Consider the following 57,352-nt stretch of genomic DNA (forward strand, 5'->3'; position numbering starts at 1 on the left):
AAGTCCATTGAACCATATACAGTAATGGGATGAACTGGTCTTTAGATAATGCAGAACCTGTCATAAAATTGTTAATTCATACAGTATGGTGAACATTATGTTTATACACCCTTTCAGGTTTTTTAAAAACTTTTGCTGATATTAAAAGACAACACTGGTCCCTTTTATCCTGAAGTGTATGTAAATACAGGCCTAACCTTCCTCTATATATGACATCATCTCCCACCCTCCTCAACCTGAAGAGCAGAAGCTAGCCTGCCTGGAACTTCTCCACTGAGAAAGAAAAATGATATTTTTTTTCCAACTCATTTCTATTCTAGCAATCATCAATGGTAATGGTTCTTCCACAAAGAGATGGAAGCTAAAAGGCTCCAATATGTTTGAGGTTCATGGACTGCAGCATGCTGGTTAGTTAAAATATACATATCATTATTTCCTTTCCAGATGTCCAAATGGAGGTCCAGCTGGTGGAATCTGGAGGAGATGTGAGAAGGCCAGGGGAGACCCTCCATCTCTCCTGCCAAGCTTCAGGCTTCACCTTCAGCAGCTATGAGATGGCCTGGGTGAGACAGGCTCCAGGGAAAGGACTGGAGTGGGTTGCATGGATAGAAGATGATGGAGATGGGAGCAGCCAATACTATGCCAATTCTGTGAGAGGCCGATTCACCATTTCCCGGCATGATGCCTCCAGCATGCTTTATCTCCAAATGAACAGCTTGAAATCAGAGGACACGGCTGTGTATTATTGTGCTAGAGACGCACAGTGAGAGGAAGCTATGGTGAAGCTTGACAAAATCTCTCATTCTTCATGGCTGCTGTCCAAATCCTTCATTCTTCATGGCTGCTGTCCAAGTTGAATCAGTTTCCACGCTCTGAATCAAAAAGAAAGGAAGTTAGCTCTTCATGCAGAAAAGAATATACATTGATTCAGGAAATATAGAGTATGAAACTTGGATAAAGTGGAAGGGCATTTCAGCATCTCTAGGAATGATACCAACTTCAGTAAGTGAAAAGCCTCAAAGATGGGGACACCACAAAAATGCTGATAGACACAGACTTTAATGTAATGTCTTCATGATGCTAGAACTCTGTCAATTTTTCATTATATTTCTGAAAAGATACTGGATTCCACAGGTTAATGTTTTGTTTCACCTCTCTCTCTCTCTCTCTCTCTCTCTCTCTCTCTCTCTCTCTCACACACACACACACACACACACACACTCACATACAAACACACACACACTCAAGCACACACAGACAGAGTTACTATGTGAAGAAAGCTGTTTACTCAATGATGAGCAGATAACAATAGACAAGCAAGGGAATATCAATCAACAAAGTTTCTTGGAAAGAAAGGGTGTCTAAAAGGTTTTGCTTTCAACAGGAAACACAAACAGAAGTGATCAAAATCCAGTTGACATTCAGAGAACAGTCAGATTTGTCTGAAAATTTAATTTCATAATTTTACAGACAAGATTCATAGTAATGACAGGCCAGAATAGGAAATCAGATGGTTGTTTCCAATTAAGAAACATGGATTGGGGCTGCCCCTTAAACCAGGCTGTTGCCGGCAATCTTTAATTAAAAAAGATACTTCCCAGCTTGGCAAGGAGCTACATTCAGCATCTTTGCATCTATAATGTATTGCAACTCATGTTTTTTTTCTCTTATCTTGAAATTCAAATCTAATTAATACAATTAAAAGAGAAAAAAAACTAATTTAATGGATAAAATAAATCATGGTTATGTAAAAAATATTGTGAAGCCATGATCTGAAATTACAACAAATAGATTGCTTAGATGTATAACAAAGTGAATTTCTTGGAAAATAAAAAAGGTTATTTGGAATCTTCTCATTCAACACAGAGAACATTTCGCACATAACATTTGATTTTTTTTTCTTTTTGAGTTAGGTGGACCTTACAACTATGGATTACAAATTATTCACTGCAAATTGTTCACCATTGAAAGAAAGAAAGAAAGAAAGAAAGAAAGAAAGAAAGAAAGAAAGAAAGAAAGAAAGAAAGAAAGAAAGAAAGAAAGAAAGAAATGATGGATGGAAGGAAGGGAGAGAGGGAGGGAGGGATGGTGTAGGAAATCTTCTAAAGCCAATGTAGTTAGGAGATTAAATTCTACATTAATTCATTTTTGAGAAGTGGTGGAATGGGTCAAGTCTTTCTTTTACTTACTCTAATATAAATCTGCCCTTTCTCCTATATATTCACAGAAAAACCAGAAGAAAGCATGTGAGGCATCACTTTACTTAAGAACATTACTTGAAAATCACATCGGTAAGGTCTGTCCAAAAAACATTTCTAACTGAATGCACTGAAGTGCTCTTTTATCCCAAGCAATATGTAAATCAGGGCACAATTTCCTCTTTAAAGGAGTTGTGTGTCTTCCTTTTTCAGGTTACACCCACCAAGACAAATTTCTGCACTTTCCCAAATCTTCTACCATCTACTCTCCTCCACTCATTACAGGAAGCAAAAATGATCCTGTGGCTAAACTTGGTGTCCTTACTAGCAATCCTCAGAGGTAATTCTATCCTCGGTATTCAGGTTTTTTCCCATTTTAATTATTGTACACTGTAAAATTCACTGAAACACCTTTCCTTTTAGGTGTCCAATCTGAGGTTCAGTTGGTGGAGTCTGGAGGGGATGTGAGAAGACTTGGAGGGTCCCTCCGTCTCTCCTGCCAAGGATCTGGCTACAGCTTTGCTGGCTACAGCATGGATTGGGTGAGACAGGCTCCAGGGAAAGGACTGGAATGGGTGGCATACATCCGCTATGACAGCACTAGTATTCACTACTCAGACAAAGTGAAGGGACGCTTCACCATCTCCAGGGACAATGCCAAAAGCCAGCTGTATCTGCAAATGAACAGCCTCAAACCAGAGGACACCGCAGTCTATTACTGTGCAAGACACACAGTGAGAGGAAGTGAATCTGAAGCCAGACAAGAACCTTCTCTTGCTCAGAGCAAGTGGATTCAGTCACAGAAATTTGAATTTGAGTCTTTCAAATTGAGGAGTAGATTATCAATCTACATCATAGCGGTAGAATATTCCATGCATCAGTAGAATATTTTAAGACTTAAAAAATAAATTAGACCCATATAAATTAGTGAAAATAGAACCCCAAAGTAATATTCTCTTCTTGAATTGAAGGTAAAAAGAACCTCTACATTTAAAGTTACAAGGAAGCAGTAACAGCACATAAAGCTCACAATAATGAGTTGCGAGTTTGAGTGTGATAGGCTCCAGGGAATGGAAGAGAATGAATTGTATGATGTCAGTAAACAAATCTATGCAGAATCCATGAAAGAGTGCTTTGCCATCTCCAGTGACAAATCAAACTGCCTTCTGTTTTTTTTTTTCCAATGGATGTCAGAAGGAGGTGCAAACACATAATATTTTTGACCATGACTGAAATAAAACCTGTGGTTTCAGCTGTGAACTTGGCTGCTTCTCCAGCAGCTTACTGGAGAATTAAAATAGTTTCTTGAAGGAAAAAAAAAATAATGGTTCTTTGAGAATTTCATTCTCCAAGAGTTCTTTTTTTTATTTAAAAGTTTTATAAATTTATTACAATATAAACCCCTCCACCCCTTCCGACCTCCCCCACTTACCAGAGCTGATTACAGGATAAAAAATAAAATAAACAAACATAATCTAACTAACATTAATCAAGTATACTATCAATCAAAACCATAACACACTTTAACTCCTTCTCCCAATAAATATTAACAAATTAAGTCAAATAATAAAATAATTAAAACTAATAATAATTATCTAAAATCTACTCAAAAGCAAGATAATACTTTTCAATCTCATATTTCTTCTGAATGTAATCAATCCATCTTCTCCGAACCATAATGTAATTTTCTTGTGAGTGATCCTTAAAATAGGCGGAGATTTTCACCATGTCTGCTAAATTAGACACTTTAAGTATCCATTCTTCCAAAGTAGGCAATAAGTTTTTCTTCCAATATTGCCCCACCAGTAATCTTGCAGCTGTTATAAGGTTCAACATCAAATTAGTTTCTTTCTCCAAGAGTTCTTAAAACCTCTTAAATATCAAGCTTCAGTATGTATAGCAAAAAAAAAATCCCTCCTATGATATTTCCATATTGCATGTATGCTGGTTGATAAACAAAAGGTTATTGTTGTTGCTTCTTTGATTTTAGGCAGTTATAGCATTAAAGTTAGAATCATATGATATTTACAAGTGGTGTTTGAGTTACGACTATAGGTGAGCCCGGTAAGTCATTAAGTGGGTCACCACATGAATGGACCCAAATTTAGTACCTTTGCTGCAGTGAACACAGCAGTCATTAAGGAAGCCCATTGTTTGCTATGGGGCATGTCTTATAACACCGCCCTATGTATAACACAGCCAGAATTAAATTACTGTCTTTCCTTGGAATTGATCCCTCTGGTTCTAATGTTAGTAATTTGGTCTTACATTGTCTAGGGGATGACGTCTCCTATATTACTTCTCAGGTTTTTAAATTTCTTTCAAGAGCTGTAGCTATTAGAGGAGAACCTTGTAATTCCCTTTAGCCAAGGCTTCTGGTATTAACTGTGATTGTATTTTTCTTGTGTTTTCTTTTGTTGCACTTGCATTTTGGTCTGTGACTGTAAAATAAAAATTATTATTATAAGGAAGCCCATTGTTTGCTATGGGGCAATTTTTCCACAATCCAGAAGCCAAATCTGGACAGCTTCCTGTCTGAAATGGTATAGGGTCTCATTCCTGAAGAGGGGCTTGGACTAGAAGACCTACAAGGTCTCTTCCAACTCCATTGTGATTGGATACTAAATAAAATAAGTCATTGTCCTATCTCCATTAGATGCTTCACATGACCATAAATATGGTTGAGTTGCTGAGTACCAAAAATGCTCATAGCATGACTTTGGGGAGGGTCTCCATTTCAGGACTTCAAACCTGAGTCATAGGTAGGTTTGGGGATGGGCGAAGTAACTTCAAAGATTGCTAAGATACTGGTCATAAAATCAATGATCCATCAAGGACAACTTTATTGTCCATTATTGGGAATCCTCAAAAAAAGAAGGAACACTTTAAGAAAGTTTAAGAACCTAGATGTTTCATCTCTTTAACAATGTATGTAATTGAGTCAACATAAATAATTCTGTCTAGCTGATTCTATATAGCAGTACATTTACAGATACAGCTGGCTATTAGAATTATCTCCGGAGGTGATGAAATATCCTTTCCAGTTCTGGATTGCGGCGCCTCTAGTTGTACGAAGAGACTGCTCCCTTCATCAGCTAGTTTCCCTCCTCCGGTAGACACTTATGTGGGTCGAAAGTCTCCCTGGAGGGCGCGACTACTGTCGAGTAGGCTTTGCTCGGCTGCGGAGGAGCAACGGCTCCTCCAGCTGTCCGAGCTATCTCTAAGGGCCGACGAAGAAAAAGATGGGCCAGTAAAATGAAATTCAATCACTATTCCCTGTTTAGAATAGGAGAAATTAAACCTGTTATCTGTACTCCATCTGTTTATCACAAGAGGGCAACCTTCTCTGTAAAATCCCACTGCATATTATTCTCCACAGTTTTTCTTGAAAAATTGCATGGTTGGAACTGCTCCCTATAGCCTTCCTTTCTTAAATATAATCCTAACTGAACTGGTTTTAGGATGCAGTGGACTTTATTCATTTTTCTCATTTTACCAGGACTCCACTTCAACACCATATGATTTTTCACTTTTTCTTTACTGCCTGTTACGTCCTTGCCATCTTCTCTCTTTAGTGGACTGACTATCCTTCACTTTTTTCTTGTAATTTACATATTATATGTTAGTTATATTTATATAACTTCTTGGAGGTACAATGAATTCTTAAGTTGGAACAGAAAAAAAAAACTATTTTCAATGTAATAGTTATTTGGACTGTTTCCTCAATTCAGTTTGAAACATCAGAAAAAAACTGATAGAATATAGAAATAAATAAGATGTGGAGGTGGTATTTCACATTATTATTTTTTATTCAATATTTTATTGCATTGTTATCTTACTCCACTTTTAGAACTTGTTAAATTTCTTTGTCAGTTTTTATATGGTGCCCACTTAATGATTCCATGTTGATCATCGGGCATAACATAAGCAGTAAAAATAGGCACTCTTATCAATGCCCAATATTGGTAAGGCTTCAATAAAGGAAATTAATATAAGAATAAGAACTTAATCTTCATACAGCCTTTCAGGTTTTTCAAAAACTCTTGGAGATATTAAAAGCCAACGCTGGTTCCTTTTTATCCTGAAGTGTATGTAAATACAGGCCTAACCTTCCTCTTTATATGACATCATCTCCCACCCTCCTCAACCTGAATAGAAAAAGCTAGTCTGTCTGGAACTTCTCCACTGAGAAAGAAAAATGATATTTTTGCTCCACATACTCTCCATTTTAACAATCATCAAAGGTAATGGTTCTTCCATAAAGAGATGGCAGCTAACAGGCTCCAATATCCTTGAGGTTCATGGACTGCAGCATGCTGGATAGTTAAAATGTACATATCAATATTTCCTTTACAGATGTCCAAATGGAGGTCCAGCTGGTGGAGTCTGGAGGAGGATGTGAGAAGTCCTGGAGGGTCCCTCCGTCTCTCCTGCCAAGCTTCAGGCTTCACCTTCAGCAGCTATGAGATGAACTGGCTGAGACAGGCTCCAGGGAAAGGCCTGGAATGGCTTGCGTGGATAGATAACCCTGGAGATGGGAACACCCAATACTATGCCAATTCAGTGAAAGGCCGTTTCACCATCTCCAGGCACGATGCCTCCAGCATGCTTTATCTCCAAATGAGCAGCTTGAAACCAGAGGACACGGCTGTGTATTATTGTGCTAGAGAATCACACAGTGAGAAGAAGCTATGGTGAAGCTTGACAAAATCCCTCATTCTTCATGGCTGCTGTCCAAGTTGAATCAGCTTCCATGCTCTGAATCAAAAAGAAAGGAAGTTAGCTCTTCATGCAGAACAGAACATACATTGATTCAGGCAATATAGACCAGGGCTTTTGAACCTTTTCACCTATTATACCACTTTTAGGATATGGCAACATCCGAGTACCACCAGTCACCTAGCAAGGTGTCAAAAATTTGACGACCACCCAAAAAAGAAAAAAAAAAGGATGAAGTACAAGTAGTCCTCGACTTACAATAGTTCACTTCGTGACTGTTTGAAGTTACAATGGCACTGAAAAAAGTGCCTCCCAAGCCACAGCCTAGCAAGACACCTGCCTGCCTGCCTGGTGGCGCTCTTCCTACTGTCCGAGGTTTTCATTGTTGTGAGCATTTCTGTTGGGGATTGACAGCGGGGGTGGGGTGGGGGAGGTATTTGGTTTTTATTCCCCCCGTCTGCTGGGTGGTTGCAGCAGGTTTTGGTCACTTCACATGACTCTGGGACACTGTGACCGTCATAAATATGAATCAGTTGCCAAGCATCTGAATGTAAATCACAAGACCCTGGAGGTGCTGCAACATTCCAGCTGATTGGCGCTTCTTCTGGGCTCAGCAGAAGTTCCTGGATCAGTGCAGCTTTCCAGCTGATTGGTGCTTCTTCAGGGCTCAGTTGGAGCCTGGCACTGATCTTGGCACTTCCACTGAGCCCTGACAGCCCCGAAGAAGTGCCGATCAGCTGGAAAGCAGCACTGATCCTGGCGCTTCCTCTGAGCGCTGACAGCCCTGCAGCTCCAGCCATTTCTCTCTCAAGCTTGTGTGGTGCTGCCATCGGTTCAGCTCATTCCCCTCCCGCACTACCATTTTTCTAGGATGGTTGCGTATCACCTGCCAAGTGCCAATGTACCACAGGTGGTACCTGTACTAATGGTTGAAAACACCTGATATAGACTGTTAAACCAGGAAACAGCATCTCTAGGAATGATACCAACTTCCTTAAGTGATTTACATGTTATATGTTAGTTATATTTATATAACTACTGGGAGGCACAATGAACTCTTCTACATATCTTTTATTGCAGGATTTGAAAGATTATGGAGGAGCATGTGTCAAGGTGGTTTCTACACTCTACACTTGAACTGATGGAGGTTTGTTTGATTGATTCAAAATTGTCTTTCCAAGCCATGCACTCCATACTTTTATGAAATTTAGGAGATATAACATTCTCCTCCTTTTCCTTCCCCTAAAAAATTGTAGCAGAGTTACTAATCAAAATCAGCTTTAGTTGTACTGTCGCTTTTCTTAAGAGATCTCTGTAGATCTCGTGGAATTCAATCACTCTCCTGAGGGTAATTTCCCTGTTTAGAATAGGAGAAATTAAACCTGTTATCTGTACTCCATCTGTTTATCACAAGAGGGCAGCCTTCTCTGTAAAATCCCACTGCATATTATTCTCCACAGGTTTTCTTGAAAAATTGCAAACCAAAGAACAGTTCCCCATAACCCTCCTTTCTTAAAAGTAGTCCAAACTGAGTTGGTTTTAGGATGCAGTGGACTTTATTCTTTTTTCTCATTTTACCGGGACTCCACTTGACAAAACATGATTTTTGACTTGTCTCTTCTAAGATATTGAGATGAACAAAAGAATGATGGATGGGTAGTATATCCATGCAGCCAAGCTCTGTCACAATTGTTTGTCTGAAAGATTATATCTTCTAAGGCATCGTAGGAAGAGAAAATCATGCAGCCAATGCATTTTATCAATCAATTAAACAGTTTGATCTTGGGCCTTCAAAATGTGTGATATACATTGATATTTCTGTTAAGAGAATACCTGAGTTAGAAGAGACTTTGGGGGGGGGGTCTTCTAATCTAACCCCCTGCTCAGGCAGGAAACCCTATACCATTTCACACAAATGGTTCATAAAAACATCCAGTGTTGTAGCACCCACAACATCTGCAGGCAGGTCTTTCCACTGGTTAACTGTTCTCACTGTCAGGAAATTTCTCCTTAGGTCTAGGTTGGTTCTCTCCTTCATTAGATTCTACCCATTGCTTCTTGTTCTGGCTTCAAGCTTTTTTTAATTGAGCCTGATTAATAATTTGCCTCCAAAGTATATATCTCATTTGTTTAAATGATTTCCCCCTCATTCCCCCTTTTTAATGTCCCTTGGGAACTTAAGTTTCAAGTTGGAACAGAAAAAACAATTTTCGCTATCATAAATTTATCTGCATTAATTTCTCGGTTCAGTTTGTAACATCAGAAAAAAAAAAACACTACCAAAATAAATAGGAGGTGGAGGTGGTGTTTTAGACTATTAATGATTTATTAAACATTTGATTACATTTTTATCTTATTCCACTTTTGGAAGTTGTTACATTTCTTAGTTTATCAATTTTCATATTTTCCCCATTGAATGATTCAATGTTGATGATGGGGCATAACATAACTTGTAAAAACAGGTGCTCTTATCAATGCCCAATTTTGGTAAGGCTTCAATAAAAGTCAATAAAGAAAATTACTATAAGAATACATGTATTTATGGTAGCATTTGAAATTAATTCTAATACATGGGGATTAAAATATGAATTAAAAGAGTGTTCTGCTGTAACAATGGACCTTAAATTCCATTCAATGGAAGATTCCTTTCAAAAGTCCATTGAACCATATACAGAAATGGGACGAACTGGTCTTTAAATAATGCAGAACCTGTCATAAAATTGTTAATTCATATAGTATGGTGAACATTATCTTTATACACCCTTTCAAGTTTTTCAGAAACTCGTGCTGATATTAAAAGACAACACTGCTCCCTTTTATCCTGAAATGTATGTAAATACAGGCCTAAACTTCCTCTTTATATGACATCATCTCCCACCCTCCTCAACCTGAAGAGCAGAAGCTAGTCTGCCTGGAACTTCTCCACTGAGAAAGAAAAATGATATTTTTGTTCCAACTCATTTCTGTTCTAGCAATCATCAAAGGTAATGGCTCTTCCAGACAGATACAGAACTAAGAGGCTCCAATATGCTTGAGGTTCACGGATAGCAACATGCTATATAGTTAAAATGTACATATCAATATTTCCTTTCCAGATGTCCAAATGGAGGTCCAACTGGTGGAATCTGGAGGAGATGTGAGAAGGCCAGGGGAGTCCCTCCATCTCTCCTGCCAAGCTTCAGGCTTCACCTTCAGCAGCTATGAGATGGCCTGGGTGAGACAGGCTCCAGGGAAAGGACTGGAGTGGGTTGCATGGATAAACGATGATGGAGATGGGAGCAACCAATACTATTGCAATTCTGTGAGAGGCCGTTTCACCATCTCCAGGCACGATGCCTCCAGCATGCTTTATCTCCAAATGAGTAGCTTGAAACCAGAGGACACTGCTGTGTATTATTGTGTTAGAGAAGCACAGTGAGAAGAAGCTATGGTGAAGCCTGACAAAATCACTCATCGTTCATGGCTGCTGTCCAAGTTGAATCATCTTCCATGCTCTGAATCAAAAAGAAAGGAAGTTAGCTCTTTGTGCAGAACAGAATATACATTGATTCAGGCATTATAGACTATTACACTATGCAACAGCATCTCTAGGAATAATACCAACTTCTGTAAGTGAAAAGCCTCAAAGATGGGGACACCACAAAAATGCTTGATCTAGTGTCTTCATGATGCTAGAATATCAAAATATACAATATTCAGTATCTTTATAAGTTTTTCATTACATTCCTGAAAAGATGCCAGCAAAGATTCCACAGGTTATTGTCTTGTTTCATCTCTGTCTCTGTCTTTCTCTGCTCTCTCTCTCTCTCTCTGTGTGTGTGTGTGTGTGTCTCTGTCTCTGTCTCTGTCTCTCTCTCTCTCTCTCTCTCTCACACACACACACACACACAGAGAGAGAGAGAGAGAGAGAGAGAGAGAGAGATTCTATGTGAAGAAAGCTGTTTACTTAATGATGAGCAGATATCAGCAAACAAGGGAATGTCAATCAACAAACTCTGCACCAAGTGGAAGATCAAACAGGTTCCTGGCAAACCTAGCAGACAACTTTGTCTCCTGAAAAGTAGAGACACGAACTAGCAAATTAGCCATTTTGGATCTAATTGTCACTAACAGAGATGAAACGATAGAAGGTGTTGAAGCCATAGGAATCCTGGGAGGAAGTTATCATGCAATATTGGAATTCAACATTATGGAAGCACAAGCAATAAAACACAGTCAAACTGGAGTCTTGGACTTCAAGAGAGCTAATTTCAATAAACTTAGAAAGAGCTTGGGAAAGATTCCATGGATGAGAATCCTCAAGGGGAAAACAACTCAGGAAGCTTGAGAAATTTTGAAAAATGAGATAATAAAAGCCCAATCTAGTACAATACCAACAAAGAGGAAGAATAACAGCTCTCAAAAGAAACTAGCATGGCTGCATAAAGAACTCTCTGGCAAATTGAAAGATAAAAAGGACAAGTATTGAAAGTGGAAAGAGCTGCTGGAATGGCTGCTGGAATTGGGTATGTCTAGTTTAATGAAGAGAAGGACAAGGGGGCATATGACAGCAGTGTTCCAATATCTCAGGGGCTGCCACAAAGAAGAGGGTGTCAAGCTATTTTCCAAGGTGCCTGAAGGCAGGACAAGAAGCAAAGGGTGGAAACTAAGCAAGGAGAGAAGCAACCTAGAACTAAGGAGAAACTTCCTGACAGTTAGGACAATTAACCAGTGAAAAGACCTGCCTCCAGAAGTGGTGAATGCTCCAACACTGGAAGTTTTTAAGAAGAGACTGGACAGCCATTTGTCTGAAATGGTATAGGGTTTCCTGCCTGAGCAGGGTGTTGGACTAGATGATCTCCAAGGTCCCTTCCAACTTTATTACTACTACTACTACTACTACTATTATTATTATTATTATTATTATTATTATTATTATTATTATTATTATTATTATTATTATAACAAAGTCTCTTGGAAAGAAAGGTTGTTTAAATGATTTTGCTTTCAACAGGAACACACACAGGAGTGCTCAAAATCCAGTTGAAATTCAGAGAACAAAGTCAGATTTGTCAGCAAATACGATCTCAGAATTTTACAGACATGATTCGCAGTAATGACAAATCAGAACAGGAAATCAGATGGTTGTTTCCAATGAAGAAACATGGATCAGCGCTGCCTCTTAAATAAAACTGTACCCAGGAGTCTTTAATTTAAAAAGATACTCCCCAGCTTGGCAAGGAGCTACATTCAGCATCTTTGCATCCATAATGTACTGCAACTCATGGTTTTTCTCTTACTTTGAAATCCAAATCTAATTAATTCAATTAAAAGGAAAACAAACTAATTTAATGAATAAAGTAAATCATGGTTATGTCCAAAATATTGTGAAGCTGGGTCTGAAATTACAACAAATATATATCTTAGAGGTATAACAAAGTTAATTTCTTGGACAATAAAAAGGGATTTTTTTTTTGAACTTTCTCATTCAACGAAGAATTATGAGGGACATAATTATTTGATTTTTTTTTCTTTTTGAGTTAGGTGGACCTCACAACTGTGGATTACAAATTGTTCATGAAGGCTTACTCAAGGAAGAAAGAAAGAAAGAAAGAAAGAAAGAAAGAAAGAAAGAAAGAAAGAAAGAAAGAAAGAAAGAGGAAGGAAGGATTTTAAGGAGATTAAATTCTCTACTATATTAACTCATTTTTGAGAAGTGGTTGAATTGATCAAATTTTTGTTTTACTTACTCTAAAGTAAACCTTTCCTTTCTCCTATGTATCCAGAAGAAAACCAGAACAAAGCATGTGTGACATCACTTTTCTTACAACTAGAACATCATTTGAAAATCACACATGTAATATTTCTAATTGAATGCACTGAGGGCCTCTTTTATCCCAATCAATATGTAAATCAGGGCACAATTTCCCCTTTAAAAGAAGTACATGGTTTCCCTTTTCAGGCTACACCCACCATCACAAAGCTCGTGCACTTTTTCAAATCTTCTACTTCAGTTCCCCTCCATTCATTAGAGACAGCAAAAATGATGCTGTTGGCTAAACTTGGTGTCCTTTCTAGCAATCCTCAGAGGTAATTCTACTGTATTTAGCTTTTTCCATTTTAAACTGTTTCCATCTTGTAAACTGGAAAGCTTGCTGAAACAACTTTCATTTTAGATTTCCGATCTCAGATCCTATTGGTGGAGTCTGGAGGGGATGTGGGAAGACCTGGCCAGTCCCTTCGTCTCTCCTGCCAAGCCTCAGGATTCAACTTTGATGACTACAGCATGCACTGGGTGAGACAGGCTCCTGGGAAAAGACTGGAATGGGTGGCATACATCCGCTATGACAGCATAGTATTCACTACTCAGACAAAGTGAAGGGACGCTTCACCATCTCCAGGCAAACCAAAAGCCAGCTGTATCTGCAAATCGAACAGCTCAAACCAGAGGCCACCGCAGTCTATTACTGTGCGAGAGACACAGTGAGAAAGAAATAAATCTGAAGCAGGACCAAGAAACCTTCTCTTGCTCAGTAGAAGTGATTCAGTCACAGAATTTGAATCGAGTCTTTAATGAGGAGTAGATTATCAATCTAACATCATAGCAGTAGAAATATTACATGGATCAGTAGAAATTTTAAGACTAAAAAATAAATTAGACCATATAAAATTAGGGAAAAATAGAACCCAAAGTAATGTTCTCTTCTTGAATGAAGGTTGAAATTTAAAGTAAAGGAAGCAGTAATAGTTCATAGAGCTCACAATACGAGTTGTGAGAGGGTTTGTGACAGGCTACAGGGAATGACTAGAATGGATTGTATGATGCTAATAAACAAAAAGTCTATGCAGAATCCATGAATGAGGTCACCATTGCTACCTCAGAGGACACATCCAACCTCAGAAGGAAGCACAAACACCACCATAAATATTTTGACCATGAACTGATGAAATAAATCTGGTGGTATTTCAGCTGTAAACATGACTGGCTTTTTCAGCTGCTTGCTGTGAGAATAAAAGAGATGTTGAAGGAAAAACATAGAAAGTCCTTTGAGAATTTAATTCCCCAAGAGTTCTCAAAACTTCACTTTAATATCACTTCCTTAGCATGTATAGCAAAAAAAAAAAAATGAAATACCAGGAAATACTCATTGTGTAGAATCAACCTGGAATTGAGAGAAGAACCGGAAACCTCTGTCTCAATCTGGACTAGAAGAATCACTTGTTGGAATTGTGCAGAGAAGATCTGGAGAGACATCTATTGGGATGTTTTGTAGTAAATGGACTACAAGTCAGCTAATTCATTGCATGATGTTTTTGAGATTTAAGAGCCAAAATGAGAATCCCCATGACCCCCGAGATTATTAAAATAAGCCTGTTATCTGGAGGGATATGTAATCTGTGGCACGTTCCTCTTTAATGAGCCAATGTAACTTTTCTCAGGCCAGAAACCCATCAACATAACTCGGTGGATGCCTCCCATGCTTTTTCCACTTATCTTTTGGACAGCAAAGTTATTTGGCCAACATCCTTGCTTTTAGGTCAGTTGTCTACAGGTAATTATCCACTGTAGCATTCTTTGAACATCTTATTTTTCAGTAAATTCACAGGGCTAAGAAGTATTTCCTTTCCAGGTGCCCAATCTGAGTTCCAAAGATTGAGTTTGTTGGGGATGTGAGAAGACCGGGAGTCACTTCATCTTATTCTGCCAAGCCTCTGGCAAAAATTTCACTTCAGTGATACAGCATGCATTGGATGCGGAAGGTTCATGGGAAAGGGCCAGTATGGGTGCACATTATACGCATGATTCTACATCTTTTCACTATTACTGATGAAGTCAAGGTCGCTTCACCATATCCAAGGACAATGACAAAGAAGCAGCTGCATCTGCAAATGAACAGCCTGAAGCTGGTAAGACACAGCTGTCTATTACTGTACAAGAGACACAGTGAGACGAAATGCTTTGAAAGGCTTCTTAAGGGCACTGGAGGCTAAAACATATGAAGAATGGTTGCAGGAAATGAAAGTGTGATGAAAGTGTGATGATCTAGTGTGATGAAAAGAAGGATAGGGGAGACATGATAGCAGTGTTCCAATATCTGAGGAGCTGCCACAAAGAAGAGGAGATCAACCTATTCTCCAAAGCCCCTGAAGGCAGGACAAGAAGCAACAGGTAGCAGTATTCCAATATCTCAGGGCTGCCATAAAGAAGAGGGAATCAAGCTATTTTTCCAAAGCACCTGAAGGCAGGACAAGAAGCAACGGGTGGAAACTAATCAAGGAGAGAAGCAACCTAGAACTAAGGAGAAACTTCCTGACAGTGAGAACAATTAATCAGTGGAACAGCCTGCCTCCAGAAGCAGTAAATGCTCCAACACTGGAAGTTTTAAGAAGAGACTGGACAGCCATTTGTCCGAAATGGTGTAGGGTTTCCTCCCTGAGCAGGGGGTTGGACTAGATGACCTCCAAGGTCCCTTCCAACTTTACTACTATTACTAGGTGGAAACTAATCAAGGAGAGACGCAACCTAGAACTGAGGAAAAATTTTCTGACAATGAGAACAATTAATCAGTGGAATGACTTGCCTCCAGAACTTGTAGGTGCTCCAACACTGCAAGTTTTTAAGAAGAGATTGGACAACCATTTTTCTGAAATGGTATCCATTTTCCTACTTGAGCAGGAGGTGGGCTAGAAGATCTCCAAGGTCCCTTCCAACTCTAATATTCTGTTATTCTGAAACCAAGAAAGAATCTTCTCTTCCCCTGAGCAGTTCTCTAAGATAATTCATTAAAATGATGTTGAATTGGAAGACCAGAATTAAGAATCATACAGTCTTGAATTGACCAAGTGATTAAGTGCCACCTAGTTTGTTATCACCCATTAGTGACCACATAGATAAATTTTCTCCAGATTTAGGATAAACAATAAGACTCATCTCTCACAACTCCAAAAGTCTCCTGAAGATCTTTCCAGGCTTAGTTTCCCTAGGATAATATCATTAGTATATCCTCAAACTTCATACAGCATCTATATATTTATTTTCTCAGCTCATTAAGAGTGTGGTTGGCCACAATGTTATCACACTGATTCTGAGATATATTTTGCTCACTTGAATGATTCTATGTTGACCATGGGGAATGCCATTTCCTATAAAAGCATTTTCTTCTTCTAAATTTCCAGTGTTTGTAATGCTTCAACAAAAGTCAGTAAAGGAAATTTATATACAAATATGCATGTATTTATGATAGTGTATGAAATATATTATCATTTATAGGGATTAAAATGAGTAAAAAGCTATATTATGTTGCAGCAATAAACAAAAGATTTTTCTACAGACAGATGTGTCCAAAGGACATTAAATGAAAAATTCCTCTGAAAAGGCCATGGAACTATAGGTAGAAGTGGGACAAACTAGTCTTTGAAAAGTTGGGCAGTTGTCTATGTAAAACAAATTCTAAACTCATTCAAAGATATTTTTTTAAAAGAACTTTGACACTTGATTAAGCGGCAATTAATCATTTGGTCCCTGCTTGACAAAAGTCAGAATCTATGAGATCATGTCATTGGCCAACACACACTTAATGATTAAGAAAGATGAACATATCACTTTGAATTGTCAAAAATGTTCAAATCACTGTAAAAAAATATAACCATATATAATTTAACAAATTTCTGGGTTTTACAAGTCATCCATTATGGCTACACTTTCATCCAATTAATTCTGAGTTGTGTTTTTGTTTTGTTTTTAAAAAAACTATCTCTTAGAAAAAGACAACTATAAGATGTTAGGCACATGTATGTGTGATTTTTAATCTTGTGAACTTAACCTTCATACAGCCCTTCCGGTATTTCAAAAACTCTTGGTGGTATTATCAGTCAAATCTGGTTCTCTTTTATCCTGAAGTTTATGTAAATACAGGCCTAACCTTCCCTCTTTATATGACACCATCTCCCATGATTCTCAACCTGTGGCTGGTGAGCAATAGTCAGTGTGCCTGGAACTTCTCCACTGAGAAAGAAAAATGATATTTTTTCTCCAACTCATTTCCATTTTCACAGCCTTCAAAGGTAATCATTCTTCCATACAGAGATGAAAGCTAAAAGGCTCTAATAAGCTTCGGGTTAAGGGACTGCAGCAGACTGACATTAAAGTGTACATACCAACATTTTTTTCCAGATGTCCAAATGGAGGCCCAGTTGGTGGAGTCTGGAGGGGATGTGAGAAGACCTGGAGGGTCCCTCCGTCTCTCCTGCCAAGCTTCAGGCTTCACCTTCAGTAGCTATCAGATGGTCTGGGTGAGACAGGCTCCAGGGAAAGTCCTGGAATGGCTTGCGTGGATAGATAACCCTGCAGATGGGAACACCCAATACTATGCCAATTCAGTGAAAGGCCGTTTCACCATCTCTCGGCACGATGCCTCCAGCATGCTTTATCTCCAAATGAGCAGCTTGAAACCAGAGGACACGGCTGTGTATTTCTGTGCTACAGACTTCACCGTGAGAGGAAGCTATGGTGAAGCCTGACAAAATCCCTCACTGGTTGATGCCTGCTGTCCAAGTTGAGTCAGCTTCCAGGCACTGAATTAAAAACAAAGGCAGTTAGCTCTCCATGCAGATGAGTAGAGCCAATCCCCTTTCATTATCTACTGGTGAACTGGAAAAGCTACTAATATTCAACTGTTAATGGTTCCTTTGATTTGAACTTTTCCTTCTCTCATTTGAAGTTATCAAATTGATGGCTCAGGTGGTGGAGTCTGTAAGGGGTGTGAGAAGTCCTGGTGAGGCCCTCCATATCTCCTGCTGAGCTTCTAGCTTCACCTTCAACACCACAATAGAGATGATAGACCTTTCAGGCTAAGCTTGTCAAAATTTGGAAAATGCTTAACTTGACTGTACTGGTTTGTCTCTCTCTCTCACACACACACACACACACAAACACCTCAGAACAAAACAGAAACAACAAATTGCCTTTGAGCTTTGAGATTAGTACTTTCTAGATGGAGTGATCATCCTCTCACCCATGAAATTGTTGAGTAATATTGGTTAAAATAAACTGACCACAAGAATACTTGCTTAATCATGGGTTCATTCAGATGTATCCCATCTACACCTTTGTTCTTATGCAGATGTTTTATGGGGTCTCTTTCCTTTAGCAATGCATTTGTTTGTGCATTTTATTTTTTAACATCCAGATTAAAATTGCGGAAAACATATTTCTGGCAGAATATCTTTGGAGATTCCTAATCATGCAAAATAACAGAGTTGAAAGGGACCTTGGAGGTCTTCTAGTCCAACCCCATGTATAAGCAGGAGATCCTATTCCATTCTGGACAAATGGCTGTTAAATCTCTTCTTAAAAACCTCAGTGATGGAGCATCCACAACTTCTGGAGGCAAGCTATTAATTGTTCTCACTGTCAGAAAATATCCCCTTAGTTCTAGGTTGGTTCTCTCCTTGACTAATATCCATCCATTGTCTCTTGTCTTGCCTTCTGGTCCTTTGGAAAAAAGATTACCCCTTCTTCTTTGCGGCAGCCCCTCAAATATTGGAACACTGTTATCATGCCCCCCCCCCCCCCAGTCCTTCTTTTCATTAAACTAGACATACCCAATTCCTGCTACTGTTCATGTTCATTCATACAGGTCATGGTTGTCCCAAAGATGCTTTCTTCAAAAGGCAATTGAACTTCCTTAGTTTTTTGTTTCTTTGAAAATATTTCATTTCTCATCCAAGAGAAGAAACTTCTTAAAAAAAAACATGAAAGTCAGATTGTCTTTTGGGAAAAAAAAACATATTTGGGATATACATCTGGCAGATTGTAGGAGAGAAATTTGAAATAAGACACTTGATATAGAATTGCTGATTCAGCAGCTGGCTAATTCATACCCAATTCTTGCACATGCATCTTTAAAGCTTTGGCTACTTGTTCACCTTTCTTTAGGAGATCTCTGCAGATCTCCTGGAACTCAATCATCTCCCCCAGACTCATTTCCACTGTTTAGATTTAGAATACAAGCAGAAATTAAACCTGTTATTGCTCCTCCCCTTGTTTTACACTAGGACGCAGAGTTGTCTGCAAAACCCCATTAAACATTATTTCTCCAGTCCCTGCTTGAAAAATTGCACAGTTCTCTCGGCAGACCCAAGAAGAGTTCCCTCCAATGGTCCTTTGCTAAATGTAGTGCAAATTGAATTGACTTTAGGATGCAGTTACTTTTATTTCCCTTTCTCATTCAACCAGAAAACCACTAAACCATGAGGTGACTTTTGACTTGTTCCTTCTAAGGTATTGAGATGGGCAAAACCTTGATGGATTCTTTATCTTTATGGTAGATCCAGTGGTGGGATTCAAATATGTGAACAACCAGTGGATACTACTTCTGGAAGTCCATTCTGGGCCTGGAGAACAAAAAATTAGCTACCGGTTCTGCTGAAGTGGTGCGAACTGGCTGAATCCCACCACTGGGTAGATCCCAGCAATTAATACAACACTAAGATATCCCTATACTAATCTCTGTCACAGTTTTATCTCTCTGAAAGTCTTTTAAGGCATCGTGGGAAGAGAAACTCATGATAATTACTTCAAAAGCTTAATCGTGAGCAGTACACTAATGAATCATATTTAATATTACCTTTATATCCTGCTCAGACCTATTTATAACGAAGACCTGTTCCCCCCCCCCACACACACACACTTTCTGTTGATTAACTTATAGAATGAAAGTTGGCAGGGCTGTAGAATCTCCCTTTTTAAAAATTGGGAGATTTGTCCAGTAGCATTAATACAACTAAACAAGGGGGTGAGTAGAGGTGTCAACAAATCAGGAAATGTCTTAAAAATTTCGCGTGGCAACATATATTCTCCCAGGGCTTTGCCAGCTGTTGGATATGAACTTATTATTTTAGCTTCTGCAGCAATTACTAGGGACAACTTTAATAAATATTTTAATAAACCTGTACTCATTAAGTGTGGGTTTGATATTCTGATATACTCAAATTTATTTTAGAAATAAGTTATACCAAACGTCAAATGGAATCTGTGCTTCTGTTACTACTTCCATTTATCTCTTGCCTTGGGAAACTATTTCCTAAAATTTTGTATCATTATCTTGTAAACATAACTCTTTCTTTCTTTCTTTCTTTCTTTCTTTCTTTCTTTCTTTCTTTCTTTCTTCTTCCTTCCTTCCTTCCTTCCTTCCTCCCTCCCTCCCTCCCTCCCTCCCTTCCTTCCTTCCTTCCTTTTTTGTCCTTTCTTTCACATCTACATTCATAATTAAACCACAACATTCTGATTCCAGTCATTTTCCCTTGCCATGTTCTATATACCAGTGGTTTGAGGTTACCAACAATTTCCTCACATATGATATGTGCATTTTCTGGTTTTTGAATAAGTATAACTCTTTGGTGCAACATTGTTGGTCTGTATGGCATTCAACCTACAGTTTTGGTCAAGGGAGCTGTCCGCTTTAGTTGCTTCTGATTTACAACATTTGTAAACCCAGTTTCAGCATTCCTGTTGATTTCGAAGTTTTCTCCCTAACTTAAGAATTCCCAGGTTAACTTTTTTTTTTCTATTTGGGTTTGAAAAGCAAAGTTTTGGAAAAACTTTATTTAATCAATGAGTTGATATCTGCATAGTTTTGTTGAAGGTTGAAGAAAACTCTCTTTCATCCTGCATAATAATTCCCCCAAAAAATATACTTCTGATGCTCTAGTTCTAATCTAGCTTTTATCATGAAAAGTGGCTGAGTGACCTTGGATCAGTCACTCTATCTCAACCCAACCCACCTCACAGGGTTGTTGTTGAGAAAGAAAAGGAGGAAGAAGGAGTATTGAAAGGTTGCATTTACAGAGGGATAGAATCAAGATCACGTTTAGTGTTGATACCACTTTATAATGCCTTGGTAAAGCCACCCTTGGAATATTGCATCCAGTTTTGATCACCACAATGTAAAAAAGATGTTGAGACTCTAGAAAGAGTGCAGAGAAGAGCAACAAAGATGATTAGGGGACTGGAGGCTAAAACATACAAGGGACAATTGCTGGAATTCAGTATGTCTAGTTTAATGAAGAGAAGGACGAGGGGTGACATGATAGCAGTGTTCCAATATCTCAGGGGCTCCCACAAAGAAAAGGGAGTCAAGCTATTCTCCAAAGCACCTGAGGGCAGGACAAGAAGCAATGGATGGAAACTAACCAAAGAGAGAAGCAACTGAGAACTAAGAAGAAATTTCCTCACAGTTAAAACAATTAACCAGTGGAACAACTTGCCTCCAGAAGTTGTGAATGCTCCAACACTGGAAATTTTAAAGAAGAGATTGGACAAACATTTGTCTGAAATGGTATAGGGCTTCCTGTCTGATTAGGGGGTTGGACTAGAAGACCTCCAGGGCCCGTTCCAACTCTGTTATTCTATCCTATTCTAAAAGCTTGATGGATTCTTTATCATTATGAAGTGATCCCAGCCATGAATACAACACCAGCATATCCCTGTATCCCTCTATCACAATTCTCTTGCTGAACTTTTATATCTTCTAAGGGATGATGGGAAGAGAAAGTCATGCAAATTCCTTCAAAAACTTGTTCTTGGCTCTTCAAAAGGTTGTACCCAAATGAAGAGTCTTCAGTGTTTCTCTTAGATCCAGGTTCAGAATTCTTTGATTTACAATGAAGATCTTATTTTGTTTGTTTTCCTTTCTTTTGGTGCAAAAATGTAAGTATAAGTTCTAGAAGTGGTTTAGATGGCACACCATAGAGCTCTTATATTCATTCTCATCTTCTCTTTTTTCCAAAGGGGGCCTTCTCAGAGGTTCAGCTGGTTTCAACTGGCGCAGGAGTAGTAAGGCCTGGAGATAATCTCTGGCTGGTGTGTAAAGTGACCGGGTTCTCCCTCCAGACTCAGAACTATGTTTGGCATTGGTTCCGCCAGCCTTTTGGAAAAGGTGTAGAATGGGTTACAGGAATACATGCCTATAATGGGGACAAATGGTATTCTCACTCCATGAAGAACCGTGCCTCAATTTCAGCAGACAACTCCAAGAATGAGTTCTACCTTCAGCTGAATACTGTGTCAGTTGCAGACTCAGCTGTCTATTTTTGTTCCAGAGAAGACACAATGAGAGAAGTTTATTTGGGATCTGAACAAAAACAGGAAACAGTTCTTTGATTCTTATAAGTATGAAATGCAGAGGCAAAGAAGACAGTGGAGATCAGAGAAGAGCAAAGTTGGTCTTCTTTTCAGTCTTTAGCACAATATATAGGTCTTTAGCACTATATATCAGATGAACCCAGAGAGAGATTGATGAATATTTTGCAGCCATAGCAGATCTCCCTTCTTCTTCTTCTTCTTCTTCTTCTTCTTCTTCTTCTTCTTCTTCTTCTTCTTCTTCTTCTTCTTCTTCTTCTTCTTCTTCTTCTTCTTCTTCTTCTTCTTCTCTTCTTCTTCTTTTCTTCTCTTCTTCTTCTTCTTCTTTTCTTCTCTTCTTCTTCTTCTTTTCTTCTCTTCTTCTTTTCTTCTCTTCTTCTCTTCTTCTCTTCTTCTTCTTCTTCTCTTCTTCTTCTTCTTTTCTTCTTCTTCTTCTTCTTCTTCTTCTTCTTCTTCTTCTTCTTCTTCTTCTTCTTCTTCTTCTTCTTCTTCTTCTTCAAACCTAATAAAGCTATTTGCATTAATTTCACATCTCAATTCAGTCTGAAACATTATAACCAACCTAGAGATATAAGTAAGCTGTGGATATAATATTTCATAATATTAACACATTTAAAACATGTTTAAACTTATTCTGCTTTTTTAAACTTATTGAATTCCATTCTTTATATTGAGCCTACTTGAATGATTCTAATAGTGCATACCATTACATGTAAAATCAGTGCTCTTTACATATGTCAATTCTTGTAGGGTTTCAATAAAAATCAATAAAGGAAATTAATGTACAAAAATACATGTATTCATGATAGTATCTGAAATAGATTATAGTACATGATGATTAAAATGATTTAAAAGTCTGTGTTTTGGTGCAGCAATGATCAAAATACATTCCTACAGACAAATATACCCAGAAGCACAGTAAGTGGAAAAAATAGTATAATATTCATTGTAGTATCTGAAATTATAATCTAATTTCCCAGGATTTAAAAAATAATAATTTAAAAGCTGTGTTTTGGTGTAACAATGATCAAAATACATTCCTACAGACAAATATGCCCAAAACTACTGTACATTAAATGGAAAATTTAGTGTAGTTTTGGCGAACTTACAGTAACAGTATGCATCCTTTCAGATTTTTTCAAAAAGTGTTGTTACTATAATCAGCCAACTCTGGTTCTCTTTTATCCTGAAGTATATGCAAATACAGACATAGCCTTCCTCTTTATATGACATCTTCTCCCACCTTTTTAGGCTGTGGCTAGAGAGTAAAAGCCTGTCTGCCTGGAAGGTCTCCACTGAGAAAGAAAAATGTTAATTTTGCTCCAGCTCATTTCCATTTTAGCAGTTATCAAAGGTAATGGTTCTTCCATACAGAGTAGGAACGTAACAAGCTCTAATATGCTTCAGGTTGATGGACTTGAGGAAGCCGGACACTTAAAATGTACATATCAATATTTCTTTTCCAGATGTCCAAATGGAGGTCCAGCTGGTGGAATCTGGAGGGGATGTGAGAAGGCCAGGGGAATCCATTATTCTTTCCTGCCAAGCTTCAGGCTTTACCTTCAGCAGCTATGAGATGAGCTGGGTGAGACAGGCTCCAGGGAAAGGATTGGAATGGCTTGCTTTGATAGATGATCCTGGAGATGGGAGCACCCAATTCTATGCCAATTCTGTGAAAGGCCGTTTCATCATCTCCTGGCAAGATGCCTCCAGCATGGTTTATCTCCAAATGAACAACTTGAAACCAGAGGATACTGCTGTATATTACTGTGCTAGAGGATCACAGTGAGAAGAAGCTACACTGAAGCTTGACAAAATCCCTCAATGTTCATGGCTGCCATCCAAGTTGAGTCAGCTTCCATGACCTCAATTTAAAACAAAGGAAGTTAGCTCTCCCTGCAGATGAGCAGAACCAGCTCTCTCTCATTTTCTCCATTGGCAGACTAGAAAATCTGCTTATATTCAATCAGCTGAATGACACCAATCATTTCTGATCCAGTTTCTCTTTTCTTGGTCACCATATGTGGATGTGTGCTTTACTTCGGAGGTGAAAGAATGGGAATAATGCTCACTATTGCTATTGTAGTGCTGTTTGCTGATTCTGTAAGCCACTTAGAGAGGGTGTGAAGCACTGTCAAGCGGTATATAAGTCTAAGTGCTGTTGCTATTGGACTTAAATGATATCCCTGCTGTTTTTTAAAAAAAATCAGTGATAACTGTGATTCTATTCATTAAATTCTGTTCAGTTTGTTTTCTTTCTTTTCCCCTTTTCAGGTATCAAATCAGAGGGACAGGTGGTAAAGGCTGAACAGGATGCGAGAAGGCCTGATGAGTCTCTCCCTTTGTTATGCCAAGTCTCCATCTTCACCTTCAACAGCTATGATACTGATAGAGAATATTTTAGGCTTGGCATGTCCAAATTTCAGAAAATGTTTAAGTCGATTCTTCTGGCATGTCACAATTAACTTCCACCCCCATAGAAAAAAAAGAGAAACAATTCTCTATATCTCCCCCATTCCCCATTTAGGATCCTGGGCATAGATATTTGGTGGCAATGCCAATTCTTGGCCTGAATCAAGGCACAAGCAGAAACTTCAGCCTTAGCACTACAGTTGCTATCCAAAAAGGCTGCCTTGCACCATTTCCCATAATTGCCCCAAGGCCCAGTACTGTTGTGGATCTGCCATATATAATTTTCCTTCAGACTTTGTTCTCTTTCTGTTGACAGGCACTGGCTCTCCAAGGCTGTTCCAGGTCAAACAATAACCATAGTAATAGCATTTAGATTTATATACCACTTCACAGTGCTTTACAGCTCTCTCTGAGCACTTTACAGAGTCAACACAATGTCCCCAACAATCTGGAACCTCATTTGACTGACCTTGGAAGGATGGGTGGCTGAGTTGAGCCGGTCAGGATCGAACTGCTGGCCGTGAGCAGAATTAGCCTGCAATACTTCATTCTAATCACTGCACTACCACAAGCCCTTCTTCATTCTTGAAGCGACTTGAGAATCAGAAGCTTGTAGTTCTTTTCATGTGTTTGTTTTGTATTTTTTTCTTATATGTTTTTAGAGGGGTGTAATGGCTCAGCAGTTAAATACGGTGAGCTTTTCAGCTGGGGTGCTGACAGCTGCGTTTGAGACCTGAGCTCTGTGCAATGGGGTGTGCTCCCATTACTTGCCCAGCTCCTACCCACCTAGCAGTTTGAAAGCATGAAAATGCAAATAGATCAATAGGTACGACTTTGGTGAGAAGGTAAGAGCATTCTATCCACCTCTGGTGTATAATCATGCTGGCTGTATTACCACAGAAAATGGACAACACTGGTTTTCCACAGCCAAGAAATAGAGATGAGCACTGTGTCCAGAAATCAGACATGACTAGACAGGGAAATTTTTATCTTTTACTTTTGTATTTTTTATCCATGAAATATAACAGACTATCAAAAAAAGCAACATTATTATAAATGGTGTGTTTATAATGATAAAACTTTATACATTATAGAAACCTCATTTAGAAAAGAAACTAACTAAAAAATTACTCAGTGCCTTGACCATATAGAAATGTATAGTTCTACTTGCCCCAAAGCCAAAAGATTCTGGTCAAGAATGCACATATGGTTTGTTGGGAGAAGGAGTTAAAGTGTGTTATGGTTTTGATTGATAGTATAGTTGATTAATGTTAGTTAGGTTATGTTTGTTTATTTTATTTTTTATCCTGTAATCAGCTCTGGGAAGTGGGGGAGGGGGGAAGGGGTGGGGGGTTTATATTGTAATAAATTTATAAAATTTTTAAATAAAAAAAAGAATGCACATATGGTTAGAGAAAATTACTAAAAACATATAGATTTTAAGCCAGAATTATTTTTGTTAGACATAATTATAGGAAACTATGAGAAAGAGTGTATATATCTAATTTTATATGTATTAACTGCAGCAAGAGTTGTATTCACTCAACATTGGAAAAATGAAGATTTACCAATAGAGGAAGAATTAATTAAAAAAAAATAGATTGTGCATAAATGGATAGATTGACACTGAAAATGAAAGAGAAAAAAGATTCAGTATATTTTAGAATATGGGATACTTTTTACCAATGGCTAGAAAAATGAGGTAGAGAGAAAGGAATTTAACATATATTTGTAAGTTAAATGTTGGAAACCCAGACAATATGTTGTTGATAAAATATTAAGCCATTTTAGAATATGAAAACATTTCAAAAGTAGATTATCAGCACACTTACCACCCATTCCTTAATATTAGAAAAATGTTTCTATCCACTTCCAATTGTTCAACAGATTATGGTAAAGTAAAGCCGTGTTTAGAATAATTATCTTTTAAGAAAAATATCTCAATATCCCAGTTTTATTGAGCATTGTTTAATCCATCATGGGGCTGTACCAATAGTATTTGGTTTATTCAATTTCTGGATAGTGGAATTGAGTTTGAACCATTTCCATTCAGTATTGAGATGTTATATTTCATTTTTGATAGGCATTTTATGGAAATTCTATCTGTTTTTCTGCATTCCTTTAAACAGTCCATACTGTTATGAAGAGTGTTTAAGAAAATAAAAGCAATACAACTTTTTTTAAAAAAACAAAAAAGTAAAGAAAAGTAACCAATAACCACTAAACAATTCCTAGTAGTTAAAGTAATATAATTGAATTGAGTTACCTCTTTGATCAATGATTTCTTTGATCTACAATCAAAGAAATGTGGAGAATAAGAACTGAGAAGTCCTTTTATTAGTAGGGATATGTAAATTCGGGTACAGTTTCCTTTTTAAGTGAAGCAGCTTTCTCTACGGGCTAAATGCAGAAACCTTTAGAGTTTATGGAGGTTTGAATGCATTCCACAGAATTCTCCTCTGACTGATCAAAGATGACTTTTTGGCTAAGCTTGGCATTCTTGCTCACAATTCACAGAGGTAAATTTTCTCATGCAAAAAGAGGATTCTTCTTTTCTGGTTGCAGTTATGCTTATACAACCTATTTGCCCCAGGAGCTGTTGATACAGCTGGAAATGACAATTCAGAATCCAAATGGTCCCATTTTCTTCCTATACTTGATCCATTAGGGTAGGTTGTCTCAAAGGTGCTTTTTCAAAAGGAAACTGGACTATGTTTTTCCTTGAGGAAGAAGACCTTTTGCTTCTCATCCAAGAAGTTTCATCAGTTCTAACTGATGAAGAATTATCAGAACTATCAGAATGGATGAAGTTTTGCTTCTTCCTCAAGGAAAAACATAGTCTAGTTGCCTTTTGGAAAAGAACCTTTGAGACAAGCATGATTGAGACTCTCCATAGATATTAGGGCAGATCCATCCTAAGTTTCCTCCTTCAACAATTGAGCCACTGTGGGCTCCTGCCTGTCATGTCTGATTGTCTCTTCCGCCTGTTCCTCAAGATCCTCCATATCTTCCATTAAAAATGAAGACCATCTCTAAGATCAGAACTCATACCTGATTATAAAACTCTGGCCAGAAAATGTTATTTTCATGGATGGTGAGTACTTGTTCTTCAAAACCTTGAAGATTCAGTTCTCCAAGTTTCATTCTAATAAAGGAGTTGTTGGGGAATATGACCAAATTGACAATATCAAATTCAGCAACCAGCTCTCTCTTTTCATTAAAAGACACTGTTTCTCCAACTGAGTTGTTAAACCCAATGCTTGAAAGAACTGGGTGGAGCTAGATGAAAGAGGAAAAGAGAAGTTGATGGATTCAAGAGATATCTCCCGAGGTACTTCAAATATAGAGAATTTGGGGCAAGAATTCTCAGTAGATACAGGTGTTGTATAGTGATGCAGAACTGGAAAAGGGGGCTTTGAAAATGTGTAATTCAAAATAGCCATAACTTTCACTGCTATTTTCTGCAAATAATTGGCCGTCTCCAGTCTGACGTTTTCATGAGACTTGCAAGGACAGCTTCTATCCTTCTTCCAAATTACTCTTGGATATTTCCATGAATTGATACACAGCTCAGTGCATTCTTTCACATCCATTTAATTTGTTTGTGACTTTATTACACTGTACCTTACTTCAAGATTTCATTAGGCAATCATACGAAGCAGAAATCTTTCAACTCTTATGCTATATTACCGGAAAATCACAAGTAGTTCCTTTGCATATATACCAAACCCTCTTTTGAATTCTCCTAGACCTTGGAGTGATGTGATACTTCAATGAGTAAAATCACTATGCATCACCTGGACAAAAAGAACTGTTTCAGTTCTGTGGGAGCAAGTTATAGCTTTATAAAGGACTGTTGCTGAAATATTACCTGCCAAGGTTGGAGATCATGAAAACTTTGGCTTCCCACTATTTCTCTGTATGGAGATCTAGATGATAACATAGCATGTAGAGCATGTGCTATGGAATAGACTGCATTGTACACACTGTAACTGTGACCAGTCATGCTCGTCTCAAAAACAGGGCTAGGAAGATCTCCTAACTTCTCGTTGCCATTGCATATCCCAGAAACATCATCTGCTTCTTGCAAATTTGGAAATGAACACTCGAAGGCCTGCTCCCAGAATTTCTTCAGAAAGCCACCTCCATCTTTCTTAAAAGGCTTTATGTTCTGAAGGTAGGCTTGAAACCCTAGAGGCTTATTTGAATGAATAGAGAAGGAAATAGTCCCTTGGAAAATTCTAAAAAAATTACGAGTAATGAAGGATGTGACTGTAAAATCAATCTGGAAAGTTGTAATCCATACCTTTCCAAGAGATATGTTTGCTCCATATTGAAGATCTGCTAGAGGCACTAAAGTACTCAGCCACAGAAGAGTCATACTTTCACCATAAATGATGCATGCTCTAGCTTGCCTATCCATGAAGGTTTGATAGATAATTGATGCCATATCTCCAAGTTCATCAAGTGGAAGAAAGAGACCTTGTTTAGGGAGCATTCTTCTGAAAGCAGAACAGATTCCATTTTCATGCAACATCTTTTCCAAGATGTCCAAGAATTGTTGGCCTGTGTCATCATCCACAGCAAGGAGCCCAACCCATGTCCATCTGAAATGTAGAAGCAATTGAACCATACCCTTATACAGGAGACTTTCATTTGGGACCATGCGATAAAAGGAAAGAGGATGTGTTTTGTCTTCTGAGGCAAATGAACCATAACTAAGCTAAAAAGAAATGTAAGATTTTTTTAAAAAAATGATACATGAAAAAAAAACAAGGAACATCCATTTACTTTATTTCAGAAACTACATTTAGATAATCAATCCATGAATCAGTCACTCTCTTCATCAGTTCTTCCTGCTCTTTTTTAAAACCAGTATAACCCTAAACCTAACCCAATATAACAGGAAAAGGAATGCAATTATGGCACATTAAAAATATTAGTCAACATTAGTTTTTACCTGTGGAATCTTGTAGAGATTTAAGAAGTCTGCCATATGGGTTGAGATGTCCAAACTCATTCCGCCAATGACAGCCATAAGATGTCTTTCTGGATCACATTTGTAATTTGGGAGGAATCTCTGTGATTTGAAAAGCAGGTCAAGGGTGGTCCAGTAGGTCATACGTGCATCATAATAGCTATCATATATGTGAAATCCTAGTGTTAGATTTGGCAAGATGTTTGCATTTTCATTGATCTCATTCACAGCAAATGCCAAAGTCAGAACATGCTGATAGAACTTTGTCACCATCCTGCAAAGACAAGTATATAGCCAAATTATGCAGTGGATGCAGGGCTGAAAGAAGTAGAATTTCTAGACTATTTGTTTAGAAAAAAAATACTGGGTTGAAGAAGAATTAAAATGTATAATAGTTGGAGAAAATAGGCAGAGAGATCTTGTTGACTCATTTTCAAAGCATTAGAACAAGGGATCATCCAATGAGAGTGGGTATCATTGGAATAAAAGATATAATTGGAAGGCAATATAGAACAGAGTCAGAGAAGGCATTCTTTTACATAACATGTACCTGAATAGTGAGATTAATTTATTACATGATCTGGTGACGACTACTGAATATGGTAGCATCTCAAAATAAATTCATGGAGGACAGCTATGCAAGGAGGCTATTTTCCTTTTGAATAATCATGAAGATTTATGATTTAGAAAACTTTCTAAGCAACTTTTTATAACCATTAATGAAATATGGTGAACAAATTTTCAAAACCTGAGAATTGAACATGCTTATGTATTATTTGTTCAATGCCAAAAGCTGTATTTGGTCCTTGAGTTGGATGGGAAAGGATGAACTCCATTCATTTATTTATATATTTATTGATCAAATTTATCAGCCACCCAGTTCATGATTCAGGCAACTCAGAGCACGAATCAGATACGCAGTGGCAGAATAAGTAGAACCAAAATTAAATGCAATGTAACTTATATTAAAATCTAAATAATTACATATAGCTGATTTTCCCTAGTTCATGATGCTTTTAATTATTTTCCCTATCAAGGATGGTGGTAAAGTGCTTTGAATGTAGATCATTTCAGATGGATTGTATTAATAAGAAGAATGAAAGAAGAAACAAAGAATGGGAATATGAATAAGAACAAAGAGGATGTGGTGAAAATTTGAAACCAGTGATAATAATGATGATGGAAGTATTGCACAATATAAATTGAGAATACAGCTGTTCTTATTAAAATTGTGGGATATTATACAGTGGCCTTTCAGTCAAGTTCAGATTATCTGTATGAGTCATCCATGAAGTTTTCTTGGCATAATACCGAAGCAGATCTTTAGATATTTTATTTTTAACCTTTTATCCTTTGTATTCCCTGGCACCCCCTATCTAAGCCCTAACCAAGACTGACCATCCCATCTTCTGTGGTTCTCCATTTTGCCCTGTAAAAGGAAAAATCCACAAATCACATCCTAGTCATTCCAGCATATTACTGAAATTCCAAGCTCGCATGAATTAGGAAAAATACATACATACATACAGAGAGAGAGAGAGAGAGAGAGAGAGAGAGAGAGAGAGAGAGAGAGAAATAACCTTACACTGCAAGTTCAATATCTAGGTCCACATAAGGATATCGCTCAAAGTTAACTGCAGGGAAAAAGCAAATTATTTGAGAAGCCATGCCACCAATATTGAGATCCCCAGGTTTATGCCATTCATGAGGAACCGGTTGCACCTCAAGCAAAGGACAGTTCTTGCTGGACTTTGTGCATGATATTTGGGGCAACAGCAGGAGCAATACTACTAACATCAGAGCCCATGAGAAGACCTTTTCTCTGGACATAGCCATTGCTGCCTCATCCCTTGCATTGGCCACTTCCACCCAAGTTGCACTGAAAGGGTGAAGACCTGGCTTGGAAAAGGGTCTCAACCTTAACCTGAATATCAACATCCTTGAGAATGCATTAGTCCCTGAATGAATGCTGCAGAATAATTTGAAGGAACCGTAGTTATGTGTTACAGAACTGTGTCTCTTCTGCTCCTGATTATGGCTATGGCAGATAAAACCTGGGGGAATTTGTTAATCACATCTTAAGCTGAAGAAGAAATGGTTTGTGGTTTCTGTATTATTTTCCAGAAAGTTGTTGGCATTGTGCCAAAGCAAATTAATGGTTGAAAATTTCAAGGATCATAATTTGGCCTCAGGGCGTATATTAGACAGCTAATTATTTTTTTCCCATTCTTATCTCCTCTTTTTCTTTCTGTTTGTTTTCAGGCAGAGAGTTGGGAAATAAGAATTGAAATAATATGTGTATCTAAAGTTGTGTAAGGAAGGTAAATCATGTATGTGTAATAATGTTATCACTCAATTGGCATGACTTAGGAATGTGCATCTGATATTATGACACCGTAGCAACCCACCATAACAGACTTGTCTTCATCTTGACATTATCACCGTTTTTATTATCAACATCTCTCATTTTTAGGATTTCAGCTATCTTTCATCTGCTTATTTGAAATGTTATTCTACCAATTAAATTTCAGGTTTAGATTCTCCAAATTTAAAATCTTTGAAAACACAAAGCAACCACTTATCTTTTTATTCACAGACCAAAAGGCAGTGCACCCTTACTCAGCAACTACTGATTCAACCACATTTTTTTCTGATTCTAAAACTAACAAACAAAATAAGTCTTTGGTTCTTGTTTCATGTACAGTATGAATTTGATATCAGTCAATCAATAAGGTTTCCTATAGATATAAACATTTTTTTCTCAGAAGAATCATTAACACACTGACACACACACACACACACAAACTGAAATATATACAAATACTGTTATTTATTTATTATTTATTTATTTCCTTGTTTATTATAACTTTTTTGTATCATCTCTTCTTTAGAAATGAAATATGAGAAAGCTATCAACAATATATAAATCAACTCAGGTTGTAATGAAAAATATAATCTAAAGCAATTTAAATGTTGCCAAATAAAAGCAGCACATGAGACCAATAAAATCTCATGTAAGATATTATTCCAGATCTTAAGAAACCAAATCTCAATTGGTCATCTCACTAGGGCAGAAATATAAATTCATTTTCAAAAATATCAGATTCATGTTAAAGTTTTGAAAGTTATTTTTGATATTTTTTGAACTACAGTTATGAGTGATTTAACAGCAATGCTAACAATGAAAAAAATATTTCCTAAAAATATTCCATCCGAGATTACATTATGACATCCTCGTAAAGGTCAAAAAGATAATCATCTTAATTGCAGTAAGTAGCAGGACAGCATGAAACTCATCAATCTTTTTAACAATGGAATTGACTTACACATGAATATAATTTCTGTTCAAATTTGCTTTTCACCAATAGAAACAAATAAAGGTTCAAATAAAATTTCCACCGGTTAGCTCAAGTGGTAAAGAAAATGCAGTTCAGAGTTCCTATCCAACAGTTAATTCTTTAGGTGTCATCCCAGTCATCACTCTATAGGTTCAGTAGGATTTAATAATGAATAATTTTACAAATAATTTTGCATTAGAAAGTGGTTCTTTGTTGAAACTTACAATTATATAATTAAACAAAAGTACTTTATTATATTTATTTTTTTCATATATTTGTTGGGTGATCTCAAATAATAAATGATAAGCAGATATACTGGTTATGAAAGACAGTTATTTGATGTCAATCATAACATAAAGCAATAGGATGCAATTACATTGGTTTATTAGTTGTCCTTATCAATCCCTCCTTATTATTCAGCTCAGGTCTCAGCAGGATAATATAAACTTTTGGAGAAAAGATACAAAATAATAGGGCAGCCCCAGAGGCCAAAATGGAAAAGATCTCCACAGCTACCATATATTTGCCTTTAGTGCTCAAATAAGTTGGGATAAAAGTTAGCCAAACACTGCAAAACATGAGCATGCTAAAAGTGATGAATTTGGCTTCATTGAAAGCATCTGGCAGATTTCTAGCTAAGAAAGCCACTATGAAGCTGATGATGGACAGAAGTCCCATGTAGCCCAAGACAAAGTAAAACATAAAGGTAGAACCTTCATTGCATTCTGCTATCATCTCGCTTGGCAGGGATTTCATGTCCAACCTGGGGTATGGAGGAGCAATGGCAAGCCATACAGTGCAAATGTTACCTTGAATGAGAGAGCAGGAAAGGATAATGGTGTTGGCCAGACTTTTTCCCACCCACCTCCTCACATTGGATCCTGGTTTAGTGGCCATGAAAGCAAGAACCACAGTGCTTGTTTTGGCCAACACACAAGAAACTGCTACAGTAAAGATGATACCAAAAGCAACATGACGAATGAGGCAAGTGACTTTGTGGGGCTGGCCAAGGAATAAAAGAGAGCAGAGGAAGCAGAGCAGGAGAGAGGAAAGAAGAATATAGGTGAGTTCTCGGTTATTGGCTTTGACTATGGCTGTATCACTGTGTTTAATAAAAGTAATAAACACCAAGACCGTGACCAGTGAAAAACAAAGGACAATTGAGACTAAACCCATTCCTAATGGTTCTTCATAGGAAAGAAAGGTTATTATTTTGGGGAAACAGCTGTCATTGCTCTGGCTTCGATACTGATCATCTCGGCACTGCATACATTCATCTGTGTCTGAAAAGAAAAGGGAGAAAAATTGTCAAGAAAAATAAGTGTATCTATTAGACTTTGACTGGATCAGAAGCCAAATGAAAACAGCTTACTTCATAATAAGAATAGAATAGAATAGAATAGAATAGAATAGAATAGAATAGAATAGAATAGAATAGAATAGAAATAAGGAATAGAATAGAAATAAGGAATAGAATAGAACAGAACAGAACAGAATAGAATAGATTTATTGGCCAACTGTGATTTGACATATAAGGAATTTGTCTCCAGTGCATAAACTCACAGTGTATATATTAGCAGCAAGTAATAGATCATAGATCATACATCATAGTTACAATCATTGATCGTAAGTTACAAACAACAACTGATAAAGCATAAGAATCCAATCCGATGGTGACAGCATGGGGAAAAAACCAAATTTATGTCTAATTGTTTAAAGCAGCATCCTGAGGGGAGAAGTTGAAATAGATTATGTTTAGGATATGAGGGTTCTGTAAGTATTTTCTCAGCCTTCTTTTTTGGTTCATGCAGTATACAGATTCTCAATGAAGGCAGGCTGGTTGTGATTGCTTTTTCTACAGTCCTACCTATTCATTGTTTTTGGTTACTGTTCCAAATCAGACAGTTATATAGGAACCATTGTAATAAAATATCATACTGACTGTCAGAAAATGGAAGAGTATGTTGAGCCTCTTAGGCTGTGTCTGTTATTGAATTGGAAGCCAAATCAAGACAGCTCAGTTGAATACCATGGAGGAGCCATCAAAGTTCCTTGTCTTTATTTTCAAAGACAAGCCACAACCTGTGAAGGAATACCAGACTGACTCTCAGAGTGATATCAGAATATCAACAAATGCTACAAAAAAAAACCAAAAACCCAACAACAACAACAACAACAATATAATTTACTAGATTTTATCATACTTAAGTAGAAATGGATAGAATATCTGGATGACTTTCACAACTATTTTACTGTTTTTTTTTCCCAAAAGTAAGCTCTCCCCAGAAAGTAACTCCCAGCTGATTTTTGGGGGGGTTAGGCCTAATATAATGCAGGGAAACAAAAGGAGTTTGTGGGGGGGAGTCAATCAATCAATTCTATGTCACTTACCTGTCTTGTTGGAGATCTTTCCTTCTGGACAAGGTGAACAGTCATAGCAACAAAATTTCTGCCCTTCCTTCTTTTGTTTCTGAAACCCCGGTGGGCATGAGTCACTACACACAGAAATAGGACATACCTGTCCATAAAAATCAAAAGAGTTGTAAGGAAGCTGATAGCATTTAGTTATTGTGGAGGGCATACACAACTGAAAATCAGGAAATAAGTAATTGGTCAACATAGATGAGCATATGTGTAGTATATACTATAATGTAAGCATGTTTTTTAAAGTGGACTAAAATTGTATTATGTTCCTATTTAAATATATATTGCTTTCAAAATATTGTTACTAGAAATAATAGTAATATTTAATAAAGCAATAACAATACTGAATTTATACTAGCACTGCAACCAGAATGGACAACTCGTCTTGGCCAACTCACCCTGGCCAATTCATCCTGGTCATCTCACCATGGGACAATTTGCTGGAGGACAATTCAACATAGGATAAATCAAGAGAGGGACAAGTAGAATTGCAGCTCACCCCAGCCTTGAAGATTTCTAACTTGAGAAGGTTCAAATCTAAAGCAAGACAAGACCAGCTGCAATTCACTTGTCCCTCTCTTGAATTATCCTACATTGAATTGTCCCACAGTGAGCTGTCCTGTGGAGATTTGTCTGTTGCCAATTAATGAATGTCAACAGTAAAAATTTGGCAGCCATAATGTGCCTTATTGTTTTCATCTTGTCATTAGAGTAAGTGAGAGAGGGAGAGATGAGGCTTTGAATGGGCTAGTTAGAGAAATGAAACCTCTCCAGTTCTGCAGACATTTGCTGAAACACAGACGTGTGGAAACTTTTTGAGGACATTCTAACCTTGGGGATGAAGGTAACAGAAGGTTCTCAAAACAACAGAAAGGGGTTTACATGCACCACATGGACAACTGGGAGATTTGGCTGGGAATGTCATTGTTATATGTTTTGGGTAGATATCTTGGGATTTTAGAGTTAGTTTTCCTTCACCTATGCCATGTCATGTATTCAATAAAACAGCAAGAACTTCAGAAATGAAAAAAATCCGGGACTTTATTTTAAATACTCAAGCTGGACATTGACAACCAGAGTGAGACAGCTGGGGCTAGTCAACCATGGTGAATTGTCCTAGACCCCACTGCTATATCTTGTGGCATGGACAAAGTTTACAGTAGTGGAAATGTGTAACCACCAATGGTTTGTCTTATTGAAGTTAAATCTGTCAAGGAAATCTAAGAATGCATACCTGATTAAAGGAGCTTGGCCATTCAATAATTTCATCATCTATGAAGAATTGTTCTCTTTCAAAAGCCATTGGTTTTAACCATCCAATTTTGACTTTACGGAAGGAGTTATTTGCAAATAAAATCATGTGCATTATATCAAATCCAGCAACAATTTCTCTTTTTCCATTAAAATTAATGTTCTCTCCTGCTGAATTGTTAAATGATATCCCTTGAAGAAATGCATGTAACTGGAAGGAGGGAAAAAATAGTAGAGGGATAATAAAATTAAGTGTACAATGTCATTTCATGACATGTTGGAAGCAATTAAATTCAACACAATTTATTCTAGGAGATTATTTTATGTATGATAGGATGATCTCAAAGATCTCTTTCTAATTGCCAAATTCTGTACCATCAAGTTATGCTGTCAAAATTTCATTATTATTGAACAATGGGACAAAGTCTAATACATCTTTGGGTATAGATGAAGTAGATACTTTAATTAATTTTGTGGGCAATTTAATTTGATTAAATTTATGGACAGTCTTTGACCCTGATACATATTGTTGCTTTTATCTGTAATTTTTATATCAGTGATGTATCAAATGCAGGCACCATACCATGAATCCCAGTTACCATTGCTGTCTATAGAATTATAAGTTCAAAAAAGGATGAATGATAAATATAGAAGGGACGGAGGGAGGGAGGGAGGGAGGGAGGGAGGAAGGAAGGAAGGAAGGAAGGACCAATGTACGAAAATAGCTAAGTCCAGCAGGCAAGAAATTTAAGCTGTAGCCCCAACCCTGTCTCAGAAATTGAAATGGATGCAATACTTCACTTAGATCTTAAGAGTTATTCCCTTCTATTCACATATAGACAATCCTCTCTTGCGAGTTAAGACATAAGTCTCCTCCCAATTCCTGATTTCCAGTAACAGAGTGACAGATGGCTTATAAAAGTGAAAGCTATCCAGTTAATAAGATATTTTAGAGAAACGTTCTTAATATATAATTGTTTTCTGCTGACATGGGCTGCTATGGCCTTAAGAACAGATTCTCTCTCTCTCTCTCTCTCTCTCTCTCTCTCTCTCTCTCTCTCTCTCTCTCCCCTCCATAAATGCCCCAGGGCTTTAATTAGAGTTAGGAGGAATCTGTCTATCTATCTATCTATCTATCTATCTATCTATCTATCTATCTATCTATCTATCTATCTATCCATCCATCCATCCATCCATCCATCCATCCATCCATCCATCTACCCATCTATCTCAAAATTTGGCTATTGTAGAGCAAACAAATTGTTCTACATCCTTTTGGAGTCCAATCTATTTTCAATGTTCTATAATAAAGCTGAAAGAGATGGTCATTTTTAACACCATTTGTACACTTAAGACTCTGTGAAAAGAAATTGTTGGCAGCCAGGAAAGGAGGGGGGGAAGGAAGATAGGAAAATGGTAGTAGATTTCCATGAAATTTTGGTTTATTTTTCTTCCAAGATTAACAAACAGAACAACAACAACAAAAAAAATACTGTGAGAAGACATTGCATGAAAAAAGTCAGAGATTCCCTCCCCCCAGAACTTTGTTTTTTTCTCATTTGGCAGATAAATGTACAAATTGGGAATTTCCACTGGTTAGACCAAAATTCTGGATTATTAATTGATTCTTAAATTTATTTGCCTCCCATCTCACCATCGTGTGACTCTGGGTGGCTTAATATTATCTTGTATTATTAATTCATATATTCAGTCTGTTTCCCTATACTGCTTTTCTAGTCCTAGTTCTATAAGATTTTAAAATATTGTTTCATTATTTTCTATTCTATTACACTCTATTTTAACCATTCATTAAAATATTGCTGCTGGACAACAAATATTTATCTATGACAGCTGACAGTGATTACAGATTATAGTCTTCATTAACAACTGCCTCATTTACTAAATATTTACAGTTACAATAATGCTAAAAAAATTACTTTGCCACCAGTTCTCATATTTACAACCTTCAGAAGTCTGTAAAGCAAAGGAAAGTTGAAGTAATATCATATTGATTGTTTTCCTTAACATCCGAGTTGCAGTCCCAATTGTGGTCGTTAATGAAGACTGCCTTTATTAATTAGTGATTAAAATATTTTTTCTCTAATAAGGCAAGTATTTGGTTTGTTATAAAAGCAATAATGGACATAAGTCCCCAGGATGCAGCTATTAATTCTAATCATCAATGATTGGATACATTGATATGCTAGTTAATTTCTGGCAGCAGGATCATTGAAATTATCAGAGATTAGACAACCATTTGTCTGGGATGATATAGGGTTTCCTGCCTGAGCAGGGGATTGGACTAGAAGACCTCCAAGGTCCCTTCCAACTCTGTTATTCGGTTATATCATTCTGTTATGGGAATATTACCTGCCAAGGTTGCATGTCTTCAAACTCAGATCTTTGCTCCCCCATTCTTACTCTGTATTTAGTCTTTGATGAGTGCATTGCATGAAGAGCATGGGCTACCGCATAGACAGCATTGTAAATACTGTAGCTGTGGCCATTCATTCTCACGTCAAAAACAGATTGAGGAGGCTTAGCCAGGTTCTCCTTCCCAGTACATAGTTCATCCTGCTCCAATGGTTCCCCAGAGTTTGGAAATGAACATTCAAAAACCTGTTCCCAGAACAACTGGACAAAACCATCACCTTCAGGCTTGTATGGATTTTTCTTCTGAAGATATATCTGAAATTCCTGAAGTTGCTTGGAATGAATTGCGAAGGATATGGCACCCTGGAACATTTGAAAATCCATCCGTCTGGTCACTCCTGTTACTGCAAATTCCATCTGAGCTGTCATGATCCACACCTTCCCAAAATATGCGTGATCAGAAACTAGAAGAGTATTATAGGTAATTAACCACATAAGATTCATGGTATCTCCATAGATGATAAATGCTCTGGCCCTCTGATCCATAACAGATACATGGAGATTTCCAAATGTACCCATATCATCACTGGACAAGACACGGCCTTGGCGTGGAAACACCTGAACGAAGGCTAAACAGATTCGATACTGGGAAAACAATGCTTCCATGCTTTGCAAGAAATATTTTCCACTATCATCATCTCCTGTAAAAAGACCCACCCATGTCCAGCCAAAGTGTAGAAGCAAACGGATAATTCCCATGTACTGGTTTTCATCATTTGGGACCATGCGATAAAAAATAGGATCCTTGGGTTTTACAGTGTCCTCAGGAGCAAATGATCCATATGTGAGCTTAAAGGCAAAGTGCATGGTGCATTTTTATAAATCAATCATACCTGCAGAAATGAAATTCTTACCTTTCAATTTCCCTTTGCTAAAATTTAAAATTTTGCCTTTACCTATTTAACAGAGATGCAGAAATATGAACAACTTGAATTAGAAAGAAGGATTCTGAACCTCTCTAATCCTCCCAGGAGTCCTTATTTCTCAAATTCACTAAGCTTAATTTCTTTCATTTTCTAGCTTCTCTTTTCTATTTCAAAACCACCTGTGCGATGAATATAACATTAATAAAAGTAGCAAAAGCTGATCTCTGCAGATATGCATCATCCTCACCTGTGGAATCTTGTAGAGTCCTAAAATATCTGCCATGTGAAAAGAGGTGTCAGATGCAAGACCTCCCACAACAGCAATTAGGTTTTTAGGGAGTCCACATGCATAATTAGGAAGAAAATGGTGCAATTTAAAGAGCAAATTGAGAAGATTGTAATAGGTCATCCTCTGATCATAGTAGGTGTCATAGATGTGGAATCCCACTGTGATATTTGGCAAAATTGTTGGTGATTTGATGATTGTATTTACAGCAAATGCCAAAGCCAAAGAATTCTGGTAGAACTTGGTCAGCATCCTGCAAATAGAGTTGCAAGGCCTTTTACATATGAAATTAATCATCGTGACCAGCACAACTCTTGGGCTGATGCAATGTGATCAGAATTATGAAGATGAATTAAGGTTAAGACTAACAGAATAACAGAGTTGGAAGGGACTTTGGAGGTCTTTTAGTCCAGCCCCCTGCTCAGGCAGAAAACCCTATACCATCCCAGACAAATGGCTGTCCAGTCTCTTCTTAAAAACCTCCAGTGTTGGAGCACCCACAACTTCTGGAGGCAAGTCGTTCTATCGATTAATGATTCTAAGTGTCAGGAAATTTCTCCTTAGTTCTAGGTAGGTTTTCTCCTTGATTAGTTTCCATCTTAATGGATGGAAAAGAGGGGAGCAGATAAACTGAGAGTGCATTCAATATATGCATTATGAAATTCAACTGAGTAGGAACCAATATTTAGAAATCAGTGAAATACCTCCAACCATAATACATGTGGTATTAAAAGTGTTCCCTGAACAAACAAACCAAATGAGTATTTCTCAGGGAAAAGATTTTCCAATCCTGCAGTCAATGACTTTCCAAAAACTGAATCATGGCCTATTTTTATAAAACTATAGGAAAGAGTTCTAAAAAAATGTGTCTTTATCATAATTTTTAATGTTCCCTTCTCTCCCTTTCTCTCTTTATCCAGAATAGAATAGAATAGAATAGAATAGAATAGAATAGAATAGAATAGAATAGAATAACTTGTTAATTTCTACATAGAGAAAAGCATGAAATAGTTAGTCTGGTTGCTAGTCAGTCTTAACTAATTAAGTTCCTGCTAATCAATCTTAACACTTGTGGCTTGCTGAGAGACAAATTATGCCTCTGAGAGGCAAATTATGCACAGGAGACAAATTCCTTGTGCATTCAATCATACTTAGCCAATAAAGAATTCTGTTCTATTATGTTCTGTTCCATTCTTTTTTAATCTATGTCAATTTTAAAATCTTTTTCATCCATATTTCCAGGTTTCATATAGTCTTCCCAGCCATGGAACACTGCTTTCTCCAATTTAACAAAACTCCTCACTTTCTCTGCAATTCAACACAATACTGCATGTGCAACAAGGTGAAGATAACATTGAATTAATGTTTTTCAAAAAAGAAAAGAAGGAATAATAGCAAGAGACTAAAGTTTATATCGAAGTAGTAGGTGACTGTCAGCAGTCTAGAAAAATGACATCGATGGAAATAAGACCACCTGAAGATACCCTGTAACAGGGATGGGAGAAATAACATGTTTTACATTTTTATTTACTATACATGACTATTTCTAGGAGTTGAGTAGTACTTGATTTAAGAAGGGAAGGTTGAGTGTCTTACACTGGAAAATCAAAGCCAATATCTTGTGAAGGGATATTTTTGAAGGAAACTTCATTAAATACATAAATGACTTGAGATGCCATCCCACCAATGAGAAGTGTCCCTGGCTGATACCAGTCATGAGGAACAGTGAAGAATTGGGTTTGAGCGCACTTTGTGGTCACTCTTTGGCACTCTTCAAGGGATAGAAAAAGGAACAGTGCCAGGAATTTCACCATCCCTGCAGATTTGTTTTCCTGGAAAAAAGAGTCTTCTGCATCTGATTTCTGCTTTGTCACCTGTTTTAAAGAGAAAGCAGCAACGTATCTCAATATTACATGGCACAACCAATACAGAAAGAAATTTTAAAAACTCCACAAAACAGTTCAATGATCTGAAGCCATTTCTGTCCAAAACAGTGGAGAACTGGATAGGTTAACACGGACAAAGCCTGGGCTTGTCTCTTTTCCATGAAACCAGTTGAAGAATACTTGTATATTATAAACTCTTTCTCAACTGCACATCACATACTGATTTTTGTCTTCTTACCTTGTGGATAATTGTTGAAGGTCTGATCAATGAAACTAATTATAAGTATGCAGCAATTATAAGAGAAACAATTAACTCTGCTGTGTATTAGGGATAACATATTGTAAGTAGATGTTCTTTTTGTGTGTGTGTTGTCCTTGATGGCCTCCCTAATGGGACACCAGTCAGAGATGGGCTCCAAGAGGATCACATTGATTAAATATGAACAGAATAGCATAGCCCATGGGTGCAGTTGGACCAAGGTAAACAACTTTGAACCTGAAGGGAAATGCTAAGTCAATATTCTGCTGATCCTTATGTCCCACAATGAGTTGGAACAGTTTCTTCTGGTCTTATATCTAATAAGAGAACTGAGTTTGAAACTTTGATTTTCTTCAAACAGGAATAATACTAGAATGCATTCCTGGACATGTCTGCAAATAGATCAAAATTTAGATTTAATAATTTCAACTAAGAATAGAAATATTGATCTAAATAATATGAAGTTAGGTTGATCTAATTCAGAATAACAGAATAACAGGGTTGGAAGGGACCTTGGAAGCCTTCTAGTCCAATCCCCTGCTCAGGCAGGAGACCCTATACTATTTTAGACAAGTGGTTGTCCAATCTATTCTTAAAACCCTCCAGTGATGGAGCATCCACAACTTCTGGAGGCAAGTCATTCCACTGGTTAATTGTTCTCACTGTCAGGAAGTTTCTCCTTAGCTCTAGATCAGTGGTTCTCAACCTTTTAATAGCCATGACCCTGGTCGTAAGTCGAGGACTACTGGCCCGGGAGCGCCACGTACGTGTGGTGCCGTCCCTTGCGCCGGCTGAGGCATAGCCGGCAAGGGGCAGCGACAGGCAGGCCCGGGCACTCCCGGGCGGCCATGTCAGGCAGGGCGACCACCGGTTGGGCCACCAGCTGGCCCAGCCGAAGGCAGGTAAGGCACCCGCCGGGCTCCATGCATCCAGCAACCCTCCCTGCGCCCGCTGCTGCCTCGCTAGGATTACCTTGGCCACCACCCGTTCGGGGCGGTGGCTGGCAGGCCCAGGCACTCCCGGGCAGCCATGGCAGTGGCGGCGCAGGCCGACCACTGGCTGGGCCACCAGCTGGCCAAGCCCAAGGCAGGTAAGTCACCTGCTGGGCCCCACGCATGCCAGCAACCTTCCCTGCACCCACTGGCCTCCCATCTCCCACCCCTGGCCTTCTTTTACTTACTTTTTAGTTGCTCAGCAGGGAGGGAAGCTCTTCAGACTGTTCCCCTTGTAGCACCGTTTGCAGACTGGGGCTTTTGGCAGGCTCAGCAGGGCAGAGACAGCCCTGGACAATTCCTATTGGCTTTTGAAGGCCAATAGAATTAGACTCTGTTCAAGAGAGTCTATTCTGTTGGCTTTCGAAAGGCAATAGAATAAGAGGGAGTAGCAGAGCTAAGGAAAAGGGGGGGGAAATGGTGGAAAAAATGGCGGACTGCATTGTTTGGCGACCCCCATGAAATGGTCATTTGACCCCAAATGGGGTCCCGACCCACAGGTTGAGAACCACTGCTCTAGATTGTTTCTCTCCTTGATTGGTTTCTATCCTTTGCTTCTTGTCCTGCCTTCAGGTGCTTTGGAAAATAAGTTGACCCCCTCTTCTTTGTGGCAGTCCCTTAAATATTGGAACACTACTGTTGTTTGTCCCCTAGTCCTTCTTTTCATTAAACTAGACATACCCAGTTCCTGCATCCGTTCCTTATATGTTTTAGCCTCCAGTCCCCTAATCATCTTTGTTGCTCTTTCTAGAGTCTTAACAACTTTTTCACATTGTGGTGATCCATACTGGATGCAGTATTCAAGTTCTTATCTATCATTGTCATGGCTTATTGAGAAAACAAAAGAGTGAGGCCACCTCTTCCCTTTTATATTCAGGATGCATTGAATGAAGGCGGAATCATCACAGAGAGAAAGTTTCCCAATGCACCAACAGAAGTAAGGAGATACTGTAGAAAGGGGAATAAATTAGTGCTATATAGTGAGACAGGTGTTCCATACGAACTATTGGAAGAATAGTTTCTTGATGGATGAGACCAAAAGAGTACTTTTGGGCCTGAATGTATCACCTTACATTTGGCAAAAGGCAAACACTGCATTCTAGCAAACAAAACCAGTCACTTATAAATGAAAGTAGCTGTTGTCTTTCTCCAGTCTTTGCCAGCACTTCTTTTTTTGGTCATCTTCACTAATCATTTCATCATCTTAACTAATCAAATACCCACCATTGTGGGTATTTCAGAGTCTTTCTGTGTTTGCACATACAATAGTTTTACAGCAATATTCATATACAAAAATAATCTTCCATGGTTCCCAACTAGTTTCAATTGTAAGTTGATCTTTAAAATCCTTTGTATAATTATATATTTGAATCCAGAAATTTTTGACATTTTTTAATAAATCTGCCAGGCATGATAAAATGATTTTTCATGTTGTCCATGTTACAGAATAACAGAGCTGGAAGGGACTTTGGAGGTCATCTAGTCCAACTCCCTGCTCAAGCAGGAGACCCTATACCATCTCAGACAAATGGCTGTTCAGTTTCTTCTTAAAAATCTCCAATGTTGGAGCACCCACAACTTCTGGAGTCAAATCGTTGTTTCCACATAAACTTTATATATATATTTTACATTCAAACATTTTTGGGAGTTATGTATGGAGGGTACATAATCCTATAAACATTCTCTTTTGAACTGCAACCTAACAAATTTTTTATCCCCTTAACCACACATTTCCCATTTTTTTCCTCCGTATATTTTGTCCAAAGTTTTGAGTACATTTTGTCATAGAATCTTTCACTTGTTCTTCTGTTTCAAATTGTAATAAAAGCTGATCCATTTTAGCCAGGACACATTAATCATTTTTACACAGTCCAAATTCTGGTTTCTGCTATATCATTGCAAAAGTTTTATTATCTACTTTAAATCTTTCTTTTAATATGTGTACCAAAATTATTGACAACAAAATCCCCCTTTATCAAAAACGTTAAATATTTGTTTAAAGTGATAGGTTTCAATTTTGAAATTGTATAAAATTCAGCTGTGCTTCCCATTAAGAAAACAATAAGACAATAACTATTGGAACTTTTCTTACCAGTCCAGCTTTAATATATTTATTATTTTATTTACTAATTTAGAAGAAATATATGGCCACTAAACTGATGTGCCATGAGAGAAAACATTGTTTAATAATCAGTATTCATAAGGCTATTCAAAATATATAAAACTATTCTGAAACCATTTCAAATGCCTCAGAAGAGTGATATGTTGGTGCCAGAGCTTAAAAATATACCACTAAATTATAATAATATAATATAGAAATTTATGAAAAAAATCATTCACGTAGAAATCTATGAAGGTTCTCAATCATCTGAAGAATTGAAGAAGCTTCTTGGATAAGACACAAAATGTTTTCAAGGAAAAATCCAAAGATGTCCAGTCGCCTCTTGGAAAAGCATCTTGGGGTCAATCACATAGAAGTGAATATGTTGATCTGTTTGTCATTTTACCACACATTATATAAGAGCATGCAATTTCACTGGTTTATTCTTTGTCCTTATTAATCCCTCCTTATTATTCAGCTCAGGTCTCAGCCAGATAATATAAACTTTTGGAAAAAAGATACAGGCAAGCAGTGCAGCCCCAGAGGCCAAAATGGAGAAGATCTCCACACCTACCACGTATTTGCCTTTGGCACTCAAATAAGTTGGGATAAAAGTCAGCCAAACACTGCAAAACATGAGCATACTAAAAGTGATGAATTTGGCTTCATTGAAAGCATCCGGTAAATTTCTAGATAAGAAAGCCACTATGAAACTGATGATGGACAGAAGTCCCATGTAGCCCAATACAAAGTAAAACATAAAGGTAGAGCCTTCATTGCATTCTGCTATTATCTTGTTTGGCAGAGATTTCATATCCAACCTGGGGTATGGAGGAGCAATGGCCAGCCATGCAGTACAAATGCCAGCTTGAATGAGAGAGCAGGAAAGGACAATGGTGTTGGCCAGCCTTTTTCCCACCCACCTCCTCACATTGGATCCTGGTTTAGTGACCATGAAAGCAAGAACCACAGTGATGGTTTTGGCCAACACACAAGAAACTGCCACAGTAAAGATGATACCAAAAGCAACATGACGAATGAGGCAAGTGACTTTCTGGGGATGGCCAAGGAATAAAAGAGAGCAGAGGAAGCAGAGCAGGAGAGAGGAAAGAAGAATATAGGTGAGTTCTCGGTTATTGGCTTTGACTATGGCTGTATCACTGTGTTTAATAAAAGTAATAAACACCAAGACCGTGACCAGTGAAAAACAAAGGACAATTGAGACTAAACCCATTCCTAATGGTTCTTCATAGGAAAGAAAGGTTATTATTTTGGGGAAACAGCTGTCATTGCTCTGGCTTCGATACTGATCATCTTGGCACTGCATACATTCATCCGTGTCTGAAAAGAAAAGGGAGAAAAATTGTTAAGAAAAATAAGTGTATCTATTAGACTTTGACTGGATCAGAAGCCAAATGAAAACAGCTTACTTCATAATAAGAATAGAATAGAATAGAACAGAACAGAACAGAACAGAACAGAACAGAACAGAACAGAATAGAATAGAATAGAATAGAATAGAATAGAATAGAACAGGATAGAATAGAATAGAATAGAAATAAGGAATAGAATAGAATAGAATAGAATAGAATAGAATAGAATAGAATAGAATAGAATAGAATAGAATAGAATAGAATAGAATAGATTTATTGGCCAACTGTGATTTGACATATAAGGAATTTGTCTGCAGTGCATAAACTCACAGTGTATATATTACCAGCAAGTAATAGATCATAGATCATACATCATAGTTACAATCATTAATCATAAGTTACAAACAACAACTGATAAAGCATAAGAATCCAATCCGATGGTGACAGCATGGGGAAAAAACCAAATTTGTGTCTAATTGTTTATAACAGCATCCTGAGGGGAGAAGTTGAAATAGATTATGTTCAGGATATGAAGGTTCTGTAGTATTTTCTCAGCCCTCTTTTTTGGTTCATGCAGTATACAGATTCTCAATGAAGGCAGGCTGGTTGTGATTGCTTTTTCTACAGTCCTAACTATTCATTGTTTTTGGTTACTGTTCCAAATCAGACAGTTATATAGGAACCATTCTAATAAAATATCATACTGACTGTCAGAAAATGGAAGAGTATGTTGAGCCTCTTAGGCTGTGTTTGTTATTGAATTGGAAGCCAAATCAAGACAGCTCAGTTGAATACCATGGAGGAACCATCAAAGTTCCATGTCTTTATTTTCAAAGACAAGCCACCACCTATGATGGAATACCAGACTGACTCTCAGAGTGATATCAGAATATCAACAAATACTACAAAAAAAACACAACCCAACAACAACAACACCAACAATATAATTTACTAGATTATAACATTCCTAAATAGAAATGGATAGAGTATCTGGCTGACTTTCACGACTATTTTACTGTTTTTTCCCAAAACTAAGCCCTCCCCAGAAAGTAACTCCCAGCTGATTTTGGGGTGTTGGGCCTAATATAATGCAGGGAAACAAAAGGAGTTTTTGAGGGGGAGTCAATCAATCAATTCTATGTCACTTACCTGTCTTGTTGGAGATCTTTCCTTCTGGACAAGGTGAACAGTCATAGCAACAAAATTTCTGCCCTTCCTTCTTTTGTTTCTGAAACCCCGGTGGGCATGAGTCACTACACACAGAAATAGGACATACCTGTCCATAAAAATCAAAAGAGTTGTAAGGAAGCTGATAACATTTAGTTATTGTGGGGGGCATACACAACTGAAAATTAGGAAATAAGTAATTGGTCAACATAGATGACCACATATGTAGTATATACTGTAATGTAAGCATGTTTTTTTAAAGTGGACTAAAATTGTATTATTTTCCTATTTAAATATATATTGCTTTCAAAATATTGTTACTAGAAATAATAGTAATATTTAATAAAGCAATAACAATACTGAATTTATACTAGCACTGCAACCAGAATGGAAAACTCGTCTTGGCCAACTCACCCTGGCCAATTCGTCCTGGTCATGTCACCATGGGACAATTTGCTGGAGGACAATTCAGCACAGGATAACTCAAGAGAGGGACAAGTAGAATTGCAGCTCACCCCAGCCTTGAAGACTTCTAACTTGAGAAGGTTCAAACCTAAAGCAAGACAAGACCAACTGCAATTCATTTGTCCCTCTCTTGAATTATCCTACATTGAATTGTCCTATGGTGAGTAGGCCACAGTGAGCTGTCCTGTGGAGATTTGTCTGTTGCCAATTAACCAATGTCAACAGTGAAAATTTGGCAGCCATAATGTGCCTTATTGTTTCCACCTTGCCATTAGAGTAAGGGAGCGAGGGATTGATGAGGCTTTGAATGGGCTAGTTAGAGAAATGAAACCTCTCCAGTTCTGCAGACAATTGCTGAAACACAGACGTGTGGAAACTTTTTGAGGACATTCTAACCTTAGGGATGAAGATAACAGAAGATTCTCAAAACAACAGAAAAGTGTTTACATGCACCACATGGACAGCTGGGAGATTTGGCTGGGAACGCCATTGTTATATGCTTTGGTTAGATATCTTGGGATTTAGAGTTAGTTTTCCTTCACCTATGCCATGTCATGTATTCAATAAAACAGCAAGAACTTCAGAAATGAAAAAAATCAGGGACTTTATTTTGGATACTCAAGCTGGACATTGACAACCAGAGTGAGACAGCTGGGGCTAGTCAACCATGGTGAATTGTCCTAGACCCCACTGCTACATCTTTTGGCATGGACAAAGTTTATAGTAGTGGAAATGTGTAACCACCAATGGTTTGTCTTATTGAAGTTAAATCTGTCAAGGAAATCTAAGAATGCATACCTGATTAAAGGAGCTTGGCCATTCAATAATTTCATCATCTATGAAGAATTGTTCTCTTTCAAAAGCCATTGGTTCTAACCATCCAATTTTGACTTTACGGAAGGAGTTATTTGCAAATAAAATCATATGCATTATATCAAATCCAGCAACAATTTCTCTTTTTCCATTAAAATTAATGTTCTCTCCTGCTGAATTGTTAAATGATATCCCTTGAAGAAATGCATGTAACTGGAAGGAGGGAAAAATAGTAGAGGGATAACAAAATTAAGTGTACAATGTCAATTCATGACATGTTGGAAGCAATTAAATTCAACATAATTTATTCTAGGAGATTATTTTATGTATGCTAGGATGATCTCAAAGATCTCTTTCTAATTGCCAAATTCTGTACCATCAGGTTAGGCTGTCAAAATTTCATTATTATTGAACAATGGGATAAAGTCTAATACATCTTTGGGTATAGATGAAGTAGATACTTTAATTAATTTTGTGGGCAATTTAATTTGATTAAATTTATGGACAGTCTTTGACCCTGATACATATTGTTGCTTTTATCTGTAATTTTTATATCAGTGATGTATCAAATGCAAGCACCATACCATGAATCCCAGTTACCATTGCTGTCTATAGAATTATAAGTTCAAAAAAGGATGAATGATAAATGTAGAAGGGACGGAGGGAGGGAGGGAGGGAGGGAGGAAGGAAGGAAGGAAGGAAGGAAGGACCAATGTACGAAAATAGCTAAGTCCAGCAGGCAAGAAATTTAAGCTGTAGCCCTAACCCTGTCTCAGAAATTGAAATGGATGCAATACTTCACTTAGATCTTAAGAGTTATTCCCTTCTATTCACATATAGACAATCCTCTCTTGCGAGTTAAGACATAAGTCTCCTCCCAATTCCTGATTTCCAGTAACAGAGTGACAGATGGCTTATAAAAGTGAAAGCTATCCAGTTAATAAGATATTTTAGAGAAACGTCTGGGGTCGCGATGGGTCGGACACGACTTCGCAATTAACAACAACAACAAGAGAAACGTTCTTAATATATAATTGTTTTCTGCTGACATGGGCTGCTATGGCCTTAAGAACAGATTCTCTCTCTCTCTCTCTCTCTCTCTCTCTCTCTCTCTCTCTCTCTCTCTCTCTCTCTCTCTCTCTCTCTCCCCTCCATAAATGCCCCAGGGCTTTAATTAGAGTTAGGAGGAATCTGTCTATCTATCTATCTATCTATCTATCTATCTATCTATCTATCTATCTATCTATCTATCTATCCATCCATCCATCCATCCATCCATCCATCCATCCATCCATCTACCCATCTATCTCAAAATTTGGCTATTGTAGAGCAAACAAATTGTTCTACATCCTTTTGGAGTCCAATCTATTTTCAATGTTCTATAATAAAGCTGAAAGAGATGGTCATTTTTAACACCATTTGTACACTTAAGACTCTGTGAAAAGAAATTGTTGGCAGCCAGGAAAGGAGGGGGGGAAGGAAGACAGGAAAATGGTAGTAGATTTCCATGAAATTTTGGTTTATTTTTCTTCCAAGATTAACAAACAGAACAACAACAACAACAACAACAACAACAACAACAACAACAACAAAAATACTGTGAGAAGACATTGCATGAAAAAAGTCAGAGATTCCCTCCCCCCAGAACTTTGTTTTTTTCTCATTTGGCAGATAAATGTACAAATTGGGAATTTCCACTGGTTAGACCAAAATTCTGGATTATTAATTGATTCTTAAATTTATTTGCCTCCCATCTCACCATCGTGTGACTCTGGGTGGCTTAATATTATCTTGTATTATTAATTCATATATTCAGTCTGTTTCCCTATACTGCTTTTCTAGTCCTAGTTCTATAAGATTTTAAAATATTGTTTCATTATTTTCTATTCTATTACACTCTATTTTAACCATTCATTAAAATATTGCTGCTGGACAACAAATATTTATCTATGACAGCTGACAGTGATTACAGATTATAGTCTTCATTAACAACTGCCTCATATTTACAGTTACAATAATGCTAAAAAAATTACTTTGCCACCAGTTCTCATATTTATAACCTTCAGAAGTCTGTAAAGCAAAGGAAAGTTGAAGTAATATCATATTGATTGTTTTCCTTAACATCTGAGTTGTAGTCCCAATTGTGGTCGTTAATGAAGACTGCCTTTATTAATTAGTGATTAAAATATTTTTTCTCTAATAAGGCAAGTATTTGGTTTGTTATAAAAGCAATAATGGACATAAGTCCCCAGGATGCAGCTATTAATTCTAATCATCAATGATTGGATACATTGATATGCTAGTTAATTTCTGGCAGCAGGATCATTGAAATTATCAGAGATTAGACAACCATTTATCTGGGATGATATAGGGTTTCCTGCCTGAGCAGGGGATTGGACTAGAAGACCTCCAAGGTCCCTTCCAACTCTGTTATTCGGTTATATCATTCTGTTATGGGAATATTACCTGCCAAGGTTGCATGTCTTCAAACTCAGATCTTTGCTCCCCCATTCTTACTCTGTATTTAGTCTTTGATGAGTGCATTGCATGAAGAGCATGGGCTACCGCATAGACAGCATTGTAAATACTGTAGCTGTGGCCATTCATTCTCACTTCAAAAACAGATTGAGGAGGCTTAGCCAGGTTCTCCTTCCCAGTACATAGTTCATCCTGCTCCAATGGTTCCCCAGAGTTTGGAAATGAACATTCAAAAACCTGTTCCCAGAACAACTGGACAAAACCATCACCTTCAGGCTTGTATGGATTTTTCTTCTGAAGATATATCTGAAATTCCTGAAGTTGCTTGGAATGAATTGCGAAGGATATGGCACCCTGGAACATTTGAAAATCCATCCGTCTGGTCACTCCTGTTACTGCAAATTCCATCTGAGCTGTCATGATCCACACCTTCCCAAAATATGCGTGATCAGAAACTAGAAGAGTATTATAGGTAATTAACCACATAAGATTCATGGTATCTCCATAGATGATAAATGCTCTGGCCCTCTGATCCATAACAGATACATGGAGATTTCCAAATGTACCCATATCATCACTGGACAAGACACGGCCTTGGCGTGGAAACACCTGAACGAAGGCTAAACAGATTCGATACTGGGAAAACAATGCTTCCATGCTTTGCAAGAAATATTTTCCACTATCATCATCTCCTGTAAAAAGACCCACCCATGTCCAGCCACAGTGTAGAAGCAAACGGATAATTCCCATGTACTGGTTTTCATCATTTGGGACCATGCGATAAAAAATAGGATCCTTGGGTTTTACAGTGTCCTCAGGAGCAAATGATCCATATGTGAGCTTAAAGGCAAAGTGCATGGTGCATTTTTATAAATCAATCATACCTGCAGAAATGAAATTCTTACCTTTCAATTTCCCTTTGCTAAAATTTAAAATTTTGCCTTTACCTATTTAACAGAGATGCAGAAATATGAACAACTTGAATTAGAAAGAAGGATTCTGAACCTCTCTAATCCTCCCAGGAGTCCTTATTTCTCAAATTCACTAAGCTTAATTTCTTTCATTTTCTAGCTTCTCTTTTCTATTTCAAAACCACCTGTGTGATGAATATAACATTAGCAAAAGCTGATCTCTGCAGATATGCATCATCCTCACCTGTGGAATCTTGTAGAGTCCTAAAATATCTGCCATGTGAAAAGAGGTGTCAGATGCAAGACCTCCCACAACAGCAATTAGGTTTTTAGGGAGTCCACATGCATAATTAGGAAGAAAATGGTGCAATTTAAAGAGCAAATTGAGAAGATTGTAATAGGTCATCCTCTGATCATAGTAGGTGTCATAGATGTGGAATCCCACTGTGATATTTGGCAAAATTGTTGGTGATTTGATGATTGTATTTACAGCAAATGCCAAAGCCAAAGAATTCTGGTAGAACTTGGTCAGCATCCTGCAAATAGAGTTGCAAGGCCTTTTACATATGAAATTAATCATCGTGACCAGCACAACTCTTGGGCTGATGCAATGTGATCAGAATTATGAAGATGAATTAAGGTTAAGACTAACAGAATAACAGAGTTGGAAGGGACTTTGGAGGTCTTTTAGTCCAGCCCCCTGCTCAGGCAGAAAACCCTATACCATCCCAGACAAATGGCTGTCCAGTCTCTTCTTAAAAACCTCCAGTGTTGGAGCACCCACAACTTCTGGAGGCAAGTCGTTCTATCGATTAATGATTCTAAGTGTCAGGAAATTTCTCCTTAGTTCTAGGTAGGTTTTCTCCTTGATTAGTTTCCATCTTAATGGATGGAAAAGAGGGGAGCAGATAAACTGAGAGTGCTTTCAATATATGCATTATGAAATTCAACTGAGTAGGAACCAATATTTAGAAATCAGTGAAATACCTCCAACCTTAATGCATGTGATATTAAAAGTGTTCCCTGAACAAACAAACCAAATGAGTATTTCTCAGGGAAAAGATTTTCCAATCCTGCAGTCAATGACGTTCCAAAAACTGAATCATGGCCTATTTTTATAAAGCTATAGGAAACAGTTCTAAAAAAATGTGTCTTTATCATAATTTTTAATGTTCCCTTCTCTCCCTTTCTCTCTTTATCCAGAATAGAATAGAATAGAATAGAATAGAATAGAATAGAATAATTTGTTAATTTCTACATAGAGAAAAGCATGAAATAGTTAGTCTGGTTGCTAGTCAGTCTTAACTAATTAGGTTCCTGCTAATCAATCTCAACACTTGTGGCTTGCTTATACACTGAGAGGCAAATTATGCACAGAAGACAAATTCCTTGTGCATTCAATCATACTTAGCCAATAAAGAATTCTGTTCTATTATGTTCTGTTCCATTCTTTTTTAATCTATGTCAATTTTAAAATCTTTTTCATCCATATTTCCAGGTTTCATATAGTCTTCCCAGCCATGGAACACTGCTTTCTCCAATTTAACAAAACTCCTCACTTTCTCTGCAATTCAACACAATACTGCATGTGCAACAAGGTGAAGATAACATTGAATTAATGTTTTTCAAAAAAGAAAAGAAGGAATAATAGCAAGAGACTAAAGTTTATATCGAAGTAGTAGGTGATTGTCAGCAGTCTAGAAAAATGACATCGATGGAAATAAGACCACCTGAAGATACCCTGTAACAGGGATGGGAGAAATAACATGTTTTACATTTTTATTTACTATACATGACTATTTCTAGGAGTTGAGTAGTACTTGATTTAAGAAGGGAAGGTTGAGTGTCTTACACTGGAAGATCAAAGCCAATATCTTGTGAAGGGATATTTTTGAAGGAAACTTCATTAAATACATAAATGACTTGAGATGCCATCCCACCAATGAGAAGTGTCCCTGGCTGATACCAGTCATGAGGAACAGTGAAGAAATGGGTTTGAGGGCACTTTGTGGTCACTCTTTGGCACTCTTCAACGGATAGAAAAAGGAACAGTGCCAGGAATTTCACCATCCCTGCAGATGTGTTTTCCTGGAGAAAAGAGTCTTCTGCATCTGATTTCTGCTTTGTCACCTGTTTTAAAGAGAAAGCAGCAACGTATCTCAATAACACATGGCACAACCAACACAGAAAGAAATTTTAAAAACTCCACAAAGCAGTTTAATGATCTGAAGCCATTTCTGTCCAAAACAGTGGAGAATTGGATAGGTTCACATGGACAGAGCCTGGGCTTGCCTCTTTTCCATGAAACCAGTTGAAGAATACTTGTATATTATAAACTCTTTCTCAACTGCACATCACATACTGATTTCTGTCTTGTTATCTTGTGGATAATCGTTGAAGGTCTGATCAATGAAACTAATTATAAGTATACAGCAATTATAAGAGAAACAATTAACTCTGCTGTGTATTAGGGATAACACATTGTAAGCAGATGTTCTTTTTGTGTGTGTGTTGTCCTTGATGGCCTCCCTAATGGGACACCAGTCAGAGATGGGCTCCAAGTGGATCACATTGATTAAATATGAACAGAATAGCATAGCCCATGGGTGCAGTTGGACCAAGGTAAACAACTCTGAACCTGAAGGGAAATGCTAAGTCAATACTGCTGATCCTTATGTCCCACAATGAGTTGGAACAGTTTCTTCTGGTCTTATATCTAATAAGAGAACTGAGTTTGAAACTTTGATTTTCTTCAAACAGGAATAATACTAGAATGCGTTCCTTGACATGTCTTCAAATAGATCAAAATTTAGATTTAATAATTTCAACAAAGAATAGAAATATTGATCTAAATAATATGAAGTTAGGTCAATCTAATTCAGAATAACAGAATAACAGGCTTGGAAGGGACCTTGGAAGCCTTCTAGTCCAATCCCCTGCTCAGGCAGGAGACCCTATACTATTTCAGACAAGTGGTTGTCCAATCTATCCTTAAAACCCTCCAGTGATGGAGCATCCATAACTTCTGGAGGCAAGTCATTCCACTGGTTAATTGTTCTCACTGTCAGGAAGTTTCTCCTTAGCTCTAGATCAGTGGTTCTCAACCTTTTAATAGCCGCGACCCCAGTTGTAAGTCGAGGACTACCGGCCCGGGAGCGCCGCGTATGCATGGGTCTGTCCCCTGCACCGGCTGAGGCATAGCCGGCAAGGGGCAGTGACAGGCAGGCCCAGGCGCTCCCGGGCAGCCATGTCAGGCAGGGCGACCACCGGTTGGGCCACCAGCTGGCCCAGCCCAAGGAAGGTAAGGCACCCGCCGGGCGCCACACATGCCAGCAACCCTTCCTGTGCCCGCTGCTACCCCGCTAGGCTTACCTTGGCCGCCACCCATTCGGGGCAGTGGCTGGCAGGCTCAGGCGCTCCCGGGCAGCCATGGCAGCGGCGGCGCAGGCCGACCACTGGCTGGGCCACCAGCTGGCCCAGCCCAAGGCAGGTAAGGCACCTGCCAGGCCCCCACGCGCGCCAGCAACCATCCCTGCGCCCACTGGCCTCCCACCTCCCACCCCTGGCCCTCTTTTACTTACTTTTTAGTTGCTCAGCAGGGAGGGAAGCTCTTCAGACTGTTCCCCTTGTAGCACCGTTTGCAGACTGGGGCTTTTGGCAGGCTCAGCAGGGCAGAGACAGCCCTGGACAATTCCTATTGGCTTTTGAAGGCCAATAGAATTAGACTCTGTTCAAGAGAGTCTATTCTATTGTCTTTTGAAAGGCAATAGAATAAGAGGGAGTAGCAGAGCTAAGGAAAAGAGGGGGGAAATGGTGGAAAAAATGGCGGACTGCATTGTTTGGCGACCCCCATGAAATGGTCGTTCGACCCCAAATGGGGTCCTGACCCACAGGTTGAGAACCGCTGCTCTAGATTGTTTCTCTCCTTGATTGGTTTCCATCCTTTGCTTCTTGTCCTGCCTTCAGGTGCTTTGGAAAATAAGTTGACCCCCTCTTCTTTGTGGCAGTCCCTTAAATATTGGAACACTATTGTTGTTTGTCCCCTAGTCCTTCTTTTCATTAAACTAGACATACCCAGTTCCTGCATCCGTTCCTTATACATTTTAGCCTCCAGTCCCCTAATCATCTTTGTTGCTCTTTCTAGAGTCTTAACAACTTTTTCACATTGTGGTGATCAAAACTGGATGCAGTATTCAATTTCTTATCTATCATTGTCATGGCTTATTGAGAAAACAAAAGAGTGAGGCCACCTGTACCTTTGTATATTCAGGATGCATTGTGGGATGTAGGGATGAATGAAGGCGGAATCATCACAGAGAGAAAGTTTCCCAATGCACCAACAGAATTAAGGAGATACTGTAGAAAGGGGAATAAATTAGTGCTTTATAGTAAGATAGGTGTTCCATAAGAGCTATTGGAAGAATAGTTTCTTGATGGATGAGACCAAAAGAGAACTTTTGGGCCTGAATGTATCACATTACATTTGGCAAAAGGCAAACACTGCATTCTAGCAAACAAAACCAGTCACTTATAAATGAAATTAGCTGTTGTCTTTCTCCAGTCTTTGCCAGCACTTCTTTTTTGGTCATCTTCACTAATCATTTCATCATCTTCACTAATCAAATACCCATCATTGTGGGTATTTCAGAGTCTTTCTGTGTTTGCACATACAATAGTTTTACAGCAATATTCATATACAAAAATAATCTTCCATGGGTTTTTTTCTATTTTTTAATATTTCCCAACTAGTTTCAGTTGTATGTTGATCTTTAAAATCCTTTGTATAATTATATATTTGAATCCAGAAATTTTTGACATTTTTTTAACAAATCTGCTAGGCATGATAAAATGATTTTTCATGTTGTCCATGTTACAGAATAA

General features: G+C 37.9%; 3 protein-coding genes and 1 gene segment (V, D, J or C); 2 read left to right on the forward strand and 2 right to left on the reverse strand.

The window, feature by feature from the left end:
* Window positions 1-243: 243 nt before the first annotated feature.
* Window positions 244-13,275, forward strand: LOC120300431. Its single transcript, XM_039326433.1, has 6 exons — window positions 244-332; window positions 445-763; window positions 2,297-2,538; window positions 2,622-3,058; window positions 6,555-6,876; window positions 13,073-13,275. Exons 1-6 carry the CDS (start codon window positions 287-289, stop codon window positions 13,273-13,275), a joined length of 1,569 nt encoding a protein of 522 aa, XP_039182367.1. The 5' UTR covers window positions 244-286.
* A 10,048-nt stretch (window positions 13,276-23,323) lies between these two features.
* Window positions 23,324-24,346, forward strand: LOC120300436. The segment is given in 3 exon segments: window positions 23,324-23,392; window positions 23,505-23,823; window positions 24,313-24,346. Coding segments are annotated over 3 exon segments (399 nt in total).
* Window positions 24,347-24,539: 193 nt separating this feature from the next.
* On the reverse strand, window positions 24,540-39,600 carry LOC120300441 (vomeronasal type-2 receptor 26-like). Its single transcript, XM_039326455.1, has 9 exons — window positions 38,812-39,600; window positions 36,425-36,652; window positions 35,158-35,284; window positions 33,143-34,049; window positions 29,411-29,702; window positions 28,322-29,173; window positions 27,502-27,729; window positions 26,717-26,741; window positions 24,540-24,607 (listed from the first exon to the last, which is right to left on the reverse strand). Exons 1-9 carry the CDS (start codon window positions 39,598-39,600, stop codon window positions 24,540-24,542), a joined length of 3,516 nt encoding a protein of 1,171 aa, XP_039182389.1.
* Window positions 39,601-45,676: 6,076 nt separating this feature from the next.
* On the reverse strand, window positions 45,677-52,337 carry LOC120300448 (vomeronasal type-2 receptor 26-like). The gene is made up of 4 exons (XM_039326468.1): window positions 51,549-52,337; window positions 49,068-49,295; window positions 47,787-47,913; window positions 45,677-46,605 (listed from the first exon to the last, which is right to left on the reverse strand). Exons 1-4 carry the CDS (start codon window positions 52,335-52,337, stop codon window positions 45,677-45,679), a joined length of 2,073 nt encoding a protein of 690 aa, XP_039182402.1.
* Window positions 52,338-57,352: the final 5,015 nt, after the last annotated feature.

Source organism: Crotalus tigris, unplaced genomic scaffold (genome assembly GCF_016545835.1).
Source record: "Crotalus tigris isolate CLP2741 ecotype Arizona unplaced genomic scaffold, ASM1654583v1 scf7180000017614.5298720, whole genome shotgun sequence".
In the NCBI taxonomy this organism is placed as follows: domain Eukaryota; kingdom Metazoa; phylum Chordata; class Lepidosauria; order Squamata; family Viperidae; genus Crotalus; species Crotalus tigris.

Bases quoted from the DNA above. Each gene is read 5' to 3' on its own strand.
- LOC120300431 (XM_039326433.1), top strand. From the start codon at position 287: ATGATATTTTTTTTCCAACTCATTTCTATTCTAGCAATCATCAATG. The intron at 333-444 runs GTAATGGTTCTT...TTTCCTTTCCAG, and splicing joins TATTCTAGCAATCATCAATG to ATGTCCAAATGGAGGTCCAG. The intron at 2,539-2,621 runs GTAATTCTATCC...CTTTCCTTTTAG, and splicing joins CTTACTAGCAATCCTCAGAG to GTGTCCAATCTGAGGTTCAG.
- LOC120300441 (XM_039326455.1), bottom strand. From the start codon at position 39,600: ATGGTCCCAAATGATGAAAACCAGTACATGGGAATTATCCGTTTGCTT. The intron at 34,050-35,157 runs GTAAGTGACATA...TTTTCTTTTCAG, and splicing joins AAAGATCTCCAACAAGACAG to ACACAGATGAATGTATGCAG. The intron at 29,703-33,142 runs GTAATTGCATCC...TTGTCTTTGCAG, and splicing joins AGGACAACTAATAAACCAAT to GATGGTGACAAAGTTCTATC.
- LOC120300448 (XM_039326468.1), bottom strand. From the start codon at position 52,337: ATGGTCCCAAATGATGAAAACCAGTACATGGGAATTATCCGTTTGCTT. The intron at 47,914-49,067 runs GTATGCATTCTT...TTTTATGGACAG, and splicing joins GGCCAAGCTCCTTTAATCAG to GTATGTCCTATTTCTGTGTG. The intron at 46,606-47,786 runs GTAAGTGACATA...TTTTCTTTTCAG, and splicing joins AAAGATCTCCAACAAGACAG to ACACGGATGAATGTATGCAG.